Below are 65,353 nucleotides of genomic sequence, written 5' to 3' on the forward strand. Positions count from 1 at the left end.
TAATTATTATTATTTGGACGAAATAAAATTTTCTTGAGTGAAGAAAATTTTCTTCCTTAAAAAAAAAATTTTTTTTATGCTAATACGACTTTGATCTTCTTTGTTAATTATTTTGGTTCAAGCAAAACATTTTTGTGTAATACATTTGAAAAATTACGAAATTGTAATCAAAAATATACAATTGTGATCCACGAATTTTTCAAAAAAATTGTAGTAAATTGCAGTCTCCATTATCACAGAAACATTCCTAGCGAATAAAAACCGCAATAAAGTTAGTCTTGTGAAAGTTGATATCAAATTTAGTTTGATTTAAATTCATTTTGTCATATTTCAATTCGTAGAAATAAAATATACTGCACAATAGTACGCAGAATAAGTAAAACAAGACACGCAAGTCTATAGTACAAACGGTCTTTAAAGATTGTATTCAGAAGTAGATGCTTTTTGATGTAGCCATTAAGTACTACAAATAGAATTTTAAATTATTTGAAACTAAGGGTCTGCGCAACTTAGTAAAAGTTTCAATATTCAGTCTACGGAGTGAACTTGGAACAAGTATGACTTTCTTCGATAACTCGAATTGGAAACTAACTAAATTTTTATTGTCATGTTTTGGTGCATGGCCTTCGCAATCACCTAAAATTCGAAAAATAATTAGGATTGCGGTATTTCTTTTAATTACAAGTATTTTTATACCCGAGGTAAGCTTAATTTCCTGAAATATTTGCTAATAACATATATTATTTTATTCTTGAATTTTCAATTTCTTAACAATAATTCCTGTTTCTTTTTTTTCTTGTAAATTACATGGACGATGGGCCGAGTTTTGCGAACCATTTTATTGATTTGTTTCAGTTTATTTTTTCTTTTTCTCCGTATTGATCTGTTTTTGTTATATTTTGCATAAGCGTTCATCTTTACGCTTTTTAATATAGAAAAAAAATTTTATTTTTAGTTAAAATAAATGAAATTTCATTGTTTATGCTTTTCTTCTTTTAACAGTATAATTTCTGGAAAAAATTTACAAATACTGAGATTTCCAATTACGTACCATCCCGAGTGGAAAAAAATCTTAATTTTGACTTGGTTTGATTCAATTTCCTTTGAAATTGTCAATTTGCGGACGATTTTATTTAAGATCTTGACTCTTATTGATTTTTTTTCTTATTTATTATTATTTAGAGTCGGTTTTAACTACTGTGGTCATATCGCCGACTTTTAACTGTTGTGAGTGGTACGTTGGGTCTTTTTGGGTTTATTGATTTTTCTTTTATTAAATTTAACGGAAGACTAATAACGAAGAAATGTTTATACGATATAATAAATTCAGATCTTTTAATCTCTTCAATAGTAGAGCTAATGCGTTTAATGCTGACATTCAAAAGGTCCAGTGTTCGAGTCCCATGGAAATCACAAATTTCATATTAATAAATTGTGATTCTTTCAGTTATCTAGGGGTCGTGTGTCTCTTCTTTTCATCTTAACATCTAATGATATCAATTACTACTATGATTAAAATAATAATATCTAAATATTATGAAGTAGATGACCGCTGAAATGCCTGTGTATGAAAATCGCCAATTATTTAGTTATTTATTTATTATTTTTTTTAATATTCATGGACATATCATTAATGATTCTATACAGTATTTCAATGTCACTTTACATTTTTATCACTTGATAAATCACAATTATTACTTTTTTTAATTTCCCCCTAAGAAAATCGAAGATTTAAAAAAATCGGGAAGTTATTGCTTTTAAACCACTAAACTGATCGGAATCTACCAAACGGCATTCCACAGAGTTCCCTCAAACTTAGATTTCCTGTGAATTTGAACTGATTTAGACCGATAGATTTTGAGAAATCTAAAAAAAACTGAGAAAAATTTTTTTTTTTTAAATGTGGTTTTTTTGGAATAACTTTTAAATGGCTCTATCGATCAACTCGAAAAACTAATCAGTTTTTAACTCTGAAAAACCACGTCGATCACCGCTAATCCGGTCAAAATCGGTTGATTCTTTCGAGAGATATCGTGAACGAAAGAAAACCGAAAAAAGTGTTTTTTCGGAATTACTCTGAAATTCCTAGTTCGATCAGTTGAAACTTAAAGATTATTTATGAGGCTTAAAAATATGTGTCAAATGCCGCCAACCACGTGAAAATTAGTTGATTCATTCAAAAGTTGTTGCAGTTTGAAAATTTTAAGAATAGTGTTTTATTCAACTTCTATTAGGCTTTTGAGCTCGAAGAGCTGTCTCTTCGAGTTCAGAGAGCTCAAAATAACACATAAACTGTATTTTTGAGCTCGAAGAGCTCAAAAACATCATAAGTGGAATTTTAAGCGTCTAGGTATGGAATTAACGGGAAGTTGCAGGGATGGCCTTCAGGGTCAACCGTTTTCCTAATTTTTATTTTTCAACTAAACTATTGGGCCATTGATGGCAACCAGCAATGGGCCAGACATCATTTGAACTATCGGCCCATTAACGGCAAACAGTAATGCGCCAAATATTTTTTCTACTATCGGTCTACTAATTTCAAGCTGTTTTATTTTTTAACTAACATCTTTGTTTTCGACCCTGTTCTCGATCTCCTTGCCCTGACAACCACCGGCCAACTTTTTCGGCAAAATTTTTGCAATCTTCACAGTCACCAAGTTTCTCTTTTACTACATCTGCAATAAAAAAATATATAAATAATTCGATACATTAAAAAACACAATTATATAAAAATCATTTTCATACCTTCCATACACTTAAATGTTTCTGTTGCGCTAAAATCCACAGATTCGGTAGAATCTGGCGCCAAGTTCCATTCAAATCCGTTGTAAACGGAGCGCCAGACTACCGAGTGTGTTTACTGTAAGCAGAACGGTATTTCGAGGTTGCAAAATTTTATTTAATTCTACGGTACTTCTTGTTCCTAAATTTTATATTATATCAGTAATTCATACTTTATTTTACTGATATCAATTAATTATATTCAATTATAACAATTAATCTACTTGAAATTATTAAATTTTATCAGCACAAACTATAGCAAGCTCAAAAATTTCGATCCTGACTTTTCTTCGATGTAAAAAGTGACATGCCACAGACTAAGTAATTTGAGAATGCATGGTAATAGTCCAATAGATGAGAAACTACAGTTAAAAAAATAAATTTCACAGCTTGCATCTACACCCGCCAGGGTGCGCTGCAATTATTTTTACATAAACTATAGCTTCAAGGGGATAGTTTGCTATAAAAAATGCAGCCAACTTGAGATTTAAGTTGGTACCAATTGCAAATTTTTATCATAATTACAAAAAATACTGAAATCCGAACAAAAATAGTTTCACTGTAAAAAAAATCGCGCCAAGTCCACGTTCATAAGACTATTAAGAAAAAAAAATTTTATTTCTTTACAAAAAGATATAAAATAAAAAATTAAAAAGTCCAAGTAACCGATATGATTGTATATGATTTTCGGAAATTAAAAAAAATTTTGTTGTAAATTTAAAAATTAAGAAAAAAAATTTTGGAACGTACTTGGTGTGCGTCATTGTGTATTTCAATTTTTTTAAAGTCCTTGTAAATAGATTTTACGAATTTCATTAAAAGTAAAATATTTTGCAACCACGCACACTAAATACGTTCCAAAATTTTTTTCTTAATTTTTAAATTTACAACAAAATTTTTTTTAATTTCCGAAAATCATATACAATCATATCGGTTACTTGGATTTTTTAATTTTTCTATTTTATATCTTTTTGTAAAGAAAAAAAAAATTTTTTTTTTTCTTAATAGTCTTATGAACGTGGACTTGGCGCGATTTTTTTACAGTGAAACTGTTTTTGTTCGGATTAAGTTTTCCCACGCCTTTTATTCTTTTCCCAGTACCAGAGTAATTTTTTTCAACATTTTTGGTCATCAGTGCAGATGCCATTTTACAAATGCATCCTTTCGCTGTTTTTTCGCCAAAAATTTTGATCCGAAAAAATGCAAGCTGGAAATAATTATAATAGTTTATAATAATTTTCTCCCAATATTTAAATCATTTTCACTAAAACAAAAGCTTGAATCAATTTTATAAACCTTTTGTCTTTGTACATTTTTTAAATGATTGTATGTTTTATTTTGTAAAATATTTGCAATTGTTAGGTACCTGTTATTTTTAATATAACTATCAGTATTAAAATTATTTTTTTTTTAATTTATTTACTTTTTTTACTTTATTAGTTCATTTAATAAACCAAGTATTACTTTCACACTTAAGAGCGGTTTATAGTTGATTTTCAAACGTGTTTTTCTCATGTATGTGATAAAATTTCGAAAAAAAACGCTTCGCTCTTCGAGAGATAATTAAATTATCTATCGAAGAGCGAAGCGCTTTTTTGGAAAATTTCCATTTATTTATGCATAAAATGCGTTTTAAGATTCCATTTGTTGTACAAGTATGACAGAGATACTTTCGTTTGTCCAATAGAGGGCGAGAGAGAGAAAAAATGTAAACCCTTCTTAATAATAATGGATATAATAAAGATAATAATTATAATAATAAAAATTATTTATTACATTTATTATAATAGTCAATATTTAAACAAACGAATTTAAATACGTACGAACCGGTCAGTCATGATGTCACAAATAAACTGAAATAAGAAATACACACACACACACACACACACACACACACACACACACACACACACACACACACACACACTCGGGGCAGAAGAGATACTGCTACCGGGCGCGTCTCCCCGAGCGGATGGGAGAACGCTCGCTGTCCTTGGATGACACTTAATCTCTTAGTTGATGAGGTACAGCGGGTAGGAGCCAAGCAAAATAACCAAACAAAATACGCTCCCGTGGACAAAACTACCCTTTAATGGGTTGGTCGCACTAACTGACCTAACAAGACGATCGTTCTCTGCTGTGACCCACTGGGAGTGACCGGAACCTGTATCGTAGTTTCCGACGATGCAGGCCACGGCTGATGTGAGCTTGCTCTACCGAGGTGTAAGTTGCAGCAGTGGATCAGGAGCCAGCCACTTCGGGCCTTGATCAGGAAGTACGCAGTGAGTGTTAGAGATCAGAATCTTCACCGCTCCGAGCGAGTCTAGTCCGTCCGTGTATTCCGGGACTGGCTAAGTGTCGGCTAGGCCTCAGGGAACTGGGGTAGGAGTACTATCTCCGAGGGTACACCAGTTCCTAGTTATGGCAACCCGCTCCACTCCGTACGATGCGCTGGTAAATTAAAAAGTATGAGTAATGCACAGGAAACAAACAAGAGTGAAAACGGGCCTCATGCCCAGCAAGACGCACTGCTACTTAGTGCAAAGATGAAGAGGACAGATGCGCTGGCACATCTGGAGAAGCTAGTCTGTGGACTGCAGGACTTTCTCCAAACCAAGCAAAATGTCCACAAGGAGATCAAGTCGAAGTCGACGAACATCTGCAGTGCCCTGAGAAGGTTCAAAAAACTGGACCAAGAATGGCAGGAAATCCAACAACAACACGGTAATATCGTGATGAAGACGAGTGTGACAGCGGTTCCACCAGCAAAAGCCGACACGTTTGTCGAGGAGATGGACACAGGTGGCGAGGGTGACGTCGAGTCAGTTGTCGGAGACGGAGAGGAAACTGGAACTGAAATCAGGCCTGGGAAAAGGAAAGAACGAAATTCCCCAGACTCAATGACCAGCCGTACTAAGAAGAAGAAGGACCTTAAACCAAGTCCCCCGAAAAACGCGGTAACACAGAACGGCGGAAAAAAGGAGGTGAATGAATGGCAAAAAGTCCAGTCAAGGAAGTCCAAGAGAGCAAGCAGTAGAAAAGCTCCAGAAGCAACCGCCGGAAGAGTCCAGGCCAGAGCCTAATCGGAAAGAACCGCGCAAACGGATTAGGCCGGACGCACTGATCATCCGCCCCGCAGAGACGGCAAAGTATGCTGAAATTCTGAAGCGAATAAAGCAGGACGTCCCTGACGAACAGGTCCGTACTACAGTGGATAAGATCCAAAGAACTAGGACCGGGAGCTTGCTGATTACGCTTTCGAGGAAGAGCGCTGACCGAGGCCAAGCCTTACAGAAGACCATCGCGGACATCCTCCAAGAAGACGCGAAGGTAATCTGCAAAGGGCCACAGGAAGACGTCGAAATCCGAGATCTTGACGGTACCACAACCAAGGAGGATATTCAGGCTGCATTGCAAACGGAAATCGGAGAAACCTGCGAGATACCACTAGGGACAATTAAGATTCATAAGGCCTACAGAGGTACTCAGACAGCTGTTGTGACACTACCAGCAGCTGCAGCGCGCAAGATATTGGCAGGAAGCGGTAAAGTCCGGATCGGCTGGACCAACTGCCGAATCAGAGCTACGAGGAGACCAATCCAATGTTTCAAGTGCTGGCACTTTGGACATCTTGGATCCCAGTGCAAGAGCAATGTGGATCGGTCTAAGCTATGTATTAGGTGCGGACAAGAGGGACACAAGATTGCTGAATGCAAAAACCCAGCGAAATGTGTATTATGCGCGGATCAAAGTGCGGAGAACTCGGCTCATCATGCCGGCGCATCCAGGTGCCCAGTATTTAAAGAGGCACTCCAGAAGATAACAAACAAACAGACATGAAGATATTGCAGCTAAACCTAAACCATTGCGAAGCTGCACATGATCTGCTTATGCAAACAGCAAGAGAACTAGAGTTAGACTTAGTAATGATAGCAGAGCCATATAGATACCTGAATACCCAGCCTTGGGAATCTGACAGCACCACCAAGGCTGTCATCTGGTCTTGTGGTAAGCATCCCTTCCAGAGTGTAGTTAACAATGATAATGCCGGCTTTGTAGCAGCAACAGTTAACGGCATCCGTTTCTACAGCTGTTATGCACCACCTAGCCTATCCATTGTTGAATTCACTGAATTCTTGGACAAACTGACCGAGGACGCCAAGCAGCATTATCCGGTCGCGATTGCCGGTGACTTCAACTCCTGGGCAGTAGACTGGGGCAGCAAGCAGACAAATGCGCGAGGAAAAGCACTCCTCGAAGCTTTCTCTACACTAGATGTAGTCCAGCTCAACAGTGGTGATACGCCAACCTATACTAAAGGGGAAGCAAGCTCTATTGTAGATCTCACTTTCGTCAGCAGCAGCCTCATCAGTGGGAAATACGACTGGAAGGTGATGGATATCTACACAGCCAGCGACCACAAGGCAATTCTCTGGGAAATATTACATGACCGGAATACAAGAAGACCAATCAAGTCACTCAATACCATTGGATGGAAAGTGAAGTCTTTTGACACAAGCACATTGATAATAGCCCTGAATAGTGAACCGATTACTACTGGACCCGCAGAAGAAATGACCAAGGACTTGATGAAAAGAGTTGTCCAGGCCTGTGACGCAAGTATGGTCCGGAAATGCAGCATAAGCCAACGCCCGGCAGTACACTGGTGGAACGACCACATCAGCGTTCTTCGGAAAGAGTGTCTAAAGAAAAGGAGAATATCCCAGCGTGGCTATCGACGACCTAACTCTGCGGAGCTGGTCGCAGAGTACAAAAAAGCCCGTCGATTACTGAACAAAGCCATCAAGGATAGTAAGAGGCAATGCTGGAAAGAGCTCATCAACGAGGTGGACAAAGACCTGTGGGGTAGGCCGTACAAGGTGGTCATGAATCACCTAAAAGTCAAACAAATGCCGGCACCCACATGCCCACAACTTCTGCAGAGAATCGTTACCGCGCTGTTTCCGCAGCAACGCGAGCTTCACTACCAGCTAGCTAAAGGAGAACTGGAGGACATTCCAACTGTCACGGAAGAAGAACTGACGGAGGCTTGCAACCGCGTAGGGAATAATAAAGCACCGGGATTAGACGGAATCCCTAACATTGGCTTAAAACAGCTATAAAGGCAGCACCGGCATTATTCCTGGATGTTTACAACACCTGCCTCAAAGAAGGGATTTTTCCTCGAAAGTGGAAACAGCAACGGTTAGTGCTGCTTCCTAAAGGGAAAAAGCCACCGGATGAACCGTCATCTTACCGCCCACTTTGCATGCTAGATACAGCGGGTAAGATATTCGAACGCATAATTCACCAGAGAATTGAAGCAGTAGTCGACCCACTCCTGGCAGACAATCAGTATGGATTCCGGAAAGGACGATCAACCCTGGACGCAATCAAACTGGTTGTTGATACGGCCAAGGAAGCAATCGCAGGAACCAGATGGAAGGGTGGAACGAAGAAGTATTGCCTGGTGGCGACCCTAGACATCAGAAATGCCTTCAACTCCGCCAATTGGGAATGCATCATGCAGGCCCTCCAAGAGAAGAATGTACCAGAATACCTTCTTAAGATCGTAGCAAGCTACTTTGAAAACAGGGTCCTGAAGTATGACACGAAGAACGGTCCAAGGGAGTATGCTATTTCTGGAGGTGTACCACAAGGTTCAGTTCTAGGCCCGCTCCTGTGGAATATTATGTATGACGGCCTATTAAGACTAACTCTGCCAAGAAACGTCAAACTCGTAGCATATGCAGACGACGTAGCCGTAGTGATCGTTGCCAAACATCTTGACGAGATAAACCATGTGTTCGATCTCACTTTCGAGCGCGTTAACCGGTGGATGGACGCAGTGAACCTGCAACTGGCGCAACACAAAACTGAGGCAGTGCTTATTACCAGCAGGAAAGTGGTAGAGACAATTAAGCTGAAAGTCGCCGAACAAGAAATCACATCACAACCTTATATTCGATATTTAGGAGTGATGCTTGATGCCCGACTCAACTTTAAGCAGCAGGTAGAACACGTCAGTGCCAAGGCGTCAGCAGTGGGAACAAGTCTAGCACGACTGATGCCGAACATCGGAGGGCCAAAGCAGAGCAGAAGGGTACTGTTATCATCTGTAGTCACATCGGTGCTTACATATGGTATATCTATTCGGACCAACGCTCTCGAGATGCAAGAATCATGGAGGAAGGCTGGACCAGTATACCGACGGTGTGCCTTAAGAGTCGCCAGCGCCTTCCGCACAATATCCGAGGAAGCAGTGTGCGTTATTTCCGGAACTCTGCCTCTCAGAGTCCTCGCTGAGGAAAGACGGAACCTTTATCATCGTAAAAGGTCAACTACACTAAGCGCTGAAGAGCTCAGAACTGAAGAACGGCAAAACAGCTTCGACCGATGGCAGCTCCAGTGGGACGCTGCAGAAAAAGGAAGATGGACGTATCGTCTTATACCGAGGATCGACGACTGGCTGAACCGGAGTCATGGAGAGGTTAACTACTACCTTACGCAGATGTTGTCAGGACACGGCTGCTTCCGAGCCTATCTTCACCGCTTTAAGCACGACGATTCTCCGGAGTGCCCATCCTGCCCAGGTGTCGCTGAAGACGTGGAGCACGTGATCTTTGCATGTCCTCGTTTTAACCAACAGCGCGATGAATTAGAGAAGATTCTAAAAAGAGAATTCAACCGGAGACAATAGTAGAAGAAATGCTGTCATCAGAAGCTGTCTGGAACGCCACGAGCACCTTTGCCACTGAAGTGCTTACAGAGTTGCGGTCCATCGAGAGAAAAAGAGCAGAAAACAGAAACTAGAAGGGAGATAGAAATAAAAAACATCTTAGCCACCAGAAGGAAGAGCGGCAGCTAATTCCTCCCCCCGCGAAGAAATGCCTTACGGCGGTACCATGGGGGATCAGAGGATAGAAGAGAAAGGGGTTTAGGGTTTAGTGGGTAGGGGCGTTAGTGTCGAGTTAGTATGACGCTGCGTCGAGTCGCCACATATCCAGGCCAAACAGCTATGCCTAGAATCCGTAAAAAGGATTCCCCCCCCTACAAAAAAAAAAAACACACACACACACACACACACACACACACACACACACACACACACACACACACACACACACACTTACACATACATGATACGCGTGGCGCTGCTTTATTATTTTCTGTAGCTAGGCATAGTACCCGACTATCGGTCTAAAACAGCGACTCACACACATACGTTGACTAAGAAAAACTTGGTGCACGCGGATTTGGTCTTTAACAAAGCTTGTGTTGTTTTTGGTAACTCAGGATGTCCTTCTTCTCTTAGTAGTAATAAAAGTTCAGCAATTACATTTAATTGAAGACTTTAAATTTTTTAAGGCCTACTATCAAAGTTTTTCTTGAAAACTTTTATTTGAATCAGTTTTATCTTCAATGTCATCACTGTTGGCATCTTTCATTATTTTTGTCGCTTAATTTATTACTTGTATCATTCTCATCATTATCAATATCATTGTCACAACTAATATCAGAATGAATGCAAATGTCATCACTATTTACACTGTTATCATTTACACTATTATTGACACTTAGGTTACTTGAGTTATGTACAGAAATATTTGCATCGCATTGTTCATCGTTATTTACATTTTTTTTTAATTCTCTAAATTTTTTTAATCGTTGATATGCTTGTGACATTGTGAAAACAAAATTAATTGGTCAATATAATCTACAACATAAGTTATGTAAATGAAATAAATGTGCTCTGAGAACTGAGAAACAGATTTTTGGCGCATGCGCAAGGACGTATGGATTTGATTATCGGCCGATGAACGGCTGTTGATCGCATGCTATTTTTATTTACGATTGAATGGCTGATGACAGTTTGCCAGATATGGGCCATTAAAAATTGCCAACGCTTGGCCGACCGTTCGTCGCCTAACATCGGCCGATGTATGGCTTTGTCGCCATCAACGGCAACTTTGTATGGGTTATGATCAATGCAGACCGAGTTCGCGGGAGCGCACTCCTGGTCACCGGAGCAGATAGCAATGAGCAACGGAGAGCATGTAAAGGCATTTATTTCAACATGGTTTTCTTTGCAACTGTATTGATTCTCAAAGCAATGCGAGTTTCTTATCAGATTGCAAGTGTTGTTGTCAAAACAAGTCGTCCCTAGTTCTGCTAAAATTATTTTCAAGTCAGATGATAATTTTGTTGATCAGATAAAATTATTGTTACTCACTTGCAACGCATTGATTCTCGGAATATTGTATGTAGTCTCGATTGCACTGACAAATTTGTTCAAAAAAACTAGAGAATCTGACAGTGCAATCTTTATGGGTAATGCAACTCCCACCAAGAGCTCTTGCGCAAGTTGTTGCATTGACAGCAAAGAATTTGTCAATACAAACGCATTGTCCATTTAAACACTTCGCAAACTTCACTTTGGAACAGTCTGAATGTTTACTGCAGCGTTCCGCCAATTTTGCTACATTGACTATGTTTGTAAAATGCGACAAGATTGTAAAAAAAAAAGTTTGGAAAATCCAAATGTGCATGTCTTAAGCGCTCGTGTTATTTGTAAATTTTTCAAATTCCCGCGAATAGAATGAAAATCTTTGCTAGCGCCATCTAGCACGCTACGATATAAAAGAAGCAGGTCTTTACTAACTCTGTTTATATATTTTTTTTATATATGGCAGCCTAAGATGTAAATTTTTTAGCTTCGACAGTACACATTTTATTATTTTATAATCAAACGAATAATAATAGAGTTGTAATTTTTTAATCAGTTTGTCACAATGAATTTACAAACATATTGAAATAAAATTTAAAAGAATTAGTTTTATTTTTCGAAAGTTATGGTGATTACAAATATATTAATTTATATATTAATTATATATTAATTAATATATATATTAATTTTATCGAAAAATTGATTAAAACATTTTTTGTTGGTTTTTAAATTTTAAACATTTTTTTTTTTTAATCAACTTCCCCGTCAAATAAGCCGTTCCTGAGTTATCGCGGTTTAAACAATTAAATTGTTATTAACAATTAAATTTACCATCGGCGAGCAAAATAACCTAGTTTTTTTGTAATCATCGGCAAAAAATACGTAAATCCTAGTTATCAGAACTCGGGGACCTAAAAGTGCATACGGGCTTAGGATGAAGGAGAAAGATTTTACTGTCTGCCAGGTCAAAGGAACTGACGCAAAGGTCTGCCTTCAGAAGTATAAGCTTTTAAAACTTTAAAGAATAACATATATAAATTTCAAGTTTCCTAAAATATTTTTGAAAAAAATTTTTTTTTGAAATTTTCAAAATATCTGGCACCACTCTAGAACTGTGATAATCGTCTGCCGTTTCGATTTTAGATAGCTATAATAGTATATTTTAACATATCCAAACGGCAGCTTTCCTAAAATACATTTTTAGTTCATGAAATTTTCATACCTGTCGCACCTGAGTCTAGCTGGGGCCACCGCGACCGCGCTTAGCTATCCCCCATTTTATGGTTGGTAGGTACAACAGACTCGCTGAGGAAATTTAAGGCTTTTCTAAAATATGTCAAATCTGCCGTTCACTGGATCTTAGACTAAAAAAGAGTGTTACATGAATTTTACAGGATATTTTCTGAAAAATTCATTTTTTATCTAAATTCTGAATTGGACCAGCTGTTTATTGTTTAAAAAAATGACCATTGATGTTTTCTTTTATTGTGGTATGAAGGCCGACCGACTTTAATCACTATATTATTATTTATTTAAATAAAACTCTGACGGAACCCAGTTTTTTCATTTTTAGGCGAGAGTAGAGCATACCTACGCTCGCGCTTAAGGCATGCAATTATTTTTAAAGTTCTTACTTAGCAGACATTTTGACTCTCGCATCACATAGTTGGTCCTGCACTGACACCGATTCTCAATACAAATAGATTCAGGGTCCAAGCACTCATCGGTTGTTGAACAATACGAGATTGTCACTGGGAAGCATGCATTTCCGTCCCTCAGCAAGTAATTTTGTTTACATTGACAGGTTTTGTCAATGCAGTATGAGTTGCTGATATATGCACGGCAGTCACTTGATGCATTGCAAGGCATTTCTACGAAAGCTATGCAAGAAAAAGCCATAAGTAATAATTCACTCGCTGTATTGGCCCTCAAGATTAATGCACCTGGCATTTACAGTGACTGCCATGAGAATATTGTTATTGTCAACTAAAATGGGTAATATTTGACTGTATCGTCATTCGATTTTAATGCAGAAAATATTGCTCATGTCAATGCAGTAATTTTCCCTAAAAAACCAAACTCACCGAGTCTACATTCGATCGACAACACACTTTGGGTGACCAATGGGTTATACTTACCGTTCCACCAAATTTTACTCAGTTCGTTGGTAGATCGGCTAGTGCTGCATTGATGCCCAAAATCAATGCAAATCCTGCTAGGACGTTTACAGCAATCTGACGTGGCATTTTTTTAAATAAAATCTTACCTGAGTTTTCGGTAGAAGAAGACTGTAAGATAACTTAGTGAGAATTATCGACACTGTAGTTAAACGCTTCAAAATAGAATTTATCACTGTCATTAACCCCTGATTAAAATAAATTTTTAATAGCTTTTTTCGTTCATCTTTGATAAAAATGACAGAAAAATAAAGTTAATGCCACTTATGTTTATTTGAAACTTTATTTTTTTTAATTCTTCTAAATTCTATGAGAAAAATATTTTTTCAAAACGGACTTTTTTTTTATTTATTATTTGGATGATCATTTAGTAGATACTACAACGGATTTTTGTTGAATCTAGCACGATTTTTTCCGAGGAACATTGTTGTAATCAGTAAAAATTTTTGTAGCTCCATTAGTTTCAGAGATATCGTCGATTAATCAAAAAAAGTATAAATTTTATCCGATTATGATTAATTCGACTGTTTTTCTGAAACTAGTGGCCCTACGATAAGTTACTTCAGGACCAAAATTGTAGCCCAGAAAATTTCCTATTAGGTTTGACTTCAACTTTTCAAACTTTCGAAAGAAAAATCAATAAATCTTCCATTTTTCCATAAGTAAAAAAAATGAATCAAAAAGTGTCATTTATTGCATAATTTGTGATTTTTAAACTTTGGAAATTTTTATCAAATGACTCATTGGTGTCAGTGAAAAATTTTTGGGACGAAAGTTGTAGCTAAAAGTGTCTTTTTAAAAAAAAACTTTTGCTCAATTCGAAATTTTTATTAGAAAAAATGTAGCGGGGTTTAAAGTTGAAAAATGGGAAAAATTCACGAAAAAAAGGATTTCGATCTAGGAGTGCTGAAAACTTTTTGAGAAAAGGTCTAAATCTCAAAAACTTATAGTGAATCTCAAAACTGAAACTCTGAAAATTGTAAAAATGCCGGCAAATACATAAAAATAATAATTTATCTATTTTTAATTGGAACTGAAAATTCGTCCGATAAGGCACGGGACATGGGTCTATGCATACACTACACCCGTGCAGATATTTCATTCGCCCGAGGCACGGGTTACGAGCACGAATACAGTGTATGATAAACCCGTGTTCCGTGCCTCATTGGACGAATTTTCACACTCTTTCTAATTTTAGAGAGGAGGGTGGGGTATATGGCCCTCTGGGGTATAACGGCCCCTTCAAAATTTGGTCTAAAAATATTTTCTTTTTAACTTCCCGCTAAGAAAATTGAAAATTTTCAAAAATCGGGAAGTTATTGTTTTCACCCCGTTTTTCGAAAATCGAGTTTTCATCAGATCTCGACGTTTTGAGGTCCTAGAAAGCTTTCCTGACTATTTCCGCAGTGATGTCACCGTGTGTGTGTGTGTGTGTGTGTGCGTGTACGTGTGTGTGCGTGTGTGTGTTTTTTTTTGTTTTAAGGGGGGGGGGAATCCTTTTTACGGATTCTAGGCATAGTTGTTTGGCCTGGATATGTGACGACTCGACGCAGTGTCATACTAAAACTCGACGCTAGCGGCCCTACCCACTAAATCCTAAACCCCTTTTCCTCTTTCCCCTAATCCCTCATGGAAACCGCCGTTAGGCATTACTTCGTGAGGGGAGGATCTAGCTACTACTCTTTCTTCTGGTAGCTAAGGTGTTATTTTACCTTTCTTCTAGTTGTTGTCATTTGCTCTTCTTTTTTCGATGGAACGCAAGTCTATAAGGACTTCTGTTGCAAATGTGCTGATGGCATTCCAGGAAGCTCTTGATGACAAGATTGCTTCTACTATTGTCTCTGGTTGGATTTTCTTCTTTAGGATCATCTATAGTTCATCTCGCTGTGGGTAAAATCGTGGGCACTCAAAGAAAACGTGCTCCGCGTCTTCATTGATTCCTGGGCAGGACGGGCACTCCGGTGAATCATCATGCTTGAAGCAGTGAAGATACGTCCGAAAACATCCATGTCCTGACAACAACTGCGTCAGATAGTAATTAACCTCACTATGACTTCGGTTTAGCCAAACGTCGATCTTCGGTATGAGACGGTGTGTCCATCTCCCTGTTGTCGCGGCGTCCCACTGCGATTGCCATCGTGCGATGCTGTTCTGCCGTTCTTCAGCTCTAAGTTCCTCGGCACTTTGTGTGGTTGTCCTCTTTCGTTGGTAAAGGTTCCGTCTTTCCTCAGCTAGGACTCTGAGCGGCAAAGTTCCGGAAATGACACACACTGTTTCCTCTGATATTGTTCGAAACGCGCTTGCAACTCGTAGGGCACTCATACGATATATTGGTCCAGCTTTTCTCCATGAATCTTGCACCTCTAGTGCGTCAGCCCAAAGGAATATTCCGTAGGTGAGCACCGATGTGACTACTGATGACAAAGTAGCCTCCTGCTCTGTTTTGGGACTCCGTCGTTCGGCATCAATCGTGCGAGACTAGCTCTCACTACTGACGCTTTCGTACAGACGTGTTCCACTTGCTGCTTGAAGTTGAGTCGGGCATCAAGCATCACTCCCAGATATCGTATATGAGGTTGTGATGTGATTTCTCGGTCACCGACTTTTAGCTTAATTGTTTCAACTTCTTTTCGGCTGGTAATAAGCACTGCTTTGGTCTTCTGCTTGGCCAGTTGTAGGTTCACTGTATCCATCCACTGGTTGATCTTCTCAAAAGTGATGTCAAACAGATGTTGAATCTCGTCGAGGTGTTTGGCGACGATCACTGCGGCAACATCATCCGCATGCGCTACCAGTTTGACACATCTTGGAAGCTTCAGTCTCAGGAGCCCGTCATACATGATATTCCACAGAAGTGGACCAAGAACAGAGCCCTGTGGCACACCACTGGTTATATCATACTCTTTCGGACCATTCTTTGTATCGTATTTCAGCACTCTATCTGTAAAATAGCTAATCACTAGTCTGCGAAGATATGTTGGCACGTTCTTCTCATCGAGAGCTTGCATGATGCAGTCCCAATTAGCGGAATTGAAAGCATTTTTGATGTCCAAGGCAGCCACCAGGCAGTACTTCTTCGTTCCACCCTCCCATCTAGTTCCTGCGATTGCCTCTTTGGCCATATTAACAACCAGGTTGATCGTGTCCAGGGTTGATCGTCCTTTCCGGAATCCATATTGGTTGTCTGCCAAGAGTGGGTCGACTACTGCATCTATTCGCTGATAGATGATACGCTCAAATATCTTACCCGCCGTATCTAGCATGCAGAGTGGTCGGTAAGATGACGGTTCTTCTGGCGGTTTCTTTCCTTTAGGTAAAAGTACTAACCATTGCTGTTTCCACTTACGAGGAAAAGTCCCCTCCTTGAGGCATGCGTTGTAAGCGTCTAGAAATAATGTTGGTGCTGCCTTTATGATGGTTTTCAAGGCTATATTAGGGATTCCGTCCAATCCCGGCGCTTTATTATTTCCTACCCGATTACAGGCCTCCAACAATTCTTCTTCAGTGACAGGTGGAATGTTGTCTAGTTCACCTTGCGTTGACTGATAATTGAGACTGTGTTGCTGTGGAAACAACGCAGTGACGATTTTCTGAAGGAGTTGGGGACACGTAGGTGACGGCATTTGTTGTTTCTTCAGGTGCGTCATGACCACCTTATACGGCCCACCCCACACGTCTTTGTCGACCTCGTATATAAGCTCTTTCCAGCATCTTCCTTTGCTCTCTTTTATGGCCTTATTAAGTTCACAACGAGCTTTTTTGTACTCTGCGATCAGCACTGCAGAGTTAGGTCGTTGATAGCCACGCTGAGATATTTTTCTCTTTCGATGACACTCTTTACGGAGGTTGCTGATATGATCATTCCACCAGTGTACCGCAGGTCTCGAATTCATAACACGTTTGCGAGGCATACTGGCATCACAAGCTTGTGTTACTCGTATCATCAGGGCCTTAGTATGTTCTTCTGCACATCCAGTCAATCCTTTCCTACCAATATCCTGTTACGTGAATGTGGAACGCTTCACGTAATAATTACCGTAACTCCTATTCTTTCCCGCTTCACAGCATTATTTATATTTGTAAAAATAGTGGGTTGTTAGCAATACTTCTGGGTCAAAAGATTTCACCTTCCAACCGACGGTGTTAAATTGCTTGATAGGCCCCCTGAGGTTCTGGTCGTTTGACGTTTCCCAGAGTATCGCATGATGGTCACTGGCAGTATAGATGTCCAGTACCTTCCAGTTAGAGTTACCTTTAGCAAGGCTGGTACTGACAAAAGTGACGTCTACAATCGAGCTTGCGTCACCTTTGGTGTAGGTCGGCGTGTCACCACTGTTGAGCAAGACTACATCTAGTGTAGAAAGAGCTTCTAGCAGCTCTCTTCCTCGTGCATTAGTCTGCTTACTGCCCCAGTCCACTGCCCAGGCGTTAAAGTCCCCGGCTATCGCCACTGGATGATGTTGCTTCGCGTCCTCGGTCAGTCGATCCAAGAAGTCAGTAAACTCAGCAATTGAGAGGCTAGGTGGTGCGTAGCAGCTGTAAAAACGGATGCCATCTACTGATGCTGCTACAAAGCCAGCGCTGCCATTGGTAGCTATACTCTGGAAAGGGAGCTTACCACAAGCCCAGATCACAGCTTTCGTGGTGATATCCGTCTCCCAAGGTTGTCCAGCTAAATGTTTATATGGCTCCGATAAAAGCACAATGTCAAGCTTTAATTCCCGTACTGTCTGCATAAGCAGGTCATGCGCAGCTTCGCAGTGATTGATGTTAAGCTGCAGTATCCTCATGTTCGTTTATTTGTCAGCTTCTGGAGTGCTTCTTGGAAGACTGGGCATCGGTCAGAACCAGACCGGTGAGCAGTGTCCTGAGAGCCAGGTTTTTCCGCACATAACGCACATTTCACTTTATTTGGGCATTGAGCAGCTTGATGACCTGTTTGCCCATATTTGATGCAAAGCCCAGATCGGTCGACTTCGCTTTTACATTGGGCAGTAGTGTACTCAAAGTGCCAGCACTTATAGCATCGTAGTGGTATCTTAACTGCTCTGACACGGCAATTTATCCAGCCAATCCTTATTTTGCCTGTCTTTCCGAGTATCTTCTGCACTATTGCTGCTGGCAATCGTACCGAAGCAGTTTGAGTACCTCTGTAGGTCGGACGAATTTTAATGACATCTTCAGGTATTTCGTAGTCATTTCCAGCTGCCTCTTGTAAGGCCTTCCGGACATCGTCTTTAGTTGTTTCGTCGTCAATGTCCCGGATTTCAAGCTGTTCCTTTGGGCCTTTACAGATGACTTGCGCTTCTTCTTTAAGGATGCTCTTGATGGTCTTCAGCAAAGCTTGTCCTTTGTCTGCGGTCTTTCTGGAAAGCGTAATGAGCATATTCCCATCATTCGTCTTTTGAACCTTGTCAACGACGTCACGGGTCTGATCTGGTGGGACATCTTTTTTAATCCGACGCAGTATCTCGGCATATTTTGCCTTCTCAACGGGTCGAATAATTAAGGCATCTGGTTTGGTGAATTTTCGCGGTTTTTTCCGCTTAGGCTCCGGCCGAGATTTGTTCACCGGTTATTTTGGTAACCGCTCTCTCGCTTGCTCCTTCTCCTTCTTGGATTGGACCTTCTGCCATTCAGTCACCTCTTTTTTTCCGGCGTTCTGCACTGCCGTGTTTTTCGGAGGGCTTGGTTTCAGGTCCTTTTTCTTCACAACTTGGCTGATCGTTGGGTCCGGAGAAGATCGATCTTTTCTCTTAGTTGACTTGCTGCTAGTTCTGCTTCTGTCTTCCGCGACTGATTCACCGTCACCTTCGGCTCCAGTGTCCATTGCTTCTTCATTCCCGACAGTTGCTTGAATGCTTCTCTCCGGTGTAGTGCGAGAAGTTCGTCGTACTGTTAAACGCCATTCTTCATCAAGTTTCTTGAATCTCTGGAGGGCATTGGCTACGCTGGTCATCTTGGTCTTAATCTCCTTGTGGATATTGACCTTAGATTGGATGAAGTCATTTAGCTCACTGGTCAGCTTTTCAAGGCGTTCCAACGCTTGCGACCGCTTCATTTCAGCGCTTGCTTCAATCGCTGCTTGTTGGGCATGAGGCCCGTTTTCACTATTGTTGTTTTCCTGAATTTTACTCATACTTTTAAATTCACCAGCGCATCGTACGGAGTGGAGCGGGTTGTCATAACTAGGAACGGGTGTACCCTCGGAGATAGTACTCCTACCCCAGTTCCCTGAGGCCTAGCCGACACTTAGCCAGTCCCGGAATACACGGACGGACTAGACTCGCTCGGAGCGGTGAAGATTCCGATCTCTAACACTCACTGCGTACTTCCTGATCAAGGCCCGAAGTGGCTGGCTCCTGATCCACTGCTGCAACTTACACCTCGGCAGAGCAAGCTCACATCAGCCGTGGCCTGCATCGTCGGAAACTACGACACGAGGTTCTGGTCACTCCCAGTGGGTCACAGCAGGGAACGATCGTCTTGTTAGGTCAGTTAGTGTGACCAACCCATTAAAGGGGAGTTTTGTCCACGGGAACGTATTTTATTTGGCTCCTACCCTCTGTACTAGGTACAGCGAGCCTTCTCCCATCCGCTACGGGGAGACGCGCCTGGTAGCAGTTTCTCCTTTGCCCCAAGTATGCGTGTGTGTGTGTGTGTGTGTGTGTGTGTGTGTGTGTGTGTGTGTGTGTGTGTGTGTATGTATATAAATCTCTCATAACTTTTGAACGGATCATCTGATTCAATCAAAATAAGCGGCGTTCTGAAGAATTCCTTTGCCCCTAAAATTCTGATAATAATTTACAGAATTTGAGTCGATCAATTTTGAGAAATCTCAAAAATAAAATTTCCAAAAATTTGTTTTTTTGAAATATATTTTAAACGGCTGAACCGATCAATTTCAAAAACTAATCAGCTCTTAAGCCTTAAAAAACCACGTCGATTGCCACCAGCCCGGTCAAAATCGGTTGGTTTGTTCGTGAGATATCGTTGTCGAAAAAAATGTTTTTTTCAGAATTTCTATGAAATTTTTTGTCTGACTAGTTTACGCTTAAAAATTTTTCAAAAAACTGCGTTGAATGCCGTAAACCACGAAAAAATCGATTAATTCATTCAAAAGTTATTGCGGTTTGAAAATTCAAAAAATAGTGTTCTATAAAACTTCCATTAGCCTTTTGAGCTTGAAGAGCTCAAAAGCACAGAACAGCGATTAATTTGAGCTTGGAGAGCTCAAAATTACACAAAAATTATATTTTTGAGCTCGAAGAGCTTAAAAAATAAGTGAATTGTTGAGCACTTAGGTATGGAGGTAGCGGGAAGTTGCAGGGATGGCCTTTAGGGTCAACCGTTTTCCTAATTTTTTTTTTACCAAATTATCATAAATTTGATATCTTTATATATTTTTGAGCTTGTTGCGTAAATACCAAATGTTCGCGCCAGAACACTTGGTAAATTCGCACTCTACTGCATCAGTGGTGCTGCGACTGACGCGCACCCTGATAGTCAACTCCCCGAGGCAGATAGACGATTACGCGCCAACCGGCACAATTAATCTACACGCGGTGGCTAACTACACGTGCTCAGTATTTATAAAGTGTTCATAACGGAATTCCAAGTATCCAGTGCATCTTGTACAAATCTACTCAACAACTCATCCAGGACAATTCTCCACCATCGGAAATTCAGGTACCAATTTCGTGTCCTTCATAATAATTTAATAATAATGAATTGGTTAATAATAATAATTAAAAACGTAACCTCTCGATTGTTGTTATGCCGTTATCTCAGGATCATGCTTTATATACTATATAAATTATTTTACATTTTGAATCAGCATTCACAAGAGATTAAATAATATTCAGTCTTAATAATATAATACCTGCATGACTCATTAATTAAAATTGTCTTCAGTTCAAGTCGTTGTCATACCTGGATGAGGTGACGTCACTGATCACCAGGTATGCAAATAATCTTATAATCTCTTGCCTTTATTCAAGCCTCTCTTGTGACTGCTGAGTTCAGTTCGCGTTCTGACTCTCCTCCGTGCTCTTCACTCGTATCATCGCTCGTACTAACTATTGTCGCGTCATTAATAATTTTTATTGTGATAAAATAATAGATCAACAAACTCATGCAATTAATTAAATCTGAGCTCGTATTCAAATCTTGGTAAAATTGACTAACTCAACGCTCGTATTAAACCTTAAATCGATATTTGTGTATGGTGCCAACATATTGATAACTCGTCTTTATGATTATAATTACAGTACTTTCAAATACTTAATTTAATAATAATTCTCGGATTACTTAATTAAATAGTTCAAATAAATTAAGAAGTTAAATTTATGATAGTTATTAAGAGTCAAGTGTTCACTAATTTTAAACTGTGATATTTTATATAATAAACGAGAAAACCACGAATCAGTGTTTATAATTTCTTTTCAACACCCAGATCCGGTATAAATAAATATTTAATGTTAAGTTAATTTACAGAGCTAATATATTATACCTGGGGTATAACGGCCCCCCTTCAAAATTTAATAAAAAAAAAATTTTTTTTTTTACCAAATTATTACAAAATTATTAAAAAATTTTTTTTTTCACCAAACTTTATTTTCAAATAAAGTCTCGAATGTAAATTATTTACAATTATTAAATTATTTATTATTTATATTATTAAATCCTAAGAAAATTATTAATTGTTTGATTAGTTATAACAAATTTTCATAAAACGTAACAAAATTAAAATGCTTAAACAAAACATTAAATGTAAATTATTTACAATTAATAAATTATAGATAATAGATAATTTTATTCCTTTCTTAAAGATTTAAAATTAAGTGCAACACGTACTTAGGAATTCCTATCTCATCATCCGGATTTGGTCGTTTGGCCTTACAATGTGCAATCAAGAAGTCGAGAATAGCAAGCGGCGCGGTCATCGCTACAATACATATGTAGATCAAAAATGAGCAGCATGGAGAGTATCGACTCAATCTTCGATAGTATGGTTTCCTCTCTGGCCTTATATGCTTCCCCAATTTGGGCGCTCAGATATTTACAACAGATTGAAGCCGTTCTCACGGAATTCTACAAATCAGTTTTATACCTCAAGCGATGTACCTCCAATGCTTTAACTAAATACGAAGTTAATTGTGTAGACCTATCATACAACATCTGGAGCTGTACCTGGGGATGGATTGTAAAAATTTTTAGTATGGATGGAGATAGACTACCACTGATTTGCCTAAAAAAACAGATAACACTACACAAAAATGGTCTTACTTCTCCAGAGTATAATTGGTTCTCTTTAATCTATAATTTCATAAAAAATGTAAATGAATTCCATTTATGGATTGTTGACTCCTCTGACCCCAAAGTCTGGGAACGTGCTGGTAAATTTTTTCTGCGCAAATACAAAGAGAACCTGACGTCGCAGATCCAAAACCAAGTAAATAATATGGCATATCTAGAATCCCCTGCAGCACTTGAAAAAGGCAGTAACTTATATCTAGCCAGCAACGTACCTCTACACGTCAAGAAAGTTTTTGCTCAACTTCGTACTACTAGTGTGTACGGTTTCAGTATCTACATCAATGGAAAGACATCTAAGTTCAATCCACTGAAATCCTGTCCGACCTGCAACTCTGGTGAAAATGACTCGCTTGTCCACTTCCTGTTGTCCTGTCCCTCATACCTTGAAATCAGATCTAAATTCCTTAAAATCATCCCAAGTCTCATGAACAACGCAAATCTGGTTTCCATCCTGCAACTTAGTAAACCTGGTGAACTATTGAACGTCTACAATTATATAGTAACACTTTGTGAACTGAGAGAATCGATTATTGAACATTAACAAATTTAAACTCTTTACTTTATATGTACTTATAATTTTATAATTTGTATGATTGTATTGAACTCATTGCACTTAATTGTAAATCTTTAAAAAAGCAATAAAATTATCTATTGATAAATTATCTATTTTATATTATTAAATCCTAAGAAAATTATTAATTGTTCGATTATTTATAACAAATTTTAATAAAACGTAACAAAATTAAAATCTTTTAACAAAACATCAAATGTAAATTATTTAAAATTGATAAATTATCTATTTTATATTATTAAATCCTAAGAAAATTATTAATTGTTAGATTTGTAACAATACTTTTCCCCAAAATTTAACTAAATTCGACCGATGGCGGAGATATCGGCTGGGTAGGGTATTTTACGCTCGCCCTTTTTAAACATATAATAAAATTAACCCGGAAACCCCTCAGGCTGGGTTAGTGCACATTTGGACGCCAGGTAATTTTTTATGAAAATTACCAAAAATAATAAAAATTCCAGGGGCTGCGCCGGACAATCAATTAACGATTTAAACTAATGCGAATGAAAAGGTAAATCTCAAAGTAACTAAAGTCAAGGTCAAGATAGAATTTACAATTAGAAATAATGAATAATTAATTATAAAATAATATTTTATATTTACGAATTGAACTAGGAAGATGAGTCATAGGAAAGGAATCCGGGAATCAGCTTTCATACATTAATTATTAATGGATCAGAAAATTTCAATAAAAATAAATAAATTATTTATTCAAAAACGAAGTTACTTAAAACTAAATTTATCCTTTAAATAACAAAATAAATCCTTTATGGAATTCGTGGTTAACATATAAATTTTTCTTCAACTTATTTTACAATATTGCGTTCGAGAATAATAATAACCGCAATCAAAACAATAATCGTAACAGTAATTAAAATTTAAGAATATTAAATCTGAATTGCGCTTGAAAATAATACTTGTAATGATAGTTAATGTTTGACAATAATAATTGTCAATGACGCAAAATACTAAACCTAATTTGACAATACTAATTATAAAAATTGCTGGCCGTATCGAGGACCCAACACGCGGCTTTCGGGACAGGTACAAGTATTTCCTTATGATAACCCTTACTCGCTACGGGATCGACCCGATCAATCGATAATGATTTTAATTGGACAGTAAAAGAATAACTTATTTAAGCCAGGAGACAGCGGTGTGCGGATATTAATTGATCTCAACTTGTGAGTACTCACCAGAAAAGGAAACTCAAACCAAGGCGCCAAATCCACACTCCTTACAATAGCGGAGGTCCCGCGTGCCTACCTCACACCAAGCGGGCCACCGCGTGTCTGCTCAATTTTTGTCACCGTAAACCGTTCGAGGCCTCGTGTTCGACAACAAGGGCCTCTCTAGCCATTTTCCCTAATTCAATGAACTCTTTGCTCGCGATCGATATTGTAGGGCCTCACCCGTGCGAGTAAAGGCTATGATTTATCACTCATAGTAAAATTAGGTACTATATGCCAATGATTTACGGCAATGCACACAAATAATAATAATAATAATAATAAATTACAAATAATTCATTATAAATGTCTGAAATAAAGATAAAATTAATTCTTAAATTAATAACCATAATATTAGAAATTTCAAATATAAATAATACTAATAATATTAAGTTCAATAAATAAATTCATAAATCAATATAAAATAATAAATTCAGAGACACACCGAGTGTGGATCTGTTGCCAAATTTAGGCGCAGGGAGGGACGCACACAGGGAATAAAAACCCTGTGACAGATTATTTAAAATAAATCTTCATAAAACGTAAAAAAATTAAAATCTTTAAACAAAACATTAAATGTAAATTATTTACAATTATTAAATTATTAATTATTATTAATGATGAATTTTCGAAAACGTAATAATATTAATATTTTAAAATTAAGTCTCAAATGTAAATTATTTACAATCAATTAATTAGTTTTCACAATAGTGACAAATATATTCTTCAGAATAATCGTCATTGATTCCCGCACAGGAATCTTTTACGTTTCAGCGGCAATTTCAAATTTAACTTTAGCAGGAGTATGATGATTTTCATGGCAATTGAATAACCATTATAATTATAATTATTTTTTAGAAAATAAAAGAGGTTAAGGGCGGAAAGAAACGAGGTGCATCAGGTATAGCAGTTATTTTTCAAATGACTATGAAATCTATAGAGTGATAAAAATAAGAAAATACTTTTATATTTTTCAAACTATTTTTAATGGTGGAAAAAAAATTTTTTTTGTATCATTTTTTGGTGGGGGCCGTTATGTCTCAGAAAAAAATTTTTTTTTTTTACCATTTTTTGGTGGAGGCCGTTATGTCCCAGAAAAAAAAATTTTTTTTCAAGAATTTTTCCAAAATTTTGGTAAAGTCGTTCATTGTAGAGCCAAGGTAAACTAATAAGATGTTAAAAAACCACAAAAAATAATAAGCGGCTTAGGGGGGCCGCTCTGCTCCACCCTCCCCTATCTAAATTTTAAAAACTTAAAATTTACTTATTATTTTTTGCTAAAATTCTAGGTTTTTTAACTTCCCGCTAAGAAAATTAAAAATTTTCAAAAATTGTGTATGTGTGTGTGTGTGTGTGTGTGTGTGTGTGTGTGTGTGTGTGTGTGTGTGTGTGTGTGTGTGGGTGGGTGTGTTTGAAATAACTTTAAATCAATCGTAACTAAGCTAAAAAAAGTCAAAAGTAAGTAAAATGTTATAAAAATACTTACAAAAGGAAATAAATAAGTTAAAATTTTGAGGATTTTCGCTTAAATTTTATAAAAAAATTGAGATTTCATTTCGACCTGAAATCGAATAAAATAGTTGTAATGCTCTAATTTTATTAATTTTTTTCCAATTCCTCTCCAGTTTTAAATATCAAATCATTCTAATAATAATCTTCATTTTTTGTTCCATATTTGAAGATCATACGGCTGATAACATCATGGGGAGATATAAATAGAGTTGTTGAATGCGCACCAATCTTCGCATTACACTCTTTGACTATCGTAAAGATGTGCAATTGTCTTTACAATATAGACAAGGTTGATTCGGCAAATTAAATCTATATAAGTATCATTTCTCTAAAAATGTTTGCAGAGAATTGAAATTTTCTGCAACAGTTTTTTAGAAATCAGAAGTTTGTTCTCCAATCGAATGAAATTTTTGATTTAAGATAAAAATACTGTTAACAACAATTCAAACGGATTGGGAATCTCCGATGACAGAAGAAGAATTAAAAATCTTACGTGACTATGGAAATCAAAATCGTAAAATTACCCATTCCTACGTATGTAAGTGACGTTCAGTCGTTGAGCTTCAGATACATTCAAAGCGATAAATAACATTATTTACAAATAAAGATTTCATTTATGTTGTTACGGCGATGTTTTTGGCTACACCCATGGTTCCAAAAATACTTGATTATTATGTACCACTCAATGAATCAAGGCCGCAGTTATCTTTGTATCAAACAGAATATTTTGTGGATCCAGTGCAGTACGAAGTACCAATTTTGATTCACGCATATATAATTAGTCCATTTCCTTCAACTATTATCGTTGCATTTGATTCTTTGTACGCTAACTTCGTTGGTCATGCCTGCAGCATGTTTGCAGTTGTTGGGTATGTAATTTTTAAAAGCAAAAGATATATTTTTAACTTCCCGCTAAGAAAATCGAAGATTTTCGAAAATCGGGAAGTTATTGTTTTCACCCCGTTTTGCAAAAATCGAGTTTGCATCAGATCTCGACGTTTGAAGGTCACAGGAAGCTTCCCTGACTATCCCCGCGAGGTTGTCACGGAGTCTGTATGTATGTGTGTGTGTGTGTGTGTTTTTTTTTTTTTTTTGTAGGGGGGGGAATCCTTTTTACGGATTCTAGGCATAGCTGTTTGGCCTGGATATGTGGCGACTCGACGCAGCGTCATACTAACTCGACACTAACGCCCCTACCCACTAAACCCTAAACCCCTTTTCCTTCTTTCCTCTAATCCCTCATGGAAACCGCCGTCAGGCATTACTTCGTGAAGGGAGGATCTAGCTACTGCTCTTCCTTCTGGTGGCTAAGGTGTTAACTATCTTCCTTCTATCTTCTGCTATTTGCTCTTTTTCTTTCGGTGGAACGCAAGTCTTTAAGGACTTCTGTTGCAAACGTGTTGGTAGTGTTCCAGGCAGCTTCTGATGACAACATTGCTTCTACTAGTGAATCTGGTTGCATTCTCTGGTTCAGGATCCTCTCCAGTTCTTCACGCTGTGGATCGAAACGAGGACATACAAAGAAGACGTGCTCCGCGTCTTCAGCAGCTCCTGGGCAGGACGGGCACTCCGACGAGTCATCGTGCTTAAAGCGGTGTAGATACTCTCGAAAACACCCATGTCCCGACAACATCTGCGTAAAATAGTAATTGACCTCACCGTGATTCCGGTTAAGCCAAATGTCGATCCGAGGTATGAGACGGTTCGTCCACCTACCCTTCTCTACAGCATCCCATTGTAGTTGCCATCGGCCTATGCTCTTCTGCCGTTCTTCAATTCTAAGTTCTTCCGGGCTCAGTGCAGTTGACCTTTTTCGTTGGTAAAGGGCCCGTCTTTCCTCTGCTAGAACTCTAAGAGGTAGGGTTCCAGCAATGACGCACACTGCTTCTTCTGATATAGTGCGGAAGGCACTAGCTACTCGTAGGGCACTCAGTCGGTATATTGGTCCAGCTTTTCTCCATGATTCTTGGGTTTCCAGTGCATCAGCCCAAATGGATATTCCGTAAGTGAGCACTGATGTGACTACTGATGACAATAGTAGCCTCCTGCTCTGCATTGGGCTTCCGATGTTAGGCATCAGCCGTGCGAGACTAGCCCTCACTACTGACGCTTTGGCACTGACATGTTCCACCTGCTGTTTGAAGTTGAGTCGTGCATCCAGCATCACTCCCAGATAACGGATAAATGGTTGTGATGTGATTTCTTGTTCTCCGACTCTCAACTTGATGGTTTCTACCGTTTTTCTACTAGTGATGAGCACTGCCTCGATTTTATGCTTGGCTAGTTGCAAGTTCATCATGTTCATCCACAAATTGACTCGTCTGAATGTAATATCAAATGCCATTTCTATCTCTTCGAGGTGCTTTGCGACAATCACGACAGCTACGTCATCCGCATATGCTACAAGTTTGACTCCCGTAGGCAATGCTATTCTCAGGAGGCCATCATACATGATGTTCCATAGCAGAGGACCTAAGACTGATCCCTGTGGCACTCCTCCGGAGATTTCGTACACTTCCATACCATTCGTCGTGTCATATTTCAGGAGCCTGTTCGTGAAATAGCTCGCTACTATTCTGCGAAGGTATCCTGGTATATTTTTTTCTTCTAGAGCCCGCATAACGCAGTCCCAGTTAGCGGAGTTGAAGGCATTCTTGATGTCCAAAGCAGCCACCAAGCAGTATTTCTTCTTTCCACCTTTCCATCTCGTTCCGGCGATTGCATCCTTGGCTATATCAACAACCAATTTGATAGCATCCAGAGTTGACCGTCCTTTTCGGAAACCAAACTGGTTCTCTGCTAGGAGTGGATCGACTAAAGCCTCTATTCTCTGATGAATTATGCGCTCGAATATCTTGCCGGCCGTGTCTAACATGCAGAGTGGTCGGTAGGATGACGGTTCTTCCGGCGGCTTTTTCCCCTTCGGAAGTAACACTAGCCGTTGCTGTTTCCACTTCTGGGGAAAAGTCCCTTCCTTCAGGCATGTATCGTAAACGTCCAGGAATAATGTTGGTGCTGCCCTAAGGATTGATTTCAGAGCAATATTAGGAATTCCGTCCAATCCCGGCGCCTTATTATTCCCTACTCGATTTCCTGCCTCTATCAACTCGTCCAACGTGATAGTTGGGATGTCTTCAGAATTGAGCTGCTCCAACTTGCAGGTGAATACCAGCTGTTGGGGAAACAACGTAGTAACAATCTTCTCTAGGAGTTGTGGACACGTAGGTGATGGCATTGGTTGGCATTTCAAGTGGGTCATAACCACCTTATACGGTCTGCCCCATGGATCTTTCTCAACTTCTGCGACCAGTTCCTTCCAGCAACGTCTTTTGCTTTCTTTGATGGCTCTGTTCAGTTCTCGACGGGCCTTTTTATACTCTGCCAACAGCTCTGCGGAGTTAGATCGTCTGTAGCCACGCTGAGACTTTCTTCTTTTTTTAAGACACTTTGAGCGTAGAATTCTAATGTGATCGTTCCACCAGTGCATTGAAGGTCTTGAATTTATGCGACGTTTCCGAGACATACTAGCGTCGCAAGCCTGGGTGACTCTTCTCATTAGGTCCTTGGTCTTCTCTTCAGCAGTTTCTACGATGATCGGATTGCAGTCTAAGGCTACTACTAAAGCAGTGGGGTCGAGAGACTTAACTTTCCACCCAACCGCGCTAGTGCTCCTGTTGTCTCTTGTTAGTTTCTGGCCAGTTGATATTTCCCATAGTATCGCACTATGGTCGCTGGCTGTATAGATGTTCAATACTTTCCAAGAAAAACCTCTTCGAGCTAAGCAACTGCTGACAAATGTAAGGTCGACAGTTGAGTTTGCCTCTCCTTTAGTATACGTTGGCGTATCACCGGTATTAAGAAGGATCACGTCCAGAGTGGCCATTGCCTCGAGAAGTGCTTTTCCACGTGTATTAGTGAACTTGCTCCCCCAGTCTGTTGCCCAGGAATTGAAGTCACCAGCTATTGCCACGGGAAAGTGTTTTCTTGCGTCCTCAGTTAGCCGATCAAGGAAGTCTTCAAAATGGTCATTAGAGAGACTAGGTGGTGCATAGCAACTGTAGAAGCGGATGCCATCTACCCATGCTGCTACAAAGCCAGCTTCTTTATTGTTGACTGTTCTCTGAAAAGGACATTTACCGCAGGACCAGATGACGGCTTTGTTAGTGCTGTCAGATTCCCAGGGTTGGTTACTCAGATGTCTATAAGGCTCACTTATAAGTGCTACATCTGCCTCTAATTCGCGCACAGTTTGCATGATCAGGTCATGCGCAGCCTCACAATGATTGAGGTTGAGCTGCACTATCTTCATGTTCTTGGCTTCGTTATCTTCTGGAGCGCTTCTTGGAAGATGGGGCATCTGTTCGTGCCTGCATGGTGAGCCGCCTTTTCTACGCCGTGCCGTTCAAAGCACAGTGCACATTTAGCTGGATTTTTACAATCAGCAATTTTGTGTCCTTCTTTTCCGCACCTTATGCAGAGTTTAGACGGGTCGACTTCGCTTTTGCACTGCGATCCGAAGTGCCCAAAGTGCCAGCATTTGAAGCATTGTATGGGTCTCTTCGTTGCTCTCATTCGGCAATTAGACCAGCCTATCCTTATTTTGCAGTTTCCCTCCAGTAACTTTTGTGCTGCAGCTGCTGGTAGTGACACTGTGGCTGTCTGTGTACCCCTAAAGGCTTTACGGATCTTGATTGCCTCTAGTGGGATTTCACAACTTTCTCCAGCTTCCCTCTTTAGAGCGGTCTGAATATGCTCTTTCGTCGTGTCGTCATCGACATCTCGGATCTCGATGGTCTCCTGTGGCCCTTTGCAAATCACTTTGGCCTCCTCCTTAAGGATGTCCGCGATCGTCTTTTGCAGACCTTGGCCTTTGTCAGTGCTCTTCCTCGAAATCGTGATCAACAAGTCCCCACTTCTGGTCTTGTTGATCTTATCCACAGTTAAACGAACCTGCTCATCTGGGACGTCCTGCTTTATACGACGCAGAATCTCGGCATACTTTGTTTTCTCGGCCGGGCGGATGATCAGTGCGTCGGGTCTGATCCATTTGCGTGGTTTTTTCTGCTTAGGCTCTGGCCTGGGCTCCTTCGGCGGCTGTTTTGAGAGTTGCTCTCTAGCTAGCCTTCTCTTCTCCTTCTTAGACTGTACTTTTTCCCAGTCAGTCGTCTTCTTGGGTTCGTCGCCTTGCCCTGCCAGTCGTTGGAGAGGGCTTTTTTTCAAGTCCTTCTTCTTTGTGACTTTGTCGGTTGACTCTGGCGAATCTCGGTCCTTTCTCTTTCCAGACCTTGTGTCAGTTTCACCCTTGTCCTCAGCAGCAGATTCACCGTCACCGTCGGCTCCAGTGTCCATTGCTTCTTCCGTCTCAGTTTCAGTTTCAATGCGGCGTCGTGATGACTGCCATTCCTCGTCCAGTTTCTTGAATCTTCCAAGAGCATTGACCACACCGGTTGTCTTGGTCTTTATCTCCTTGTGGATATTGACCTTAGTTTGGACAAACTCTTGCAGCTCAATGGTTAGCTTCTCAAGGCGCTCCAACGCTTGCGTTCTCTTCATGTCAGCGCTTGCTTCAATCGCTGCTTGTTGAGCATGAAGCCCGTTTCTATTCATGTTTGTTTCCTGTAACTTACTCATTCTTTTTTGATTTACCAGCGCATCGTACGGAGTGGAGCGGGTTGCCATAACTAGGAACGGGTGTACCCTCGGAGATAGTACTCCTACCCCAGTTCCCTGAGGCCTAGCCGACACTTAGCCAGTCCCGGAATACACGGACGGACTAGACTCGCTCGGAGCGGTGAAGATTCCGATCTCTAACACTCACTGCGTACTTCCTGATCAAGGCCCGAAGTGGCTGGCTCCTGATCCACTGCTGCAACTTACACCTCGGTAGAGCAAGCTCACATCAGCCGTGGCCTGCATCGTCGGAAACTACGATACAGGTTCCGGTCACTCCCAGTGGGTCACAGCAGAGAACGATCGTCTTGTTAGGTCAGTTAGTGCGACCAACCCATTAAAGGGGAGTTTTGTCCACGGGAGCGTATTTTGTTTGGTTATTTTGCTTGGCTCCTACCCGCTGTACCTTATCAACTAAGAGATTAAGTGTCATCCAAGGACAGCGAGCGTTCTCCCATCCGCTCCGGGAGACGCGCCCGGTAGCAGTATCTCTTCTGCCCCGAGTGTGTGTGTGTGTGTGTGTGTGTGTGTGTGTGTGTGTGTGTGTGTGTGTGTGTGTGTGTGTGTGTGTGTGTGAAAGTATGTAAACCGCTTATAACTTTTGAACGGCTTGACCGATTTCATCGCGGTTGGTGCCATTCGAAAGGACTTGACCAAACTTAGATTTTGAAAACTATTTAGACCGATTCAGATCAATAGATTTTGAGAAATCTTAAAAAAACTGAAAAAAAAATTTTTTTCAAATGTGGTTTTTTTGGAATAACTTTTAAACGGCTTAAAGGTTCAATTCCAAAAACTAATCAGCTCTTAAACTCAAAAAACCACGTCGATCGCCACCAGTCCGGTCAAAATCGGTTGATTCGTTCGAGAGATATCGTGAACGAAAGAAAACCGAAAAAAGTGTTTTTTCGGAATAACTCCAAAATTTCTAGCGCGATCAATTCAAAATTTAAGATTCTTTGTGAGGCTTGAAAAACTGCGTCAAACGCTTCTAACCGCGTAAAAATCGGTTTATTCATTCAAAAGTTATTGCGGTTTAAAAATTCAAAAAATAGTGTCTTATCAAATCTCTATCAGACTTTTGAACTCGAAGAGCTTTAAAGCATAAGAAAGCAATCTCTTTGAGCTCGGAGAGCTCAAAATAACCCATAAATTGTATTTTTGAGCTCGAAGAGCTCAAAAACGTCATTGGTGCAATTTTAAGCGCCTAAGTATGGAATTAGCGGGAAGTTGCAGGGATGGCCTTCAGGGTCAACCGTTTTCCTAATTTTTTTTTAATTTGTCACAGTGACTATCCCCCTTAATAAGCATTTTATAATTTGCAGATATCGGCTGAAAAATGCAGTGGACGATAAATATGTATGGAACAAACAAAGAAAAATAATTCAGGATAACAAAGCGCATCAATCAATGATCAGCTGTATTAAAGATCATAACAGCATATTAGAGTTGGTGGCTGTAATGGATTAATTGGTTAGTTAATCCTCACTTTAATTTAACTAAACTTAATTTATCTGTTTAAGGTATTGCCAAATTCTTAAATCTAGCTACAATAGTTGCTTATTCGCTATAGTAGTTATAAATATGTTGGCTTTAACTATTACAGGATTCCAAGTACGTCGATATTATTTGTAAGTGTTATAATTGTGATCGTTAAAAATTATAATTTTTATTCTAGACTGTAATAAAAATGGATGAAATCAGTGAGATGATAAGGTTCGGTACATTTTCCATCGGCCAAGTTGTTCATCTTTTCTTCCTCAGTTGGCCAGCCCAAAAGTTATTGGATCATAGTCTTTCTATTCATCAATTAGTGTAATTACTTGAGCTCGTTATTGAAATAGTATACTGTCCAACTAATGTGCAAGTTTTGATTGCTTCACTTCGATCATGTGCTCAACTTCGCTTTCAGTTAGGCAATCGACAACACCGCACGAGTTACAGATACTATTTTTCATTACAAATGCGGCGATAAATTCCGTCAGAAACAATTAGAAGAAAAAAATTTTGTAAACAAATTTTTCTTAAAGAAAAAAATTTTTTTTTTTTTTATTATCTTCACTACTCGTCAATTTGAAAGCAAGAAAACAAAAAAGAGAAAAATTGTTTATCTATTTTTGAAAACATGTTTGCTTTAAAATTTATTTTAGTTTCTGGAACTGTCCACAAATTGCCTTTATAACCATTAATTGCTGATATCCTTAGTCAAATTAGATACACATGGTATTTTAGCTGCAAAAATTTTTCTTAGTCTCTGATGGACCCAAAAAAACATCGATAAAAATTTTAAAAAAAATTTTTTTTTCGATATTTCTTCGTATCGCATTACAAGCATTGCTCTTAAAAAATTTTGGCTGAAAAATCTGAAAACTAGAATCTTCAAATTTAAAAATTTTTTTCGATCTCCTCTACGACCATTTTTTACTAAAATGCTGCCCATCAAAAATCACCATAAAATTTAGAAATTTCTTTATTCTCTTAATTTTTAAAGAAGTGTATGTTGAAAGATTATAATAAATTATTAAATTAGTATTTCTTTAAATCTTTCACTAGAATTAATTTTAGGAGCTTTAATCGTCATTTGTGTGTGTCAAGTACAATTTGTGCACAATAAGTAAGCTTATTGCACCCAAATAGCTATTTGATTCACGTTGTAATTATAAAATGAGTAAAAAGCTACTTACCTCGTTACAAGCGCTGATAGGATTTATCCTGCATATGTAATAAAAAAAATAATTTTAATACTGAAATATTCTCATATATTTTTCATTTGAAGGTACTTAGGAGAGTGGTATAATATTTCTACAAGAACAAAAAAACTGAGCATTTTTATTATGATGCGCAGCCGAAAACCATGCATCCTCTCCGCTGGAAAAATGTATACTATGTCATGCGAGAGTTTTAGTAGGGTAAAAACAATTTTTATTGATTTGAATAAGAAATGTTTTTTTTTTTAATGTATTTCTACATTTCAGGTGATTAAAACATCAATGTCATACTTTACACTTTTGACGTCTCTCAGATAATTTTTGGGCATAAAATAATAATAAAAAAATTGATATCAATCAATATGGAATAAATATTCAGTTCTTTTATTAATTTGCTGATTTAACGTTTATTTTTTTTTCTAATTTAATAAATTTTGGAAAATTCTAAATAATTACAGTTACCTGAAAGCTGTAGTTTGGTAATATATATGAAAGGATTAATGCTAATATCAATTGTACAACAATTGCCAATGACTAATGCGCATATGTTTACTATGGAATATTTTTAAATTTAATATGTACAATTGATAAAAATTTTTATCAGTCTTGTTATCGTCCAGGAATGTAACGCACCATAGTAAAATTTAATATAAATATGGATGTAATTAATAACTGAAAGATATTTTATTAATTAAAAATCCAAAGAACGACAATCACACATCTACTGCAACTCTTAAAACAGACATGTAAGATACTGATAGTTTTATAATATCCATAAAAGTTCCTAAAGTCATACAAAAGAATTTTCCAGCTGTAACATAAATTAATTTTTCTGCACGAAGAATTATGAATTGAATGTCTTTAATTTTTTTTGTAGAACTTTTGTGCCATGGGCTTTCATATACTGCAAAAGCTATATCTTCACATTGAGATGTTAAATAGTCTCCTCCATAACTATATAAAAATAACTGAGACATTAATGATGACAATACTACAAGAGCTTTAATTTCAGCAAATAAGTTTTTCGTTTTCAGAGCTATAATAACTTGTAAACCTGAAAAAAAAATTAAATAAAACACGTTAATTGATTTCAAATCATCGAAATTTATCAGATTTTAAACTAATAAGAAAACTATTTTGTTCCAAGCAAAATATTAATGAAACTTATTTTAAAGACAACCAATTATCGCGCTTTAAAAATTTCTTGCGTTGAATCTCGTAATTTTGGCTTGAAAGACCAATATTTTCCACTAATAACTATTGTCACTTGAATATAAATAGAGTATGATATAATAAGAGTATATTATCTTTGATTGATACAATTAAATTCTTCATCCAAGAAAAATTCTCTCCAACTATCAATAATTTCATTTTCTTCTAAGAACTTTATAAATTTTTATAAAAAAAACTAGTTTATTCATTTAATTTAGAGACGAAATCTTATAAGAAAGCTGAATTTTTACTTCAACAAATTCTAAATCATAGGGTAAAGACTCCAAATATTGACCGGTTTAGATAAAATGAACATGAATACATTATTTATAAATTTATTGGACGAGTTTAGGAACTGAAACGAGTATTATGCTAATTTTATAGTTTTAACTAACAAACTGTAATACTTTGATTTACAAAATACACTACTCACAAAAATTAAGGGAATAAAAAAAAATGCAAATTTTTTTTAGATTTTCGACAGGCTGTATTTCAGCAGAAAATGATCGTATCGCAAAAATAAAAAATGCATTTTGAAGCTCTGAGACTCTAGTTTTCAGATCTTGAGGTCAAAATTTTTTAGGAAGTACGGTTTCAACATGATCCGAAGAAAAAGAGCGAAAAAAAAATTTTCAAAATTTTTGATTTTTTTTTTCGCTCTACGGGCTCGGAAAAATTTTTTCAGATAAAGCGACCTTATGGAACAGATAGCCTGTTTATTCAGCTTCAATTTTATTTTTTATTTAGCTCGATACGACCATTTGTTGCGGAAATATCCGAGATTAGACAAAAAAGGACGTTTTATGTCTTCAACCATCAATATCTCTGCAACCAATAATCGCACAGCAAAAAAAAGGACAGTTTTGGGAACTGGAAGAAATTCCTAATAAAATCCTATGAAAAAATTCCAGAAAAAAAAATCTTATTGATGTACAATACCGCGTTAAGTAAAGTTGAAAAAAGCGACTTTTTCCCTTATTTCGGTTAATCGACTGTATTTTAACAAATATCGACGGGGAAGCTATAGACATTGCAGAAATTTTTACACCTCAATGTACCCCTGAAAACCCTGTAAATTTTCAAATCGATCCATTGAGTAGTTTTTCCGCCCCGATAATTCAAAATTGTGAAAAAATTAAAGGAATTAGATTTTATACATTATCGTGCTGCAATATTCAGAAAAATGAAAAATTGATTTTTTTTTCGTTTTGCTCTCAATTTGCCTCAGCTCGTCAGTAAATTTGAATAAAAAAAAAGACAAACAAAAAAATTAAAAAAAAAAAAATTTTTTTTTTGTAAAAATTTTTTTTTTTGTAAAAAATTTTTTTTTCAAATTTTTGAATTTTTTTGTTCGTCCTTTTTTTTAGACTCATGTCTCAATTTTTAAGCCCTAGGAATGCCTCACTTCGCACATATGTATCGAAAATATCTATTCTTGAATCAAAAATAATTTTTTTTTTTAGTGTAAAGAAAATAGTAATTTATGTCATATGGCCGCAAAGTGGCGATTTTCTGACAACGACGATGTTGCGATATGAGTTTAAAGTTTGTGGCGGGAATGTACGAAAACAGGCGTAATTTTAACGCTTGTTTTCATACATTCGCGTCACAAACTTTAGAGCGAATATCGTAAAATCGTCGTCAAAATCACCACTTAATGGTCAACTGACATACAATATTTTTTGTTATTATCGCTCTATAAGTTTAACTTTTTAGAGATAGGAAGCAAATAATGACATATTTAAATTTTATGAACTTTCACAAGAGTTAAAAAACTTAATTTTATATTAATTATCTTTTTTATTAATATTTATTTATGGCGTGGTTGTTATTTTATTAACATTAGGTCCGCTTCGTAATAAACTGCCAGCAAAGATATAATTAACGCCACTCAATAGTAACTAAGTTTAAATGTACTCAAAATCATCGGTCGGTACACTAGAATTTGATTTATTTCGTTCTGAATTTCATCCGATTGCACAAGGACAGTACGGAAAAAAAGGGGGAAGTAAACTTTGCGGCCTACACGGAAAAAAATAAACTGTTGCTGCAACAGGTGGCAGTCATGTTGGGGCAACAGGAAAAAATCCTGTTGCAGCAACATGATTTTCCGGCAGCTGCAACAGGAGGCAGCCATGTTGCAGCAACAGGATAAAGTCATAACAACAGTAGTAATCCTGTTGCTGCAACAGGACTTTATCCTGTTGCTGCAACATGGCTGTCTCCTGTTGCAGTAACAGTTTATTTTTTTCCGGTATGGTAGAGTCTCTAGAAATGACTATCTTTTCGGACGCCACCCAGCGCTTAAAAGTTGAACTTTTGGAGCAAGTATAACAAAAATGATCTACTGTGTCACTCACCCATAATGCAGATCAAGATACCACTCATAATAAGTTGAGCTAGAATAACCAAGTTAAATGAATTTTCTAATTTATAAATTAAGTTCATAAGATGAGAATGTCTTTGAACCAAATTTTGAAATATTTTTCGATCTTCTCTTTTATTATTCGTCGTTTTCAATTGGCGGAATTCATTTTTAAGTATCTCTAATTGTCCACAAACGTGCATTCCTAGTCCGAAAAAGAACACATCATTTCCACAATTCCCCAAGCACGTCGTGATCAATTGGTAGATTTGAACAACAAAAACAATATGGTAAAATCCTGTTAACGTTATAGACTGAAAAGTACATGCTGTTTGTAAAGGGTAATTTCTGAAAACATCAGTGTAATTTTCAGGAATAAACATCGGAAGTGGCAATGCAAATATTATCCATGAAAGTGTGCCGCCAGATGCAGGAGCCATCAAAGAAATACATACTATTCGACCAATGCGTGCATGCTTCATCATAATCTTACGATTTTCTAGGTTATTGTTCAATGGCAATGCGAACCAGTCTTCAATAGCTGATGATACATTGCAGTACATCTTTTCTTGATGAAAACGTACGATTAATCCTTTTATACAAGCTAGAAGAGAGAAAACACTAAGAACAAAAATGTCCAAAATGTCTTCAAGATCTTGACAATTCAACCAAATTTCTATATGAAGACAAATACATGTTGAAGCCTATGCAAAAATTTTAAAAAAGCATTTCCAAGGTATTTTATGCATAAAATATTTAAACTTACTTGTGTTGTCGCTGCTAAAAAAAGACGAATTTCGGAAAAGACACTACCCCGATTTAATGGCCAAAGACCTAAAGGCCACATAATTAATTTGTATATCATCAGTCCATAACTTGTTCCTGAGTTCCAGGTATCTCGAGACATATTGTGCTTTTTAATGTAATTTTATTCGATTTACGAATGAGAACATTTATGCTCTCCGATAAGATATTGTTTTATTTTTATGATAGGAAATATATTATATATTATCAACGCATTCGAGAATATAACGTAAAGTATACTATTTGCAAAATTAGATGTTTAGTTGGGAGGACTATAATTTATTCTTTTAAAAAATATTCATATCTTATATACATTTGTGCAATGAAATTATACGTAATTATACGTTCGGCTCGATCGGTCAATATTTGGATACTCGGAAATCTATATGGATAGCAATAGCATACAGAAATAGAATCTCCCATTGTATGACAAGCATTATATTACAATACATTACAATCATTGTATTACATTTATACATATATCGATGGACTAGAAATTATAGAAGATTAAATCGAGAATGAATAAAGTGATAACCAACCTCAAAATTATTTACATAAAACATTTTGTCGTCAATTTGAGTATTCTATCGAATTGTTTCATTTTTCCGCTAAGAAAATTGAACTTTTTGTTCAAATCATTTAAAATCGTCGAAAATCATTCTGAATGTGGTTGCTTGTCTGATTGCGTGTATATGTGTGTTTGAAAATAAAACTTCGTCATATCCTATTTGAAATTAAGTACGGAAAGGTTCATTAAAAAATCTAGTTAAGTTTTAAAATTAATAGGTTTAGTGAATATCATACATAATAAAAATAAAACTCCCGTTTTCTCTACAATATTAAGATTTTCATTCTGATCGATTTTATCAAGATAAGTGTTTCAAAATAACTTTCGAATTTCTAGTCGAATCAATTTTTTGTACAGAAAATTTTTTTGTGCTTGAGAAACTACTTCGAGTGCCGAAAACCGCATTGAAATCAGCTGATTTATTCAACCGATATCGTTGCCGAAAAATTTCAAAAAAAGTCTTTTTTTCACAAAACGTAATTTCTTGTCGGAACCAAGAAAATAATTGAGAAAAGTTTTATTGACTTGGATCAAAACAAAAAATTTTCGAATTAAATAAAATTTACTTAAATCAAGAAAAATTTTTTAATCCACAAATTTTTCTACTCAAATCAAAAAGATAAAAGTTTTTCAAAATTATTTATTAAATTCAAATAATTATTTTTTATGTGTTAGTTTTCGAGTTAAAAAATAAAGTAAGTTGTATTTTTAAACTCGAAGAGCTTAAAATTTTGAATTAAGAAATTTTTTGAGCGTTTTAAGCTTGTAAATAACAGAAAGTTACAGGGATAGCTTGCAGCATCAACTATCTTTCAGATTTATTTTTCAATGTTACCTACGTAAGAACAGTTTTCAACGTTAAGGATTTTATAAAAAACATTAATTTTCAGCATTTTTCCAAAGTGCACAAGACGAAACTTGTAACTTACAAAATTAAATAAAGAATAAAATAAAAAATTGCTGAGTATTGCGTGAATGTTGTTCCATAATTACTAAATTGATACTTGTCTCACTGGGAATAGGTAAGTTTTCAATTAGCCAGACTTGATTAGACAAGACTAAGCAGCCCAATATTATGTTAAGACTATTTTCGTTGTCAGATATTTTTTGTCATGTTAGAGCAGGGTCATCCGTCTTCCTTATTTTTAACGTTCTGCTAAGAAAATCGAAGATTTTCAAAGTTCGAGAAGTTATTGGTTTCACCCCGTTTTGCGAAAATTGAGTTTTCAGCAGATCTCGACGTTTTAAGGTCACAGGAAGCTTCCCTGAGTATTCCCGCGATGGTGTCCGTGCGGGTGTATGTGTATATATATATATATGTGTGTGTGTGTGTGTGTGTGTGTGTGTGTGTGTGTGTGTGTGTGTGTGTGTGTGTGTGTGTGTGTGTGTGTGTGTGTGTATATGTGTCTGTGTATGTGTGTGTGTCTGTGTATGTGTGTGTGTCTGTGTGTATGTGTGTGTGGATCGAAATAGATGGCGATCCAAAGAGTATCATTGCCATTAAATTTCGTGAGGAATTTGAATCGATTCGGTTCGCTAGATTTTGAAAAATCTCAAAAATAAAATTTTCGAAAAATCTTTTCTTTTGGAATAACTTCTAAACGGCTCTACCGATCGATCCCAAAAATGAATCCGTTCGTAAGTTTGAAAAACCACGTCGATTGCCACCAGTCCCGTCAAAATCGGTTCATTTGTTCGAGAGTTATCGAAAACGAAAAATTTCGAAAAAAGCGATTTTTTCACATAACTTCGACATTTCTTTGTGTATCGTTTTTGATGAAAGAAAATAATTATTAGAGCCTAAAAAACCACGTCGATCGCAGCCAAGAACGTGAAAATCGGTTAATTGGTTCGTGAGTTATCGTTGTCGAAAAAAGTGAATTTTTAAAATTTCTCTAAGATTTTCGGTTCGATTAGTTTGTGTTTGAAAATATATTATAGAATCAAAAAAACTTTGTGGAATACTGCCAACCGCGTGAAAATCAGTTCATTCATTCAGAAATTATTGCAGTTTGAAAATTCAAAAAATACTGTTTTATTAAACTCTTATCAGACTTTTGAGCTCGAAGAGCTCAAAAGCTTAGAACAGCTAACTCAATGAGTTTAGAGAGCTCAAAATAACATACAAATTATATTTTTGAGCTCGAAGAGCTCAAAAACGTCATAAGTGCAATTTTAAGCGCTTAGATATGGAATTAGCGGGAAGTTGCAGGGACGGCCTTTAGGGTCAACCGTTTTCCAGATTTTTTTTTTTTTTTTTTTTTTTTTATAGAGGAGATCAAATACATTTACGTATACCAGGACGAGATGTTTGTCTTGGTTATGTCGGACTCGGAAGTCAATATTATTGACAACAATACCGACTAAACATCCTCCTCTCTCTTTCCCCATAGATGTTACGGGGAAGACTGGATCGGAACCGCGTTAGCATTACTTCAATCCAGTCCGTGTTGCGTCTCACGACGGTTACTCCTACACGGAAAAAACGAGATTTAACTGGTTTCCATGTTGGAAGGATTCTAGTTCCATCTATAGTGAAAAAAATTTAAAAATGGTTACTACTTCTATGTAGATTGTAGTAGGTACAGTTTTCGTTTATTTCAGTTCAATCCGAGATGGGGCTCAGAGCCATCTGAGATTTATTTGTCTCAGATGATTGTCAGTACCACACGCATGCTCGTCAGTCCCATCTTACATAGAAGTGGCATCCATTTGGAATTTAACTAGAATCTATCTGCACAAAGTACCTATTTTTACATTATCATTTTCAAGTGCATTTTGCAATCAAATATATATGAATAATATGAATGAATAATAAGTATATTATAATGAATAATACAGATTATAATTTTATTCCAAATCAAAAAACTAATCCTTAATAAGTTTAAAAAAAAATAAATTAAAAAAAAAATTTTTAATTTAAAATAAAAAATTAAAATTAAAATTAAAAAATTAAAAAAAAATTTTAATTTCAGTATGGTACTATTTTTTACAATAAGATGTTGATGAATACCAATTTTCATCTTATTTTAAAAAATAGTTCAACACTGAAATTAAAATTTTTTTTTTAATTTTTTAATTTTAAGTTACGAGCTCAAAAGTCTGATAGAAGTTTAATAAAACAACATTTTTTAAATTTTCAAACTGCAATAACTTTTGAATGAATGAAGCGATTTTTACGCGGTTAGCGGCATTCGAGGCACTTTTTGAAGACTCATCAAGAATCTTTAAGTTTAAATGGATCGAAAAACACTTTTTTTTTTTTTTTTTTTGTTTTCTTTCGACAACGATAACTCACGAACGAATCAACTATTTTGACCAGGCTTACGGTGATCGACGTGATTTTTTTGATCTTAAGAGCTGATTAGATTTTGAAATTGATCGGTAAAGCCATTTAATAGTAATTCCAAGACACACATATTTCAAAAAAATTTTTTTGGTAGTTTTTTTGAGATTTCTCAAAATCTACTGGTTCGAATCGATTCAAATGGTATTCAAAATCTAAGTTTGGTCAAGTCCTTTCAAATGGCGTCAACCGCGATGAAATCGATCAACCTGTTCAAAAGTTATGAGAGGTTTACATATATCCACACACACACACACACACATACACACACACACACACACACACACACACACACACACACACACACACACACACACACACACACACACACTCACACTCACACACACGCACATACATACAGACATACAGACATCATCGCGAAAACATTCAGGGAAACTTCCTAGAACCTCAAAACGTCATGAAAAAAAAAAGTGTGTGTGTACTTATGTACGCACGTTAGAAGTTATACTTTTTTGACGTAACAAAATAAAAATCTTTCTAAATATTTTACCTATCGCGTTATCCTACGTTTGTAGAAAAAACGACACTAATAATAAAAAAAAAAGTATTTAATACATTGAAAGTTTTATTATAACGCATTGTCTAGTTAAATAAAGTTTATTTAAATATCATAAAAAAATTATTTCTACATAATTAAAAAAATCTGGAAATTGGTTGACCGTGCAGGCCAACCCTAGAACTTCCTGCTAAGTTTGCATTTCAAGCACCTTAAAATGTATTTTTTCATTAATATTTGAGCTTTTGACATTTTGCGCTCAAAGCGCAGTTTTTCAGATTTTGAGCTTCTCGAGCTCCAAATGTATTTATTAAACAACTGTAACTTTTGAATGTGTCGTTCGATTTTCATTTTAAAAACAGCATTCGACGACGTTTTTAAGCAAAAAAATGTATACATGGTTTCATTATGATTTTTTCGTACGCTTTAAGGTTATTTTTAAAAAACATAAAAATTCAAACTTTTCTTTTAATTTCTTCGGAATGGCTTGATGAATTAACTCTCAAATCTAATCAGATCTACGTTTTGATAGACCCTTTCGAATGACGTATCGTAGAATTCAATCGGTTGATTCATTTTTGAGAAACCATAGGACAAAAATTTATTGACACACACACACACGGCCGGACACCTCGGTGGGAATGATCAGAATGGCTTCCTGGGACCTTAAAACGTGGATATCCGGTGAAAACTCGACTTTTAACAATCGGACCGAAATCAATAACTTTCCATTATTAAAAATTTTCAATTTTCTTAGCGGGAAGTTAAAAATATATATTTATATGAAATATCGTGAATACAGTTGCCATTTCTCACGCAAACATACGTAGATGTACTTATTTTTATTTTGTTGGTAACTTTTTTTAAAAAACTAAAATGTTGAGTAGCTAACTTCAGGGTGTCGGTTTTTCGTGACGGTGTGCGCGCGCATCACAAAAATTTAGCCTCATTATTTTTGCCTAACGCGCCAAAAGAAGTATAACTTTAAAAACATCTTTTGTTTCCACTTTTTTTGCAATTACTCAAAATCTACCCGTCCGAATTGGTTCTAACTTACAGGAAATCTAAGTTTGATGAAGTTCTTTCGAATGACACCAACTGCTATCAAATCGGTCAAGTCGTTTAGAAGTTATAAGAGGTTTACATACATACACATACATACATCCATACACACACACACAGCCGCACGGACACCATCGCGGGAATAGTCAGGAAAGCTTCTTAGGACTTGAAAACGTCGAGATATGTTGAAACCTCGATTTTCGCAAAACGGGATAAAACCAATAACTTCCCGATTTTTCGAAAATCATTGATTTTCTTAGCAGAAAGTCAAAAAAGGGAGTGACTATTGATACGATTATCTGAACATTAATTATCTTTTATTTATGATAATCGTATTGATAATTTATTTTTATTTGTACGATCAATTTAAAATATTTTTGAAGTGAAACTTCTTTATCGACGTATGAGAGAAATTTTATAGCAATGTAAAAAAAAATCGTCACGATTTTTGGTTACGCGCCATGTTGTTTTTTTTTTTTTTTTTTTTTTTATCAAAATTAGTATAGGGACCGAGCGTCTAGACTGTCACGCCAACTGATGATAAAAATTGTAAGCTAATGAGCAAAAATATTTAACTCTAACATGTGATTTAATTTTGATTTATTTTTTATATAAATAAATATGAATATTAAAGTTCGTTATATAAATTTTGTAAACTGATTAACTAATTTTTAGATTAAATACTGGCATAGTCTAAATAATGACAACAATGGTAATTACGATGCGATCAGAATTAATGAAATACAATAATTATAATAAGAGCAATGATAAAATAAATTACTCATATTATTTGTATGCATCTCTATAATACTAAAATAGCTTTAATTTAATAGGGAAAAAATTTTTTTTCTTAAGCCTTATCTACCCAATTTCTGTGAAGTTGTAAATAGTAGAAAAATGATACGTCATAAAGAAGTTTTACTTCTTACCTGTGTACTCTGGTATACACACATATTTTTTTTTTTTTTAAACACATATTCATTATTATTTTTAAGCCAATCGTTTGACTGAACCATCTTGCTTCCACTGAAGGTAATAATACGATTAATTAATGGTTGATTGATTAGTAATCTTATTTTTTTATGATCATATTATTGTTATAAGTATTATTTAACATAGGCCTTGTCAAATTTTTTTCTTCCCACTAAGAAAATTGAAAATTTTCAAAAATCGGGAAGTTATTGGTTTTACCCTGTATTGCGAAAATTGAATTTTCATCAGATCTCAACGCTTAAAGGTCACATTAAGCTTCCCTGACTCTTCCCGCGATGGTGTCCGTGCGGCTGTATGTGTGTGTGTGTGTGTGTGTGTGTGTGTGTGTGTGTGTAAACCTCTTATAACTTTTAAACGGCTCTGTCGATCGGATCGAAATAGGTGGCGATCCAAAGAATATCATTGCCATTAAATTTCGTCAAAATTTGAATCGATTAGATTCGCTACATTTTGAGAAATCTCAAAAATGAAATTTTCAAAAAATGGTTTTTTGGAATAACTTCTCAATGGCTCTACCGATCAATTCCAAAAACTAATCCACTTTTAAATTTGAAAAACTACGTCGATTGCCACCAGTCCTGTCAAAATCAGTTAATTCGTTCAAGAATTATCAAGCACGAAAAATTTTGAAAAAAGTATATTTTCACATAACTTCGACATTTCTTTTTGATCGTTTTTGATGAAATAGAATAATTATTAGAGCCTAAAAAACCACATCGATCGCCACCAAGAACGTGGAAAATGGTTGATTAGTTCGTGAGTTATCGTTGTCAAAAAAATTCGGAAAAAATAAATTTTTCAAATTTCTCTAATATTTTCGGTTCGATCAGTTAGTGTTCAAAAGTATATTATAGCATTGAAAAAACTACGTGGAATACGGCCAACCACGTGAAAATCAGTTTATTCATTCAGAAATTATGGCAGTTTGAAAATTCGAAAAATACTGTGCTTTATACTCAAAGAGCTCGAAATAACTTACAAATTATATTTTTGAACTCGACGAGCTCAAAAACGTCATAAGTGCAATTTTAAGGGCTTAGATATTAGTCTAGTCAACAAGTTCAAAAACGTGAAAAATAGAGATAAAGGTCCTAAAAATATGAGCGATGGCTCATTCGATTCGGAATCACCTCTAGAAAAATGTTTTTGAAGGATTTTGGTGCAGGTAAAAAATTGCAATTGTTATTAACAAAATAAGATGAAAAAAAATAATATTTCGTTTTTTGTTAATAACTCGAAAAATATTAACATTCAAGCAATTTTGAAAAAAGCTCGTTAAAGAGGAGGAAATCTCCAATAAAAAAGTCCTAACTCCCGGAACTCTATCTCCATTATTTATAATCCGAACAAAAATAGTTTCACTGTAAAAAAATCGCGCCAAGTCCACGTTCATAGAACTATTAAGAAAAAAAAATTTTTTTTTTTCTTTACAAAAATATATAAAATTAAAAAATCCAAGTAACCGATATGATTGTTTATGATTTTCGGAAATTAAAAAAAATTTCGTTACAAATTTAAAAATTAAAAAAAAAAATTTGGAACGTATTTAGTGTGCGCGGTTGCAAAATATTTTACTTTTAATGAAATTCGTAAACTCTATTTACTAGGACTTTAAAAAAATTGAAATACACAATGACGCACACCAAGAACGTTCCAAAATTTTTTTCTTAATTTTTAAATTTATAAAACAATTTTTTTTAATTTCCGAAAATCATAAACAATCATATCGGTTACTTGGATTTTTTTATTTTTTTATTTTATATATTTTTGTAGAGAAAAAAACAAATTTTTTTTTCTTAATAGTCTTATGAACGTGGACTTGGCGCGATTTTTTTACAGTGAAACTGTTTTTGTTCGGATTTTAGTATTTTTTGTAATTATAATAAAAATGTACAATTGGTACCAACTTAAATCTCGCGTTGGTTGCATTTTTTATAGCAAACTATCCCCTTGAAACTACAGTTTATGTAAAAATAATTCCAGCGCACCCTAGGGTGTAGATGCAAGCTGTGAAATATCTTTTTTTAACTGAAGTTTCCCATCTAATGAAGGATTACTATGCATTCTCGAATTATTTAGTCTGTGGCAGATCACTTTGCCCATCGAAAAAAAGTCAGGATAGAAATTTTTGCGTTGCTATAGTTTGTGCTGATTAAATTTAGTAATTTCAAGTAGATTAATTGTTATAAGTGAATATAATTAATTAATAACAGTCAAATTAAGTATGAATTACTGTTATAATATACAATTTAGGAAAAAAAGTACCGTAGAATTAAATAAAATTTTGCAACGTCAAAATACCGTTCTGCTTACAGTAAACACTGTCGGTAGTCTGGCGCTCCGTTTACAGTAGATTTGAACGGAACTTGACGCTAGATTCTACCGAATCTGTGGATTTTAATTTGACGTTGAAAATAAGGCTCCGCGCAGCTGTTACGGCATGCGCGCGCCGCCGCTAAAGAGAATTCAGCAATAAAAATAATTTTTTTATAACATAAAATGTGATTTTAAAAATTTGAAAAAATTCTAGTATCTTCTTAACATTTGAAAGAATCGAGCCCTGAAGAAAGAAAAGTTTAATCACCATTTTTCAAAAAGTTATTCAATTGTTAACTAACAAATTTTTTCCCATATCCATTTCCCATAATACTTTTTAATACCATACTAAGGTAAAAGCCCCAATATATGATCATGTACCAGTATATGATCTTATATTGGGGCTTTTACCTTATACGGTAATTATAGCGCCTACTTGATTTGTCAATTAAAAAATTGATATATCTTTTAAACTATTAGAGATACGATAACGGACATTCAAGTCTTTTTTATAGAGAATGAATTTTTCTTTCAGATGAATTTAAGATCAAGTTTGTATCTATTCTTTATCAGCTATTAGTGCATTTTTTTATAAAAATTCTGTATTTTTTTTTACTTTTTCGTATCTTTTGTGATCTTTAACTTGTTAAATTATGCAGATACAGCAAAAAACCTGAAAACAATTTTGTTCAGCGATAAATTCCCTAACAAATTATAAATTAATCATATTTTTATTGCTAATTGTTTAAATAATATACTAACTGTGTTTGGTGTTCATTTGACTGGAGTTCCGTTTAATATAAATGTATTCTATTTTATTATGTAAAAAATCAAAATTATTTTTGTGTATATTATTTAAAATTGTTTCCGTTATATACTAAACAGTTCAATAGACTTTTCGTCAAGATTCTACTTATTTTTTTTAATTTTCATTCCAAATTTCTTTTTTTTTTATTTTATACTATTTCAATAATCTATTCGAATGATAACTTTTTTTCGGTCAAAGCATATAAGATTTTTTATAATAATGAATTAAGGTGCTTGAATAATAATAAAATTTATTTGATTACATTTATTTTTTTTATTTTTATCCTTTACAGTATTGCAAATTGTTTTTACGGTTTTTATTTTATATTTGAAGTTTTCTTCCTTTTTTTTAAAGGAGAAATTTATGAAGTACTTGGCTCAACAACGTTAGAAGTCTAAGAGACTTCCACCGTTTCTTCAACTGCATGATCTTCCATTTGATATTCTGCTCCTTCTTCTTCTTCTTCTTCTTCTGAATCAGTATCCTCTATTCCAACGATTGATCGTTTGAATCTTTCATAAGCTAATCGTTTTGTATTTCGCTTTTTTAACTCTATTTCCGACAATAAATGTAATCGAATAAATTTTATTATTATTCAAGCACCTTAATTCATTATTATAAAAAATCTTATATGCTTTGACCGAAAAAAAGTTATTGTTCGAATAGATTATTGAAATAGTATAAAATAAAAAAAAAGAAATTTGGAATGAAAATTAAAAAAAAAATAAGTAGAATCTTGACGAAAAGTCTATTGAACTGTTTAGTATATAACGGAAACAATTTTAAACAATATACACAAAAAGAATTTTGATTTTTTACATAATAAAATAGAATACATTTATATTAAACGGAACACCAGTCAAATGAACACCAAACACAGTAAGTATGTTATTTAAACAATTAGCAATAAAAATATGATTAATGAATAACTTGTTAGGGAATTTATCGCTTAACAAAATTGTTTAAGGTTTTTTGCTGTATCTGCATAATTTAACAAGTTAAAGATCACAAAAGATACGAAAAAGTAAAAAAAAATACAGAATTTTTATAAAAAAATGCACTAATAGCTAATAAACAATAGATACAAACTTGATCTTAAATTCATCTGAAAGAGATATTCATTCTCTATAAAAAAGACTTGAATGTCCTTTATCGTATCTCTAATAGTTTAAAAGATATATCAATTTTTTAATTGACAAGTCAAGTAGGCGCTATAATTACCGTATCGTATGGTATTAAAAAGTATTGTAATAAATGAAAAAAAAAATTTTTTTGCACTTTTTTATATATAGCTATTTTATAATTTTTTTCTGCTTCAGAAAAAAAATATAAGGTTGGTCAATATTTGTTTATAACAAATTGTTAAACTAATAAACAATTAAATAATTAATAAAAAAATTTTTTTTTGCCAAACTATTTAGAAGTATAAATTATGATTTTTAAAAGCAAAATTTTTTCTTATCTAATTATTTAAACAATTGAAATATAAAAAAATCGTTTTTAAACAATTAAACATTAAAATTAAACAATTAAACATTATAATTATCAAGATGGCCGCACTGAGTGGAAGTGAGTAAAAGTATCTCTCCAGTCTTTACCATTTTGTTATTCACCTAGTGAGTCATTTATTTATTTATTTTATTTTATTTTATTGAAGACATTCGGCCCTAGAACTGACGTTCCCTAAAGGCCGTAGATATTTAATAGTATTATTACATAGTGAGTAAGTACTTTGAATACAAAATTATAAAGTAATTTGAATACAAAATTAAAAAGTAATTTGAATACAAAATTAAATAGTAATCTGAATACAAAATTAGAAACCATTTTGAATAACATTTTAATCATATAAGTAAATGAACATTTATTATTATTATTGACTCTCTAGTTCAAATGTCTTTATCAAAAATTAATTTGTAACACAACGTCTGAAACTCAGCTGAAGAATTCACGGCCACAAGATCACTCGGTAACTGATTCCATTCCCTCACTGCAGTCAACAAGAATGAATTTTCATAGGCAACAGTCCTACAGGCAGGCTGATGCAGAACTTGATTTCTACGCTCAGCACGACCCCTGACATCAAGCAATATTTTGAAATTCGAATGCAACAACTTATGATGCTGCATATTTAGCATTTTATACACCAGACTCAAAATTAGAAACTCACGCCTACTTCGGAGCGTCAACCATCCAAGTCTCCTCCTGTAAGGTGTTATGTGCTCAAACCGCCGAGCTCCAAATATGAATCTGATGCAAGCATTGAACTTCCGCTGGAGCCTAAGTTGCAAAGTCCCCGAAATATTTGTAAATACAGCACTGCAATAATCAAATATAGGCAATATCAGAGCAGCAACTAGTCTTCTCCGCATTGAAGCACTTAGCACCTTACTGTTCATTTTCAATCGAGCAAGACAACTCATCGCTTGTTGGCTAGTAGATACCACTTGGTCATGCCAAGACAAAGTACTGTCTAAGAGAACACCAAGATACTTGACAGTGGAGACATAGACAACAGGCACTCCATTTACGAGCACACTAGGTGCATTCTGACAAATTGGACTGCTAACATGTTGCCGACTGCCGAAAATAGCAGCTTTTGTCTTAGCCTCATTAAGTTTGAGCCGATTGTGACGGCACCAATCTTCAATTTTCACAATCGTAGCGTTCAGCCCATCCACTGCCTGTCCAATTCCTTCCATTTTGCTAATAACATAGATCACTAGATCATCAGCATAAAATATATGCTTACAGTCTATCACAGAACCAAGCTCCGAAACAAACAGTGCATACAGCAGCGGTCCAAGCACACTCCCCTGAGGCACTCCACTAGTCAGCTCTTTCCATGACGAGACATTATCCTCATTTTTTACCGCCTGACGCCTGCACGTCAAATACGAATGAAACCACCTTAGTGCACTCTCTGAAAGGTTCAGTTCTCGTAGCTTCATCAGTAGTAGCAAATGATCAACACTATCAAATGCTTTTGTAAAGTCAAAAAACACTGCAGTAGTAATTAACCGCTCATCGATTCCAGCACGTATATCGTCACATAATCGAAGCAATGCCGTTTGCGTACTCATTCCCTCACGAAACCCAGTTTGACAAGGATCTAATAAGTTATTAGCCGTAACATAGCAGACTAATTGTTCATAGACACAGCGCTCAAGCACCTTTGATAACGAACACAGAATGGAAATTGGTCTGTAGTCACTGAAATGCTCTGGCGATTTCGCCTTCGGTATCGGAATAACAAATGTATCTTTCCACTGCTTCGGAAACTCTGATGACACCAATGACGCATTGAGCAAGTCCACAATCGATTGCAAACAAAATGGCAGTAATAGCTTATAGTACCCAATTGGAATCCCATCCGGCCCAACCGCACCTGTGCTAATGCGTTTTAAGTTCTTTTCAACATCACTAATAGTAATCTCAACAAAAGTAAACTGCTGATCACCATCGCCACACATGCACGCCGCCAGCAGCAAATCATCGCTTACACAACTGCCACCAATTGACACAAAATAATCATTGAGTCCTTCAACATCAAGATTTAACGGATTTACAGATGACTTAGTTTTGAGAAGCCCAAGCCGCCTGAAATCATTCCAAATTGCCTTCGGACTTCCATGAAGTTCTAGCCTCGATTTTAAATAATCCTTCTTGGCAGCCAAAATCCTTCGTCTAACTAGACGACGCACATTGGAAAACTCAGCATACGCATACCCAGTTCTTTTGAAAATTCTATACAACTTATTCCTTCTGCTTTGGAGATCACGTATGTCGTCATTAAGCCACGGAGCTGGTAACCTAGAAACTTTGATTGTACGCTCAGGAGCAATTGAGTCCAAAACTCGACAAATACCACCATTCAGAGTAGTAACCGACTCATCCAATGTCTTATAACGATCAAACATCGGTAGCTCAGTTTCTAACACTTGGGCCTCAATGGCTTCCGGGGTGATTAGCTTCCAACTGCGACACTTAATTGTCTTTGCCTGCTGCTTTGTCATATCAAAATTCACATTCACCGATATCACATCATGTCCTGACAAAAAAGGCACATCTGACTGAGCTGAAGAAATAACCGCTGCTTGGTCACTCACAATGCAATGATCAATCCACGTGTCCGATGTCGCCGTATGATGCGTAGCAGCATAGGGAACCAAATACAAATCATGCATGCTGCAGAAGTCCCTCAGACACTTGGACTCATAAGAATCCGTCAACATGTTAATATTTAAATCACCAATAATCACAATGTTGTTGTAAAAAGGCAGCAGCTGATCAAAGTCTTGCTCAAAAGCATCAAACAATGCCGCTCGCGGCGGTCGGTAAATAACACAAACTAATATCTTTCTGCTGTTATCAGCCAGTAATTCAACAGCAATATATTCCAATTCAAAATCTGATAAGTTCGATGAGCATGCCACTACCCTCGAAGACAATGTATTCTTCACAAACAATGCAACACCACCCCCATGACGCAGCCTCCTGTCATTTCTATGTAACCGAAAGCTTGGCAGATTAATCTGAGCATCAACAATATTCGCATTGAACCAAGTCTCAGACACAGCAATAACATCCGAAAAATCAGATCTAAATTGTTCTTGAAATTCATCAACATGAGGCACAAGTGATTGAGCATTAAGGTGACATAGTTTTAAATAATTAGGTACACTCGGAATTACAGTTGAGACAACACGTTGTGGAGAGTCAATATGTTCACGTTATGCAGACAGCCCCTGAATATGATCAAGGTCCATTGATGGGTACACCTTGACCGGCTCAGACCCAACCTTAGGACGAACACAAACACATGTGTTAGCAATCCAGATGTTTCTCTTATCTATTGCTGGATATTTTCCTATCAATGATCGCTTTAGTTTGTACAGCGATTGCGGGTACCTCCTACTAACATAAATAGGCACTCTAGGCATGCCTGGAATTATCACATTAGCCGTAAGATCCTTAAGCTTTCTCCTTGCAGCAATAAAACTGTTGACAGTCTATGGCGACTTACACTTGACAACAATCTCGCGACATCTAGCCCCTGGACCCTTCTTGCCAATTCTGTCCGCATACTGAAACCTATCGCAATTTAAGTCAAGCACACCCATCATAGACCCAAGCCGCACAACCATATCAAACAAATCCTCTGATTCAACTTCCTTAAAACCAGAAACAACAAATTGGTCACTGAGTAATGCAGACTCCAACTGAAGCTGACGTATTTCCACATTAATGTCAGACGATGCCTTTACTGTACTGCTAACCTGATCCGCAACCTGCTTTATAAAAGCAGCACTATTCGAAGATCCAATGTCTGGCAACCCTCCTGCCTCAAGCTTCGTGACACGATCATTTAATGTACCGCAGGTATCTTGTAATTTGTCAACACGCTCCGTCAGACCTGTTAATTTTTCATTCATCGTAGTTAACAAATCTAGCTTGGCATTAATCTGCGCCAGCACTGCAGCAGAGTCCGTAGGTAATGGACAGACCGGACACCTAACTGCTACAAAAGCCTTGGCATCTACCTTTGTTTGTAAACAATAACGCACCTTTACACAAAGTGTATGAAACATATGTTTACACGATGCGCCAGTACTCTCAGCTGAAGCAGTGTCACTGATTTGCCGACAACACAATCCACAGTACTCTACTTTATCTCCAGCTTTATCTTTTTCTTTAGTTTTATCTGTTTTATCTCCAGTCTTATCTTTTTCTTTAGTTTTATCTCCAGCCATTTCCACAAGAGGGCAGCCGGATCTCAGATAACCAGATTAAATGCCAAAGATGCTAGTACAACAATTATCTAGACCTAACCATAAACTAGCGAAAACCGAACTACAGCTAGCAATTTATACAGTCAGTCTTAACCAAAACTGAAAACAATATCGATATAATTATGCAATAAAAGCACTTCAGTGTGAAATACACTCAAACCACCAGAAAATATCAACTGATGCACAAAAAACTCGAATATCAAGCAGAGCAAACCTCCATACATCCACTCACTATGAAGTCAGAACTACATGTACATGTGTCATTAAGTGTTTGGAGTGTTTATAATTGAGTATAAAAATATTTAAAACATTGTGTGATATAAAACTGTGTCATAAATATCTTTTTTTGTACCAATTTTTCTTTTTTTTTTTGGCGGTTCTCAGACATAACCAATATTGAGGCGTCAATAATTTTATTATTATTCTCGGTAATACAGTTGATAAATTTCGGTAATACAACTTGATAAATTTCTTTAGTGTTTTGCTGTCCTCTAACGGCGGGAATATATATTACAATGGATATATGTAACGCATCATTTACAGACTGTCAGGTGGATGTAACGTGCAGGGCTTGTAGTGTCCCAATACTTCACAAATCGGTCAGCTGCCCAAAATGCCTGAGTTGTTTTCACAAGGCGTGTGTCAATATTGATGCACTAGCCAATAATGGCGGATTCATCAGATGTTGTGGCCCGGGACGGGGAAAATCTACGAATACAGGTGGAACATTTCAGTTCACACTTGAGGACATTCAACAAACTTTTAGAGATGAGATCACACCACTAGCTAGGCGGCTGGATAATGTAGAAATCCGACTCGACAACTTGGATACATTTTTAAAAGATTTCTCCACAAGAGGGATCAGTGAGCACCGTGAAATTGTTGAGCTAAAAGATAAAGTTGACAGTATTGTATCATCGTCTTCTGGAGCCCTGTCAGTATCAGGGGCGTCTCACAATGTGTTCCAAGAGTTTGATGATAGACTTCGCAGAAAATCCAATCTTATGGCTTATGGATTCCCTGAGGATGATTCTTCGGAAACTGAAAATGGTAATCTTCATGCAAAACTCACAGATTGTTTTTGTAGATTATTAAACAAAACAGCAGCTGCCTTGAAAATTAAATTTAAATGCATTCGTGTGGGTAAATTGCTATTGAATAGCACTATCCCGCGTCCAGTTAAGATAATATTTAATAATTCTGAGTCAGTTGATATTATTCTGCAGGCTTTCATCAAATCGAAGAACCAGAAGAAGTTACCTGTAGTGATCAAGCAGTTGGTAATTGCTCGAGACCAAACACCAGCGCAGAGGCAGGAGTACTTGGCCCTGAAGGAAGAGATGAAGCGGCGTACTACTACCGGGGAGAAGAACCTGAAGATAGTGACCAGGGGAACGCGTCAGATTATTGTTCAGCATGCTCGAACTTCGGTTCTGAGCCAGATGAACAAAGATCAGTAACTCTTTATGAGAGTATCCTACTAATGAACTACTCGGTGTACTATCAAAATGTACGTGGCCTCAATACGAAATCGAATAAGGTTTTCATTGAATCTTCTATGTTAACATATGATTTATTAGCACTTACTGAAACCTGGCTCACACCAAAAAATTTATTCTAATGAGCTATTGGATCCTACACTGTACTCAGTAAATAGATCTGATAGGCGTGTGACTCAAAAAATCAAGAGGTGGAGGTGTGCTGATTGCAGCTCCTCAAACTTTGAATACTACTATCTTTGATACTTCGTCATTAGCTATCTTTGAAGACATCGACATCGTTGGAGTTCGATTAGTAGAGAACTGTGATCAACTTGTATTGATCGTTGTTTATATTCCACCTGCAGTAGTGATTAGTGTACTTAGTGATTTCTTGGAATTACTATCTGAACTCTTAAGTGATATTAGCTGTAAAATTATCATAGCTGGTGATTTCAACATTAATAAGTTTATCAGACATCAGGCTCGCACATTATATGATGCGAGATCTGCACTAGTAAATGACTTTAATGATTTACTTAAATTAGAGCAATACAATTATGTTACTAATTATCAAGGCAATTGCTTAGACTTAGTATTATCAAACACAATTTGTAATGTGGAAAGATCAGACTGGACCTTGGTTGGACTTGATGCATATCATCCAGCTTTTTATATAGATTTTAGCTTATCCAGAAATCTGGAAAAAAATCATGACGGAAATATTATTAGTCATAAATATAACTTTAGGAAGTACGATAAGTCTTGTCTAATAAATGCGCTCTGCCAAGTTGATTGGTCTGATCTTTCTAACAGTTGTGATCCCAACTATCTCTGTTCTGCAATGTACAATAAGCTTGATCAAATATTTAATGAGGTAATACCTACAACACATATACCTCAATCTGCGACATTTCCTAAGTGGTTTACAGCGGATATAATTTTTGATCTAAAAAACAAGGAATATCATCGTCAACGGGCCAAGCGTGATAAATCTGCTTATCACGAGCAACGCTTTAAAGAGCTTAGAAAGTCGCTCAAAATGCGTATCAAACAAGCTCGAGCTAATTATATTGCAAAAGCTGAGACCAATATAATCTCGGATCCTAACTGCTTCTGGAATTACACTAAGTCGTTATCAAGTAATACAAAACCACCGCGAGAAATTAAAGTTAACAATAAACTCGAGTCTGACCCTCAAGTGATAGCTGATGGCTTTGCTGAGTTCTTCAGTAGCGTATTTGTTTCGTCTGACATTACTTTTTCTAATAATAGTATACCAGATCTTATTGGTAATCTCGAAATTCCAGACAGTTTGGATATAATCAGGTATTGTAAAAAATTGCCAAACAAATGGTCTGCTGGTACAGATGGTATTCCTTGTTGTATTGTGCGCGAATGCGCTGAAGCATTCAGTATTCCACTAACAATTATTATACAATCTTCAATTATTCATGGAACTTTTCCTGATATCTGGAAACAGTCCAAAGTATGCCCCATACCTAAGACTGGAAACTTGACAGATGTTACTCTGTCCAGACCCATAGCAATACTTTGCTCGTTCTCCAAAGTACTGGAGATGTATATCTATGAAACAGTCTTCAGTGAGTTTCAGCCCATTGTCTCTCCACTTCAGCATGGCTTTATGCCCAAACGCTCAACAGTAACTAATTTAGTATATTTCACTCAGCTTGCTAATGAAACTCTTACTGCTGGGGAACAACTTGACGTATTTTGTGCAGATTTTGCTAAAGCATTTGATAAGGTTGACATCAGAATATTGCTTAATAGACTGCGTGAACTAGGATTAACTACTCACTTCATGTGCTTATTAACTTCATACCTAGTCAGCAGGGAAAATATTGTATATTATATGGGATATAGGTCTAAACCCTATATTTCTACTTCGGGAGTTCCTCAAGGATCCAACCTTGGTCCTCTCTTATTTCTTGTCTTTATCAATAATCTAGCACAGCATACTTCCTGTTTCTTTGATTTATTTGCTGATGACTCTAAGCTGTATATGAGAATACATAATTTAAATGATTGCATATTTTTACAACGTAACATTGAATGTATGTTGCAATGGTGTAAGGACAATGGGCTGCAACTCAATGCTGACAAATGTTGCGTATTAACACTCACTCGGAGGAAAAATATTATCAACTTTGACTACAACATATCTGGAAAAATTTTAGATAAGAGTACTACAGTCAAAATACTTGGGGTAACATTTGACAGTAAACTTACTTTTGCAACGCACATTAATAATATTATGTCTGAAGCCTGGAAAACGCTAGGGTTCATTACTCGAGTTTCAAAAAACTATAATAATCTTAATGCCATTAAATTGTTATATAATACATTTGTTAGACCAAAACTTGAGTATGCTTCGCTAGTATGGTCTCCTACTCAATCAGGACAGTCCACTAAGATTGAAAGAGTTCAAAGAAGGTTTTTAAAATTTTTAATTTGGAAAAAACTGGACTTTATCCGGCTCGGGGAATTGCAGATCTCACGCTATGCAAAGAATGCGAATATCTTACTCTCGATGAAAGACGCATCTGTGCGGAATTCTCCTTTGCAACTAAATTATTTAACAACTTGGTGGATTGTCCTCAATTGCTATCACTGTTTAAATTTAAGATACCAGTCTTAGGTATGAGAAATCAAACTCCAATGTACATACCTATTGCTAAATCTAACTTATCTCAGGCAGCGCCAATATATCGCATCTCTAATACAGTGAATCGCTTTTATCAATGGGAACCTGCACTTGATATGTTGAATTGTCCTAATGGCTATGTAACTGCGTTACTTGGCAAACTAGCAACTAAGTGGCGTTAAAGATGTGCAATTATGAATTAATAGTTAATAAGTAATTTTTAATAGGTAATAATTAATAAGTAATAAGCAATAATTACTCAGCAATTTTTATGAGTGGAAATGAATGAAATCACTATGCTAGCTATAAGTCATCTTGTTATACATCAAAAATTTATTTTTCTTATGTACTAACGATTGTATTATTAACCCTGTTAATGGCCTAGGCTGTTGGGTTTGTTTATTGAAATAAAATAAAATAAAATAAAAATAAAATAAAAAATAAAAATTAAGAAAAAAAATTTTTTTTTTAAATCATAATTTTTTGTAGACAACAAAATAGCAAAAAAAAATTTTTCAAAAATATTGAATTTCTCTATTTGTTTAAAACAATTTTATAAACAAATTACGTAAAAAATTCTTAACCTATATTTTACCTATAGGTTAACATATATGTTAATTACTGCCATTATTTAATGTGAAAACAGGCATAGCTAAATATTAATTGAAAAAAATAGTATATTATACTACAAGGGCAGAAAGTTGAGATTCCTGCACTGCGCGCCATTATGCCCGAGGCGAAGCCGAGGGCATAATGGCGCGCAGTGCAGGGCTCTCAAATTTATGCCCTTGTAGTGTATACTATTTTTCTTGCTACCCGGTCGAAAATACGGAAATAATTTTATGTGCATTGATAAATAGCGATGCCTGCCCGACATTTGCTGCACGAGCGAAGCGAGTGCTGCTGGTCGGAGGCAGGCATCAAATCTAGCTACAAATGAAAAACTATATGTTATTGATGATTATTACAATAAAACTATATATTCATCATAATTATAAACATTTCATGAATTATAATATTAATTAAACTTATAAGAGAATTTTTTAAAATGATCAATTTTTCTCAATATTTTGATCATTAGAATTATAAAAATTATTAATAATATTGCCGTGAAATACACAATTTTCATACTTTACATTTGGATTATTGCTTATTATTGGACTAGTAGATGTTAATTCGGATACTAATTCATTAGTATTAATATTAGTAGATGTAGTTTTCAATGGGAGGTTATTTTTTTCACTGTTAGCAGATATAAATTCCGTTCGTTGGATCTTAGATTTTTTTAGAGGTGGTTCATTTTCTTTTCCACGAGAAAAAACCGAAATTGCCGGTTTTTTTTAAAAATGACTATTAAGCTTTGTTACTTTAGGAGTAGAAGTTATAATTATTTCTTCGTTGTTCCCTGTAGTAATGAAAGGCAGTGGTGGCTTTGGTTATTCCGATACAAAAGACTTCTCAATCGCTGTTACAGTATCATGATCCACGTCAAAGTCATCAGAAAAATTGTCAGAATCAACTGTGACTTGCGTAGGTTCATTACTTTGATGAGTATTTTTTGGTGTAGTTATACTGGTTCCACTTGTTGACGGTAAAGGATTTGATTGAGCATCAACTTTAGCAGCAAAAGTAATGCTGTCAAATATTTTTTGTCTGTTTGTCAAGGAGTTTTCAATATATCCTGTAAATATATTCTAAATTTAAATACTCTAGAATATACATGGATTATTTTTTTTTTAATAAATAAAAAAGTTACCTTCAGCTATACCAGCCGACTTCCAACCTCCCAATTGCTTGAGCATTGTAGTATTTGCCCCAGAGTTTGATATTAATGTAGCCGAAGTTCTGCGTAAACAGTGTCCAGTGTAACGGTGTGAGTTTTTCAATCCCAAAAATGTAGCTTTAATTCTAGGAATTTGACCAATTTTATTTCGACCGATTACTTGACGATTACATTTGCCATTTTTATACTGTATAAGAAATATTTCCGTTTTATAATCAGAAGGCTTCGATGTTATATATTTTTTAACAGTTGCATAGAAAAGACTGCCGACTACAAATTTACGAGGTAGACCATTTTTTGAGTCATTTATGGAAACAAGATATTTCCCATCAAGGTCTTCGACGTCATCAACTTGGAGTTCTTTAAGTTCCTCACACCTGGTTGCCCCACACACACCGAAAATTAGCACTACCTAAAAAAAAAATATATATATGTCGGAGAATAAAGTACAGCGAAGTATTTTCTGTCAAAGTGATGAGAATATTCTTTAGGATATTTCTATTTTTAGTAATTTTAAGAAATGTACTATTACTTTAATATTTTGTAAAATAAGTTTTAACGAAATTGTTTTATTGCGGTAGGCTTAGGCCTAGGTAGGCACATGGTGGTCAACGTAGTCGGGATCCCAGGACGATAGAGGTATCATAAAATTAATATGGAAAAGAGAAATATGCAGCAGGCAGACTATTTGAGAATAGTTGGGGAAAAGACAGTCTTGATTTGGAATTGAGATTGAACGGACGTCCTGGTGATCGCGAATTCGTTATTTCCTAAGTCTCGGTCTATCGCAAGATATTTATAATTTTGTTAGCATTCTAAGTTAAATTAATCTTGTACGAGTTTACCTACTCATTCTTGATAATTGATCTTATTGTAATTGGGAATATTAATTAATTGTAATAATAAAAATGGGTAAATCACAAAATGCTGAACCTCTAACAAAAGATCCTGCCTCTCCGACATCAGAAGTGGGATCGTCTCCATCTGGTCCAGCACCTGATCAGTGGAGTACATTTTTCGAGTTTATGAAGAATTTTTTACCAAACCCGTCTTCGACAAGGAACAACGTTATTTTACCGCGGTTTAATCCAGAGAGTGCGGGATCGGATCCTGTTGCATGGTGTTCAGCTACGGAATTGTGCCTGTCAGAAAACCCTCTTCAAGGGAGTGGGTTGATATCTGCGCTTAGTAAAAGCCTTGGAAGGCTCAGCGGCTCAGTGGCTATCTCAAGCAGCAATTCCGGGTATACAGTGGCCACAGTTAAAAGAACTTTTTGTGTCACGTTTTGGTGGACAAGAAACTGCGACAGCGGTCGTGCTGAAAATCCACCAAGAGTTACCAACCAAGGATGAAAGTGTCGGCGCATTCGGCATTCGACTTCGATCATCGCTGAAGGCCCGCTGGAGGTCTCTAACGGTCGACGAAATTATTAATGCAGTTGTGCTTGCACGATTGACTCACATCGACAATCGGGTGGAGCGCGTAGCATTAACTACCGACATCAAAACAGAAGCCGAATTTTTGAGTGAAATGCGAGGCTTTTCCTACACCCGAAAAAGACCAGCATCAGCTTCAGACTCATCTATATCGGATTCGAAGCGTTTCAAGCCAGTGGTATCAGCAAAGTGCCATTTTTGTGGGGAAATAGGTCACAAGAAGTTTGAGTGTCCTAAACTTAAGAAGAAACACGTAGAGCAAAGCAGTAACTATCGTGGCAGCCAAGGATCACCCTCGTCATCGCGTCCTGTGACGTGTTTCAAGTGCGGAGCAGCTGGTCATATTGCGCCAAACTGTACGGCTTCAGGCAGCGGTCGTAGTGGCCCAGGAAACAACAAGGACAACGGTGGCGTCGAACGTCGTGTAAATCTGTGCACAGTAGCAGCTCCTACGGGTATTCTGAACCATCTTGGTGAGTCGTTTCCATATTGTTTTGATTCGGGAGCGGAATGCTCACTAATAAAAGAATCGATTGCTCTTAAGTTTTCGGGAAGAAGAGCCAATGAATTAATAATTTTAAAGGGTATCGGAAATGTTGTAGTAAATTGTAATATGCAAATTTTATCTACTGTAGTTATGGATTCGTTTACATTAGAGATTCTTTTTCACGTTGTCTTGGATGAATATTTAAGCGAGAATATTTTGATAGGTCGAGAAATTTTAAGCTTGGGTTTTGAAGTAAATATTTCCCAACACAGTTTTAATATCTGTAAATCTAAAGTTATAAATGAATGTAGTAAAGTTGAAATTATAAATTTTGATAGCGTAGATACTGATGTTGATAAAACGATAAAATAAGATTAGTTTCAATATTAAAAGAATATGAAAGCTCTTTATCACGGGCTTTCCTCGTACTCACGTTAACAGTGGTGAACTTGAAATACGTTTAATTGATCCGAGCATTACGGTACAAAGAAGACCATATAGACTTAGTGTGGAAGAGAGACAAATAGTTAGAAAAAGAATTAATGAATTGCTTGAAGCGAATGTTATTCGCCCTAGTAATTCACCGTTTGCTAGCCCTATTTTACTAGTTAAAAAAGATGGATCAGACCGCTTATGCGTTGATTATCGTGAATTAAATAAAAACACAATAGCAGATAAATTTCCTTTTGCCACTTATTTTAGATCAAATACCGAGACTTAGAAAAGCTAAATTTTATATCAGTTTAGATATGGCCAGCGGTTTCCATCAGATTCCCATACATCCAGAATCTATAGAACGTACGGCATTTGTCACTCCTGATGGCCAATTTGAATTTTTAACAATGCCATTTGGGCTTAAAAATGCTCCTTCTGTTTTTCAAAGAGCAATTTTAAAAGCATTAGGTGAGCTCGCGTACACTTTCGTTGTAGTTTACCTAGACGATGTATTAGTAATTGCGGATACAATAGAGGAAGCGTTTGAAAGACTTCGAATGGTATTAAAAATTCTCATAGATGCGGGATTCTCATTTAATTTTTCAAAATGTTCTTTTCTTAAAACATCTGTTTTATATCTTGGGTATGAAATTAAAGACGGAGAAGTTCGTCCAAACCCTCGTAAAATAAATTCTTTAACAATGTTACCCGCTCCTCGGACTGTTACTCAGCTTAGACAGTTTATTGGCCTTGCGTCTTACTTTCGACGATTTGTCCCTAAATTTTCACAAATTATGAAACCATTATATGCACTCACCTCAGGTAAAAAATATATTGAGTGGACTGAGGCACATGAAAATGCTCGACAAGAAGTAATTCATATTTTAACCAATGAACCCGTCTTAATAATTTTTGACCCGGATTATCCCATAGAATTGCATACCGATGCTAGTTCCGATGGGTACGGAGCAATACTCATGCATAAAGTAGACGGTAAAGATAAAGTTATTGAATATTTTAGTAAAAGAACAAGCCCAGCCGAGTCCAGGTATCATTCTTACGAATTGGAAACTATGGCTGTTGTCAAATCAATAAAACACTTTCGGCATTACTTGCATGGACGGCAGTTTACTGTTGTGACGGATTGCAACTCTTTAAAGTCCTCCCAAAATAAGATTGACCTTAACGATAGAGTACATAGATGGTGGGCTTATTTACAGGCTTTTCAATTCGATATAGTTTATAGAGAAGGCAAACGCATGGCTCATGCGTGATTTCTTCTCTCGAAATCCTCTGCCTGATTTGTCAAAACAAGTTAATAAAATTGAAGAGAAACGTGTAAAACTCGCGGAAATATCAGTTGATTCGCTCCTTGCCGAACAACGCCGTGATTCGAAACTTTCGGAAATAGTCCCCAAATTACAAAATGGTGAGCTATCGGAAGACCTTTCAAAATCTTACGAAATTAAAAGCCGGTACGCTTTATCGAAAAGTACAAAGAAAAGGTGAAACCTTCTGTTTGCCGATTGTACCTAGAGCTTTTCGGTGGTCCGTTATTAACCACGTACATGAGTCTGTGATGCACTTAGGTTGGGATAAAACACTTGATAAGGTCTATGAGTATTACTGGTTTGAGGGTATGTCCAAGTATGTACGTAAATTTGTTGAAAATTGTATTACTTGTAAGCTCTCTAAAAACTCACTCAGGTAAAATTCAAGCTGAATTACATCCCATTCCTAAGACCCGCATACCTTGGCATACTGTGCATATAGATATTACAGGTAAATTGAGTGGTAAGAATAATACCAAAGAATATGTTATTGTTATTGTAGACGGCTTTACCAAATACGTTTATCTATATCATACTCGCAAAATTGACTGTAATAGTGTTATTAAAGCCTTAAAGGCTGCAATATTTGTATTTGGGGCCCCTGCTCGAGTGATTGCCGATCAAGGTAGATGTTTTACGGGGAAAGACTTTAAAAACTTTTGTAAATCCTTGAATATTATTTTACATTTAATAGCTACAGGTACCAGTAGGGCAAATGGTCAGGTAGAACGAGTAATGAGTACGTTGAAAAATATGTTCACTGCTGTTGAGTCTAATAATCGCCCATGGCAAGAGGCCATCGGTGAAGTTCAGTTAGCTTTTAAATTCAACCGTGAATCGTATTACTAAGTCTAGTGCGCTAGAATTATTAATTGGTAAAAGGCAAGACCTTATGGATTGTTAATAGATGACAACGAAGAAGAAATTAATATCTCTAATGTAAGACAACGAGCGATTGATAGTATAGAAGAGAATGCAACGTATGAGAAAATTAGATTCAATAAAAATAAAAGCTAAAGTCAATAGATTTAAGATAGGAGATCATGTTTTGATTGAAAATGAAGAACGTAATCAGACGAAGCTTGATAGAAAATTCAGAGGTCCATTTGTAGTAACAGAATTACTTGATAATGATAGGTACAAAACTAAAATCATTGAATAATAATAGAAGTTTTAAGTATAGTCATGATAAGTTGAGGGAAATGCCTGGAGAATTATGTCTCCTATTGAGTTGGATGTCTGCTCGGACAATGAAAAGTTGTGCCGAAAAGACTGCTGCTGGTGATAGTTCTGGAAACAGGGACTACAGTTGAAGTAGAGACCACCAATGACACGGAGCACTGATGGCTGCAGGTCGAGGCCTGAGTTATTTTGTATTTTTGCACATGCATCAGTGTGTAGTCGCAACTGCAAACCAACTTAGTGGCTAATGTTAGTTTGATCAGGGCGCGATGGGCAGCTGATGATGTGGCGGGCAGGTAGTTGTGGCAACTACAGAATGTGTTTGGTACTGTATGTGGCATACAGGGTAGCCTAGAGATAGTGCGAATGTCTATTGGTGGTGCTCAATGAAGTATTTAATTATTAAACGATAAGGAATAACGATTGATGGCTTTTTCTATCTCTTGCATACTATGCGGTAACTTTCTTTGTATAATAAATAATTAGTAGATTTCTGTTATTGGGGAGGACTTCTGAATCTTTCTATGGATGTTACCTATTGTAAAATGTTTTACTATAAGAGAAGTCAATTGGAGAC

The 65,353-nt window shown here is 36.3% G+C and overlaps 2 protein-coding genes across 2 annotated transcripts; one reads left to right on the top strand and one right to left on the bottom strand.

The window, feature by feature from the left end:
• Positions 1-300: 300 nt before the first annotated feature.
• On the top strand, positions 301-34,587 carry LOC123271510 (odorant receptor 49b-like). Its single transcript, XM_044737857.1, has 9 exons — positions 301-701; positions 25,988-26,107; positions 26,239-26,356; positions 26,426-26,687; positions 32,814-32,936; positions 33,012-33,102; positions 33,167-33,303; positions 34,265-34,397; positions 34,464-34,587. Exons 1-9 carry the CDS (start codon positions 558-560, stop codon positions 34,512-34,514), a joined length of 1,179 nt encoding a protein of 392 aa, XP_044593792.1. The 5' UTR covers positions 301-557; the 3' UTR covers positions 34,515-34,587.
• A 274-nt stretch (positions 34,588-34,861) lies between these two features.
• Positions 34,862-38,793, bottom strand: LOC123271509 (odorant receptor 22c-like). Its single transcript, XM_044737856.1, has 3 exons — positions 38,540-38,793; positions 37,769-38,477; positions 34,862-35,250 (listed from the first exon to the last, which is right to left on the bottom strand). Exons 1-3 carry the CDS (start codon positions 38,678-38,680, stop codon positions 34,910-34,912), a joined length of 1,191 nt encoding a protein of 396 aa, XP_044593791.1. The 5' UTR covers positions 38,681-38,793; the 3' UTR covers positions 34,862-34,909.
• Positions 38,794-65,353: the final 26,560 nt, after the last annotated feature.

Source organism: Cotesia glomerata, linkage group LG9 (assembly GCF_020080835.1).
Source record: "Cotesia glomerata isolate CgM1 linkage group LG9, MPM_Cglom_v2.3, whole genome shotgun sequence".
NCBI lineage: Eukaryota > Metazoa > Arthropoda > Insecta > Hymenoptera > Braconidae > Cotesia > Cotesia glomerata.

Excerpts from the sequence above, each read along its gene's own strand:
- LOC123271510 (XM_044737857.1), top strand. The coding sequence starts at position 558 with ATGACTTTCTTCGATAACTCGAATTGGAAACTAACTAAATTTTTATTG. Across the intron at positions 702-25,987 it reads CAAGTATTTTTATACCCGAG|ATCATACGGCTGATAACATC; the intron begins GTAAGCTTAATT and ends CCATATTTGAAG. Across the intron at positions 26,357-26,425 it reads AATTACCCATTCCTACGTAT|ATTTCATTTATGTTGTTACG; the intron begins GTAAGTGACGTT and ends TTACAAATAAAG.
- LOC123271509 (XM_044737856.1), bottom strand. The coding sequence starts at position 38,680 with ATGTCTCGAGATACCTGGAACTCAGGAACAAGTTATGGACTGATGATA. Across the intron at positions 38,478-38,539 it reads TTTTAGCAGCGACAACACAA|GCTTCAACATGTATTTGTCT; the intron begins GTAAGTTTAAAT and ends ATTTTTGCATAG. Across the intron at positions 35,251-37,768 it reads TATCTTGATCTGCATTATGG|GTTTACAAGTTATTATAGCT; the intron begins GTGAGTGACACA and ends TTTTTTTTTCAG.